Source organism: Furipterus horrens, unplaced genomic scaffold (assembly GCF_987537825.1).
Source record: "Furipterus horrens unplaced genomic scaffold, mFurHor1.1.pri manual_scaffold_8, whole genome shotgun sequence".
NCBI lineage: Eukaryota > Metazoa > Chordata > Mammalia > Chiroptera > Furipteridae > Furipterus > Furipterus horrens.
Genome location: NW_028327178.1, coordinates 95,910,894 through 95,982,982, shown reverse-complemented (window position 1 = coordinate 95,982,982; position 72,089 = coordinate 95,910,894). Strand labels below are relative to the sequence as shown.

Genomic DNA, 72,089 nt, shown 5'->3' with positions numbered 1-72,089 from the left:
CCTGATCAGCTTTGCTTCAGTGCATAGGAACTCCCTTTCAGTGTGCTGTTGAATGATTTAATGACATTTAACTCTGAAGTTCTTCAAAGCTGAGGAATTTGTACTCCCCCTCTAGCAGTTTCTACCTCCCTGGAGCTGGGGGTCTGTAGATGCACTATTCTGAGACCCCACTTCCTCCTGCAGGCCTTGCCTCTAGGGTCACTGCAGGCAGGGTCCGGGCAAGCCCAGGGCTGTGAGCTACATCCCAGGGAGAGTTCAGCTGGGTAATGGAGGAGAGAGGGACAGATACCTAATGAAACTCTACTGCTCTATTTCTCTGTCTAAAGTGGATTTTCACTTTATATTTGATGGTTTCTGTAATGGGGATTCATTTTACATTTAACATCCACATTTAAAGTGACAGTGTGTCTTTGGCCTCTGAAGACCTGTTGATAAATTAAGCATGAGAGCTACAAATAATAACACCTCAGAACTGAAGAAACGTGGTGTAAACCAGATAAACACATGTAAAGATAAATTTTTTACACATAAGTGCACTTAAACACATAGTGTATCTGGGAAGTTATGTTATCTCCACTTTACAGATGAGGGAATTGAAGCTCCAGGTACTTAAGTGACACTCTCAAGGTGACATAGTTGATAGAAAAGTAGAAGAAGGGGGGCATTGGAGCCCTAGGCAGTCTCCAGGGCCTGCACCCCATTATTTGGGCTCTTCTTTACTTCTCAACGCATCAAACCTCAGCATGTTCCATCCTCTGCCTACTTAATATTGTCCCTCTGTCTGCCCAAATTGTACTCTTTGTCTTCGGATATGCCAAGGTCATTCCTACCAAAACACAAACGTCTCTGATCCTCAGTCTCTCCTGGTCTGAGTTGCTCCTTAAAATGTAGGTTAAGTCACTCACAGGGTTGTGTGAAAGACAAATGAGAAATTCTGTGAAGGTCCTGCTACGTTCACAGCCTCTAGTAAGAACAGAAACAACTTCATAAAGCTTGAAATACGTGTCAGTGCTTTGCACATATTAACTCATTTCAGTTTCAACACAAGCTTCCAATGTTATATTATTATGCCCATTTGACAGAGGAGGAACTGAAGTATAGGAAGTTACATGACTTACCCAAGGTCACACAGCTCATAAGTGGTAGAGCTGGGATTTGAGCCCAGTCCGCCTGGTCCCAGCGGCTACACCCCCACAGCTCTGTGGCTCTTCTCAGTAAGTGCTTATGGTCTTCCTCCTTTTCCTCTCCTTCCCAGCCTCCACCAAAACATCTCATCCTCAACAGTAATTTGACAGCTACTGTATAATGCCTGATATTACAGCTTCATGGGCTTGTCTCATTTATCCAAGTCCTCCAAAATGTTTATACTCTGAGAGCAGCATAATTTTTGTAAACCATGGCTGAGCTGGGCGGTGAGATGTTAGATGTAAAAGTACTCAGGTGGGACTTTAAGCGGCCTCGGCAAGCCTTGGACACGCAGCCACTCTGTGGTGGTCCCAGTGAGCTGTCACATCCAGCTGTGTTCAGCCTCAGCTTCGAGCAGAGAGTTTTCTTCCTTCCTAAATAAAGAAAGTTTTTGTAGCCAGAAAAGCAGGGATTGGCTATTCAAGGTGAATGTTGGGAGGAAGCAGGGGGATGGGAACAGCTTCAGCCTGAAGCCACCAAAAGTATAAATTGTACAAAGTAAAGGCAAGGAAGCAAGTACCAGTAGAATAAATACTATATATGACATTCAAACGTAAATTACAATAAGGAGCACCAGCCAGCCTGTCGCAGATGGATAGGTATCAGAAGATTTATCTGAACTTACAGGGCCATCCATGTGCATCAAGGTTACAGAGGTTTGCCCAGAATCAGAACCATAGAAATCATCTCTGGATGTGGCTAATCTCTGGCTGCTTCTACAACGCAGCATGTAACTCAGATATGAACTCCCCTTCCCACCGCTATTGTCACGGCTGTTAGCAGGCGTCACTAGGACACTTGGGGAAGTTTATATTGCATACAGTTATGTAACAGCTAACATTTGTTGAGGTTTAACTATGTGCCAGGACCTACCCCAAGCACTTCATACATATTAACTCTTTTATTTGCCCCTGAACGCCATGATGGAGGGAGAGTGGTCAGGACTGCTCTTGGACCTGGGCAAGAGAGAGCCATCTCCTGGACCCTGTGCTTTGGACAAGGAATTTCACAGACATAAACACATAAAACCACATTTATTAAAATCTCATGGTGGTGCTCCTTGGAAAAATAGCTGGTTCTAGAACCGGGGCAGAAAATACACAAGATGAACCTGTAGCATATTATCATGACAGAAAGGAAAAGGGGGTTCAAAAAATGTAAGAAAAAAAAATCCACAATGGTGATAGCAATACACGTAAGGGACACAGGAGTCAACCGAAAGGGCTCCCAATGACCAAAGTTGGAACAATTTGAGCAACAGATTTTTTTTTTTTAAGTAGCATTGAATTACAACCCAAGTATGAGATTAAGAGTTATACGTTCCCACTGAAATAAAGAAATGATTTAGCAAATAAGTAAATGGAAGTAAAGAGACAAACTTCCCATGCAGAAGAATTCCAAATAATTTATGTAGCTACTGGAGATGGAACATAACTCCTTAGTCCTAAAATGTGATCACACACAGTGACTTCCTTCCAAAGACTACCAAATATGATATTCTGGGTGGGATGCTGGAATATTTAATAAGATATTAGGGGGGAAATGGAGAACATCTGAATAAAGCATGTACTTTAGTTAATAATGTACTAATACCGGTTCATCAGTTATAACAGAGATATCCCACTAATGTAAGATATTAAAAATAGGGCAAGCTGGATGTCTGGAAACGTCCTGTATTATCGTCTCAATTTTTATGTAAATCTAAAACTATTATAAAGCAACAAGTTTACTTTAAAAAAAAAAAAACACTACATACTTCATGGTGGCTTTGTCACGTGGGACCCAACGCCCTACAGAGCCGCTCTCATGATTAACCCTATGAAGATCCCAGGGAAGTGCTTGGCACTGCTCTTGCCCGGTGGATGACCTTGAGACCGCAGGTCATGAGGCCTGTGGGTTGCGCTGCTACTATCTTCAGGATGGACCCTGCTCTGGAGTTGGGGAGGATTTAAGAAGAGAAAAGAAGTAAACGAATTATCTTGTCAAAGCTTTCCTCCCTGCATGAATGCAAAAGATTCTTCTATAAAGTATCATCTCGTGGTGGTGGCGAGCTTCTGTTTTCTTGCTTCTTTTCGTGTTCCAACTTAGAGTTCTCAAGTTATTCACAAATCAGCACAGTGTTCACAACAGTCGCACATAACAGCTCTGGAGTATTTTGCAATGTTAAGCAATTCACATTACTCTGAAATTTGAATATATGTAAGTCTAGACATAACATGCATGAAACATGATATTCCTGTGTCATATTGACAAGCAGATAAATATTGGATCCCAGAGTGATAAATTTTTTTCTACTAAATTTTAATTAAAATTTCAATAAATTAAAATGCAGTTTTATTTAAACAGTGTTATTAAATTATTAGTACTTACTCAGTTTGTGTTTACATTTTCCTTTATTAAATAAATGTTTTATTTTGCTTTGTATTTTTCTATATTTTAGAGCATTAACATTTTAGAAAACAATTAAAATATTTTTTCATTTTTCAGATTTACATTTTACAAGATTTTTTTACTTGTATATTTACATTTCCAGCATCAACCTTAGTTTGCATTTTTGATGAACATGAAATATGAATATATGAAAATATGTACACACAGAATATATTACATTTTATTTATAGTCATTTAGGTCATTATAGTCAATAGAACAAAAATTATATGAAAACCTGATTATAATAACATCATTAGCAATTTTATGAGAAATCTAATGAATGAATAAGTTTTATAGAATAAATACAAAATAATTTATGAATCCACAGGCCTTCATTTTATTGCTCACCAGAAATCTCTGTTCCACTAACAGTACACCCAGACTCATTCAATAATAATTACATTCAGCCATCTTTTATGTTTTGATGTCTTTAGTCATACAAATATAGATTTACTCATTTTTGTTTTGGAGGTGGAGGAGGATAGGAAGTATTTGTTTTAAGAGTTTGTACGTACAACTTTACAATATTTAGCTGTCTGTGTAAGGGTGTATACTTATACCCATGCTCTGGTCGTGCAAATTTCAGGGGTCCAGACTGTGAGGCCATTTTACAGACCAGAACACTGAGGCACAGAGCAGTTACCTGATATACCACAGCTGCAAATCCTGGTCAAGCTGTATCCAAACAAGGCAGACCCTAAGCTCTTAACCAAGAGACTGCCTCGCATAGGCCTTCGGAAGTACCTGCTGGTTGGAGCAGTGCACAGGCTTGCTGCCTCCAGTTGAAACATCTGCCTCCTCGAGAAGGTTCTCAAGGCTTCCTTTTGAATGGGAAACCTGGGTTAAGGAAAAACACAGAGAGGAGATATCCTGGGGCTGGACCAAAGAGTGGGGAACCTCCTTGGCACCCTTATACTCCAGCCTCTCTCTCTCATCTTTATAAAGGTTAGAGTCCTATCTAGGATCAGCTGTTGAGAAAATGTAAAACAACAAATAAAAACCCTTCTGAAAATCAGCCTTGAAGTGAAAAAAAAATCTCCTTTCTCTCCCCACATGGAGACCTTTGACCATCTCCATTCCCCCGACCCATTGCTCCTAGCCTTCCATGTGAAAGAGGGCAGCCGACAGGGACCTGGTCTCCATCCTCACCCCCTGTCCCCAGTTTCTTTTCCTGACAGCCCAGGCAGCAGCAATTGTTGTCAGGTTGTAATTTAAAACAAACCAGTGCAAACTCAAACCAACTTTATGTGGGTGATTGATGGGTCAAACTGGATTTTTTTCCCACTTGCATGAGATTCTTGCAAGTAGGTATTATGATCCTAACACATATAATATCATTCCTTAATCCACTCAATGGCAATGTTTGGCATCTAGCTTTATAATAAAGGCTATCAATTAGACGTTGTCGATGTTTTCAGAGGCAATATCTAATTACAGTCACTTGCTATCGGCTATCTTGTTAAAAAATTTGAGCAGGATGAGTAAGTATTCCTGACAAGTTCAATGCATTATTAAAGGTGTAATTACTCAGTTATTGCTCATGTAATCCTGACTTAATTATGTGACTTCAAAATTCATCACTTTTATGTTTATTGAACTTTGGTAAGTTCACCCATATCTGATGTATCCCAATGATCCATTCCCTTTTTTATTTCAGACTGAATCCTTTAGATCAATTGGTTAGAAATTTAACTGACTTTGGAACACTCTAGACCCAGAACTGTCAGCAATAGCTGTCTTGGGGGGTAGGAAGGATATCCAAAATAGCCATTTGTGGGGGACCCCAAAGTGGAGGGAGGGTAAAGTTGACCTATGATTTGCTTTCAGATAGCCACAAAGTCAGTCATGAGTCGTGTACAGAAAGTGGGTACATATGTCCTTTACTATCTATTTTTAGTCCTCAGGTCATGTGGACTGATGATGATCTAGCCAAGTTGGGGCCAACCTATGACAGTGATCAGAACTTCGTTCCTGGTGACTAAAATGGAGAGAGTCCAAATGTTGAAATATTGTTATGTAAAGACCCCAATTCTGATTCTCACAAATCTTGTGAAAAGTGTCTCCAAGCAGCCTGTGGATAAATGCCCCGTGAGGAACATGGCACATTGGAAGAGGGCAAGACTACACCCTTCATAGGTTTGAAGACAGTGCTCACGTATCCTCAGACCTTTTCTTTCCCAAAATAAACTGCCCTCCATTCTTGTATTCGTCCCACAGTTGCTGTGGTTCTGGATGAGTCACAGTCCCGGTTGTCACTCCTGGGGTGTTAGGACCTCAGTGTGGTGCTCATAATTGCCGAGGCCCTCCAGATGTGTCCCCGCAGGTGCTGGGGCCCTTGGTTCAGCACTTCCTAGGAGTCATAATGCTGTAGGCGACAGCAGCTGCTTAAAATAAATAAGTGGCTCTGGGAAGAAGGTTCCTTTAAAGCACCTGCAAGAAAACCAACAGGTCAGAGTCTTCTTTATTTATCCTGTTTACAGGCATTAATTTCTCATCACCTTTTTTTTAAATTATTTATTTATTTGTTTGTTTGTTTATTTTTAGAGAGAGAGAAAAGGAGAAAGAGAGGGAGAGAAACATCACTGTGTGGTTGCCTCTCACTCACACCCCCTACTGGGGACCTCACATGCAACCTAGTCATGTGCCCTGACTGGGAATCGAACCCACACTTGACTCGCAGGCCGACACTCAATCCATTGAGCCACAGGAACCAGGGCTAATTTTCTCATTATCTTTTGCTGGAGAAGCTTTGCCCACATCCCAACGAGATTCCTCAGCCAGGTTATTGCCTTCCTGAGCACCGCCCGACCCTGAGGAGTCAGCATGTGCAATGCTGCTGAGGCTGGATGCCAGAGACATCTTATCTACCAGGGGAAACCCAGATAGGCAAAACTGTGCTCATTACCAGGCTGTGAAGCAACCGAGGTAATAAATTCCACTTTGTTTCTGTTCAGAGGAAGACTCTTCAATTGAGTCGAAATTGCTTCTCTAATGGTTTTTTCCTTCCTGCTGGCCATTGGTGGTATGCTGGACCCAGCTCCAGCCCTGCCTCGTAGGAAGATCATCAAGTAGCTTCCCCTGTTGACTAAAGAGTTGGCCTCAAAAATGGGAAGCAACGTAATTCTTTTATTTTGGACGAAACAGAGGACAGCGCTCATTATGGGAGGAAAAAAGGCTCAACTGACACAGACTAAAAAGCCAGGCTCTCTGGCTGGAAATCTGGAGACCTGTGGGTGCTAAGGGTCTCTTTGTGACCTGGTGGTGGCAGCAGCACCCTTTGTGTCTGAGTTGCCAAAATGCTCTCAGGTGCAACTAAAACAAACAGGATGTGGAAATAAAGGGGACACGGTGGAGCAAGAATTGGATGACAAATATTCAACTCTGTATTCATGAGCCATTTTCCACCCCTGCTTGCTATAGGGAAGTGCCCTTTGATACTCCAACAACCACCAGATCTGGATTTTGACGTTTCTGCGTCCTAATGAGAGAGAAGTTCAGAAGTGCTAGCTCGATCTGCATTGCAGGCGGCAGGTCAGCTTACTGATCCAGGATTGAGGGTGGAGATAGAGAGCTCTTTCAGTCTATAATGGTGCCAGCAGAGTGGGGCTACCAGAGCAGATCTTGGGCCAAGGTGTGCAGGTACTGGCAGGTGGAAGTATTAAGCCCAAGGGAACCAAACAGATAAGACCCAGGAAGTATGGGCAGAGAACTGCTACCGTGGGCTGGGCTGAAAATAAGAGATCAGGGAAGCAGGCAGAAACTGAGGGAATCAGGAACGTTGTAGTCCAAGGCACGTGGAGTTCAAGTTGTGTGTAAGACTCTAGTTCATTGGCTCAAGAAGTGACTTGTGAACATGCAGATGTGTTGAGAATCCAGGAATTCAGTCTCAATATTAGGGTACATACCCTAATGGTGTGTGTGTGTGTGTGTGTGTGTGTGTGTTATGATGTTAATCTATAATGTCAAGCTATATAATATATAATGCTAATATATAATTTAAATAATATTAGTATTACATAAATTAATACATATATAATATGTTATATATAATAAAACAATAGTATACAGTCAGAAAAGACAGATGAGGAAAGCATATTTCAGTCTCCCCCAGTAGATGAAACTGGGAGCGGCAAATAAAAGTCCTTGTTTCTGGCTCTGGCTAGGGAGCTCAGTTAGCTGGAGCATCATCCTGATGCACCAGGTTTGTGGGTTCAATCCCTGGTCAGAGCACATACAAGAAGCAACCAATGAAAGCATAAATAAGTGGGGCAATAAATCTCTCTCTCTCTCTCTCAAATCAATCAATTTAAAAAAAAAAAAAAAACCACTGCTTGTGGCAGGTCACACCCCTAAGAGGCAGCTGCTTACTGGCAGCTGGGTGTTAGCTCCCCTCAGTTAAATCAGAACCTCTAAGTTTCACTTCAAAAGGTGATACTTCCTCTGCTTCCATTTTTTCCTTTTGAGACACCTGGCATTTCCTTGATTTTTTTTTTTTTTTCTTAGCTCTTAAATAAGAGTCAATGACTTGGAGTTTAGGGACCTTATTGGCACTTAGTCACCCAGGGAAGTGTATCCTCCTGAAAAATAAACTCAGTTTTATTGCCAAGGTCAAAAACATTCAGCCACAACCCTTGACAACCCCAACACCCCCACCTGAGAGTAGGCAATCCCAGAGTGGGGATGGCTGTCTGTGTGTGGACACAGGTGAGCAGAGAATCCTCAGGAAAGAGAATCTCTTGCTCACGGCCTTTCCCATGGGACTATGTAAATGTCACTTCCTATGAACCCCATTGGAGTTAAAAGACACTGGCAGGAAATGGAATGCAGTGTCCAGTTGTTAGCATTTCCTGAGTGCCTACTGAGTGGCAGCTCCAGCCAGGGCTAAGTCGTGGTCTATGACTTCTCACAGCCACAGTGTTGGTCAGGAGTCCAGACCTGAGCCATGGAAATGGGAGGCCGCTGCAAACCAATGCAGCTGCCTCGAAGGTACGTCCTCACTAGATCTTCCCAGGGAGTCCTCTTAGAATCTGCCTGGGATGGTTTCTACTTCACCTCTTCTAACCTCAACTTCCAACCACACCCATCCTCTTGGCCTCTTTTTGGTGATAGATGACTATAATAATGACCCAACAAATCATGCTTCCCTATATCCAGGCTCCATGCAGTGGGATTTGCAGCTCCTCCCATTGAGAGGTAAAGCCTACTTCTCTGCCTCCTTGAACCTGGGCTGGCATTATGATTTGATTTGACAAATTGAATATAATCGAAGTGACATTGCATGTGTCCCAGGCCTTAAGGGGTCTTGCAGCTCCCACTCTTATCCCCTTGGTACCCTCAGACCCCCATGCTATGAAGAAGCGTAAGATGAAAGACAACACCAAGAAAGAGAGACCCAGCCTTCGGAGGGGTCCCAGCCAAGCCACTGTTCTGTGTGTGGCTTGTTAGGCAGCAATAGATAACTGACACTTCCCTAAAGGTAGAATTCAAAGTTACAATGACAACAACTCTTCCATCTCCATTTTCCTCTCTCGTAGGTGGCTCCCTACACTAGAATGTGTCCCAAACCTTGGCCCATCGTCTCCCATCCCAAGACAATGGCCCTCCTTGCATTTTAATTACTCTTGATTCCATCACCAGCGCCTTCCTCTGGGACCTGAACACCCAATTACCGTCTCCTTTGTGAGCATTCCTCTTCATGGTTCTCCCACTCTCCTAATGTGCCTGTTGCTTCTCTCAAATGATCTCTCGATTTCCCTGAGCTATAGTCTCATTGGCTCATTTGTCTTCTCCTCACCTTGAGGGTCTTGAATGTGGCTTCAGGCAGTCCTAGGTTGACATTTTAGTTCAGCCACATACTGTCCGAGAGACTTTGGGTATATTTTACACTTTCCTAAACTCAGTTTTCTGGTACCAGAAATGGAAATGACGGTTGCATCTGAGTCATAGGTATTTTTTATTTATTTGTTTGTTCATTTTCTTTTCTTTTTTTTTTTAAGTTGTTCATGATTTTTATTAACTTTTTTAAACAAGGTTACTTTATTTTATTTTATTTTTATTTTATTTATCTGTTTTTAGAGAGGGGGTAAGGAGAAAGAGAGGGAGAGAAACATCAATGTGCGGTTGCCTCTCACGCACCCCCAACTGGGGACCTGGCGTGCAACCTAGACATGTGCCCTGACTGGGAATTGAACCAGCAACACTTGCTTCACAGGTCGACGCTCAATCCACTGAGCCACAGCAGCCAGGTTGTTCATTTTCTTTTTAATGGAGATATCCATTGAGAGGAAAGAGCCATATGCTTGATTTCTATGGTCACACCTGTTCCAGACATGATCAGAGTCCTCCTGTTGCCTCCTAATAGCAGCAGTGACCTTGCTTTCCTGAAGAGCTAAGATTGAAAAACAAAATAGGGTTGGACCATGCTGTGCCTTGGGGTCCTGCTAAGGTCTTTGCCCTTGATGCCCTAGGGGACACATCGTCTCAGAGAAAGAGGAACGTTCTGCTGGCCCAAATGAACGGTCCAAACACCTGCCCTGAACCTTTTCTGTCTGCCACCTGCCTCTAGCCAGTGTTCTATCAGCTTGGCTTCAAGGTAGAAGCTTCACCTCTTCTCTCAGTCTCACTAGAGAGCTTAGCATAAGGCCTCACAGAATTGGGGAAAAGAAACAAGGGTGGTTAGCAGATGTAAACAAATCCGTGTTGACTGAGTGAATAACTGCCATGTCATATACTTGATCCCCCATGACATATGAAAGCGTTTACAACATATAAATAAGTCAGGTAAATATCTCTGCCTCACAGCTGTGTTCTTTTTTTTTTTTTTTTTTTTTTTTTACCTGAATTATTTAGTCTCTTGGGGACATGATTCCTAATGTTGACCATATGTTGTATGGAGGTTTGGGACACATGATTTCCCTCAGAAAGAGAACAAGAATGGGGACAGGTATGGAAATCCCAATGCTTGTGCCTTTTTTTTCACATTTTGTTCAAGGCTGGGGCTCAAGAGGGTAGGACAACCCAGGAAAATGGAGCAGGGGAAACATTCTTTGCACAGCTGTGCGGCACATGTACTTCAGTTCAGACCACCCACAGTCCGGACCAGAATCGGAATAGAAACCCTGAGCACCTGGGCTGGCTGAAGAAGAGCCATTTCCCAAGGTTTGGCCCTCACCCCCACTAAACAAATGTGGAGCCCCAGCTCCTTTTATTAGGTGAATGGGAAGAGAGAAAATTGAAGTGTAATAGAAAAGTAACTGTGTCCAAATTCTATTTCAGCTACAAAAACACTATTTAATTCCACCCCTTTTACTCTGAAGCCTGGTATCTGGAATAAGGCAAGCAATGATGACAGCCTCAGGTATTTCTTTTAATTGCTCCAGTGCTACCTCGCTGCCCAGCCCTACCAAAAGCACTCAGCGACTCCAAGCAAAGCCATTCTAACAGTTTCGATTAAATCCTGGCTTCTTCCCAACTGCACACAAATTAAAAGCATTACTGGACGATTCTAGCTCCAGCTCTTGGAAGTGTTGTTATATAAAGAAGGGGGAGGATTGCCAAGGGCTTGTTGGCATTTCCTCAGCCACAAGAGAGGAGCAACCCCTTGGGTTTCTGGGGACGGAGAGATTTTTTTCCTCCCAATTTCAACATATTTTTAAAAGACTTTTCCTTCAGTCGTTCTTTAAACAATTTGTGATGTGGAAGACACTGATGAGGTTCTCAATAGCACACATGCCCCCAAAGCTTTGAGGTTGACCCCTGAGACTTTGTGTTTCTAAGAAGACATCTCTACCTGATCAGTTGCACTTTGTCGGGGAAAGTCTGGCTTGGGAGAACTCACCGGGTAATTGTCTCCCGTGTTTGGGGACTTGAATAAGGGACTCTGGGTCTGCTATGACTTTATAGTCCATCTTCCTTAGAGACCAGAGAAATCTAGAACCGTTGCTCAAGGCTCTGCTCTCCACAGGTGTCTGATGGCAGACTCTCCCAGCCGCCACCCCCCCTACCGTTTTGTGCCACAAGCCTGACAAGAGGGAAGAGGGGAGAGGGAGGGCGCTGAAGCACACCTTAAAGAAGGAGGGACAAGTTGCACACATCGCACCAGTAAGGAAACTCAAGGTCACACACAGGTGGAGGAGGTCTGTTGGGAGGCACACATCTCACCTGTAGGAAACCTGACATCAAGTTCAAGTGTTTTGACGCCTCTTCCCATTTTTTTCTCTGCTTTTCATGCCACTTCTCAACAGGACAGACGCCTCCTTCAGTTCACAGGGAGATGAAATGACTCAAGAGGGAGAAGGTGCAAGCCAGGGTGAATGGAGGCCAGGACCCAGGACAATGGCAGTTCTCACTGACAGATATGGCTCTTCAGCCCCTAGACTTCTAAACTCTTTTTACTCAAGTGCTCTTATCGCAAATATAGAGCTGCATGAATTTCCCCCAGATAGAATACACCCATAAGTTATACTCTTGAGGGACAGTTGCATCCCCAAATATTTTTGATGGGTCTGATGCTTATTTATGCCTCCAGAATGTTGCCTTGTGCCATTACTAGGCATTTCTTAAAACCTAAACCACCTGTGACATTGTCAAGAGAATGCCATTCTGACAAAGACACCTCCCCACTGCTCCAAATTCTGGGCTATGGTGGCTGTTTTGGAATCAGATTATGGTTTCTCAGTAATGCTCTCATCTCCAAAGGAAGAGGATTCACTGGGAAATGTTTTTCTTCCAATCATCCTCAGAGAAGAGCATAAGGTTGAAAAAGACCATTGATTCCAGGGATGAGGAATCGGTCTCGCTTCTCCTGCTCCAATGACTCTCCTACTGAAATTGCTTCCTGGGCCCTGGGATGAGAAGGCTGCCTCCTAGGTCAGAAGTTATGACTGATTAGCACAAAGGGCAGCAGTTGCCCTCTGAGATGCTGTCCAGTCTTCAATATGCAGACAAGTAGCTGAAACTTGGTTAAGTCAAGGACAGAGCTGGGTATGGGCTCATTCTCACTGTACGTTGCAGAAAAATTATTGAAATTGTAAGTTAATTATAGCACAACATGAAGATCTGCTAGGAAAAGACTAGTGGAGGCACAGATGGTCCTTCTTTCTTCTAGGAGAGACCTAGTAGGAAGCAGAGGGGCAAAAAAAGAGAAAGGGTGAGCCTGAGGACTGGCAACCGCTGCCACCCGCCCTCCCTGTTTACCGGCACCTGGGTCCAGGCTGGCCAGCGGCACTCACAGGGAAGCCAAGCTCTGTGGCCTGGGTCCAGAGATGGAATCACTGCCTTCCTCACTTAAGAAAACACTCTCCTGTCTCCATCAATCAATGGGCTCCCACTGAGAGCCCCTCACGCCATTCCCTCCCTAGCAAGGCCCAGATGTTTTATTTATGGACTGGTCTCTTTAGGAGGGAGCGGAATCAGACACACATCTTGCTTCCTATTATTCATGCGCTTTAGGTAGAGAGAGGCCACAGAGGCAGAGAAAAAAAGCCTTCAATCAAATCTTGATGAAATAAACTAATTAGGGAGATTAACATAATGATCTTAATTGTGCAGATAGGAAATCGCAGCCTTCTTGGCTGACTCTGGCCTTCCTTCCACAAAGGTATTTTTCAGCATCTCCAGAAATCAAAAGCTGTCTCTGCCTGTTGGGTGAAGGGACTGAGCCACACCAGGAGCCCACAGCTTCCCTCCATGAAGACCAAAAGCTTTGGTTCTAAGAGTCTCTTTTTAATCCTGTTGCAAAGAATAGACATGTGCCCAGGGCCCCGGAGAAAACTGATTTAGCACTGTTGCTATTACTAGTCAGCTAGGAGCAGAGTGTCACATGACTTCATAAGAGTTAGGCTTTCAGAAAAGTGAGACCCCAAAGTGGACATGGGGTTTCCTGCTCACCCCAAACCCCACCTCCAGGCCCAGCGCAACTAATAAGTATTCATGCAAATTCTCCAAGGCCTCCTTTCTAAGTGGAAATCAGAATAAAACCCATTCATTCATTCATTCACTATTTCATTCAACAAATATTCTTAGGAGGTTATTCCATGCCAGGCACGCACTGTTCACAGGAGTCAACAAAAGAGACAGAGCTCCTGCCTTCGTAGATCTTACATTTAGTGGCGGGAAGAGACAATAAGCAAATGCGGACATTGGATGGTATGATAAGTTCTATGGAGGGAACTCCAGCTGGGCCGGGCAGGTAGGGATCACTGCAGGGAAGGAGAGCCTGGCGATACTTCGTGTGTGATTCTCAGAGGTTTCCCTGCAGAGGTGACATCTGAGCACAGCCAGCCGGAGAGGAGAAGCCAGCCAGGAGGAAAGCTGGGTGAGGAGGGCTTCAGGCTAAGGGGACAGCATGCACAGATACTCTAAGGCAGAAAGGAGTTGCTCAGGCAAAGACCACCAACCAGGTGTGAGGGCAGAGTGCGTGACACATGGTTGCATGTGAGAACTTAATAAGCATCTACCTGGCTGATCTGCTGTCAGATCCTTGCAGGCAAGGTCTGTTGTGTCATTTAATTTTTCCCCCTCATCATTGTAACCCCTGACTCAACACACATAGGTTAGGTGTTTGATAAATACTTGTTGATTGAATGAATTATTAATTAACTAATGAGAAAGATGAATGGTGTGCAATACTGCCTGTACCAAGGTCAAAGTTGGTACCAATTGTTGAATGACAGAAAGACTGAGACAAGGGCCAGAGTAAGTGCCTAACTCAGACCCTAGACCAGGGAGCGGAGAGGTCTGTTTGTCCAGCTCCTCCATCTTCATCAGCATTTGGCAGCCCCCAACTCTCAAGGTGACAGTGTAACATAAAACAGCTGGCAAAGGAGAGCACATTGGTGGCAGTCTCCTTGCTTCCGGCAATTCCTGACATAAGTCCTATAAAGTTATTCCAAAGGACGGAGTTCTACATGTATCAAACTGCTGGTAATAGTGCCTTATGGGAAGTTTATGTAGCATGAAAGGAGTACATATGTCTAAAAGACCCTTTAAAATGCAAATAAAGTAACTATGAAGTGCCACATTAAACTATTAAATTAGTAAAAACACAAAATAAAATGTTTATACTCAATGCTGGCAAGGAGGCTATGAAACTGTCATTAATTACTAGTTGGCAGAGTATATTTTAGCAACACTTTTTCAGAAAAAAAAATAGTTGGCAATAGATCTTCAGAACACTAAAAAGAGTTTGTGGATTTAATTCAGCGATAATTCTGGGAATGTACTCAAAATACGTTCCTAAGTATAGGAAAACTATATGGTTGGAGATACACATTTCAGCTTTATTTATAACACTGAAAAAAGAAAAATCTTGTCAGCAATCCAAACATCTAAAATTAGGGATATGATTAATTTATTTAAGTATATATGTGGGTGTGGATAGTCACTGAAATTGTACACAATAACAACAATGAATGTTTTCTAGCTAAAATGGGAACACAGACTCATGCTCATAAAACGTGAAACTGAATGAATGGGTAGGCCGCAATTCATGCATTATATTTCAAGAACATGTTTGCATATGGTCAGAGACTCAGCGTGATTCAGCAGAGATGACAGTTGCTTTGTTTGGCTAATGGAAGCACATTTATTTAAAAAATGCAAACAAACTCCAAGTTAAGCACTGGCACTACCAAAAGTTTCTACCTTGACCTGCTATAAAATAGAGCGATAAAGCGGGGCAGGGCATTAGGGAAAGAGCAGAGCTGAGGCCCGAAGAGGGAGAGAGGTTTGCCCTCATCTCACAAGGAGACTAGCAGGTGGATTCCATGTGTGAATGGATCCAAATTAATGGAGGGTTTTTTTTTGTTTGTTTGTTTGTTTTAATTTCAGATGTCAGGTTGCAACTTCCTTGGTAATCTTGATTTAGTGAGGGAAAGGGAATTTATATTTTCAAACATCTCCCCGGGTGATTTTGTTACCAGCCAGGGCTGATACCAAGGAACAGGAGCAGCAGAAGCAGCAGTTGGAGCTCTAGGACCCCTGCAGGCCTAACACCAAGCATGCCATTTAATGCAATAGTTACATGTCAGGGTGCTGGTCCAGCTGCTTTGTATGCATGATTCCTACTCATCCTTCCAATCCCATGACAGGGTAGGAACCAGTAGCATCCCATTTTACAGATCAGGAGACTGAGGCATAAATTAGTACAGAGGCATGCAAACTATATAGACCCCACAGCCTCTTTACTCTTTAGCTTATATAACTGGACTTTCCTTCAAGGAGAAGTTGGCCATGCTAAGGATGTGGTATGTCCCCACAAGCAAATGTAGAGATGATGGCTGCAAGCCAAGCAGCCATTACTGCATGTCTGGGACCCTCCACCCTTATTTGCACAACTGTTCTTGACCCAGCTCCTCCCCTGCTCTGCCTCACACCCTTCCCTTACCTCAGGCCCCGCATAGGACCGTTGGGTCTTGAGTGAGCAAAGGGAGAATAACTCACACAACGGACCCTTTGGGAAAGTGCGTGCAGGGACTGTGGAGCCTGGGGTGTGAGAGAAGAGTCCTCAGCTGCACGCAGGGTTTGTTACAACCAGTGTGACATGCTTTCTCGTGCTTGATGGCTCTCTGTGGCTGAAGATTGATTGCATGCAAAGAGTTTCCGTAGCAATCAGCACACACTTGAACAAAAATCCAGTGCAGCCCCAGTCAGGCTAATTGTTTCAGAGCACAAGTCACATGCTCTCGGTGACCCAGTGGCCCCACAAAACTCCCAGGGTGGGTTTGCGCTGTGCATGCCTTTTTGTCACACACATCCTAGGACTTGCTTAGCCAGAGCAGGTGAGGGGACTTCAATGTTTCCAATCCAGGTAGCAAACTGCTTTCATGTAGGAAGTTATTTTTATTCATGTATTAGGTTCCTTCGATAGAAATAGGATTGCCCTCTCTGGGCCTGGTGTGATGGGGAGCACCAGGCGAAAAGAGAGAAAGAGCTAACAGAGTCCCTGCCCTCCTAGGGATCACAGTGCAGTTGGCGAACACAGGCATTGATTAAAGAATCATGTAAAGAACTTAACTGACAGGGGCAAGTGCTATAAAGGGCTACGAGCATTTAACAGGGTCTCCCGACCAGTCAGGAGGCCAGGAAATTTCCCCACAGGAAGGGTCACCTGATGGGATCTGAAGGATGAACAAGGCCAGGGGAAGGGAGAGAAGAAGCTGCTGTTTTCCAGAAATAGGAAGATATCTGGCTGAACTACGGAAAGGGTGGAGTGGATGGGGAAAGAGATTCCTTGTAATTGTTGCAGACTATCTACAGCTCTTGGTGGGCCTAAGCTGGAAATGACATCATCAGATTTGCATTTTGGAAAAGATGGTTCTGGCTGCTTTAATGGGAATGGATCTGGGGGTGGGAGGCAAGAATGAAAAGTGAACAGAAGTTAGAGGCTGTTTCACCCTTTCAGGCTCAGGAGATGGAAGCCGTGCCTGGAGGGGATGGATCATGGACGCAGAGACTTAGGTGCTATCAACAGGTAAGCGAACATGAAATGATCCGGACTTGGTAATGAACTAGGGTGAAGAAGACGAAAGTGTATAGCTTCCTGGGGTTACAGTTTACCTTACGTGGGACCCCATCCAGAATAAATAGAAAATTATCAATAATTGACTTGTATGTGATTGTTTTTGAACTTAAGAAACTTGGGGAACAAGTTCCAGAAAACTGGCCCTCAATAATTATGACCCAATGGGAATTCCTGGTGTTTTTTAGCCTTCACGCCATTTTTTGGTCCAGAGGTATTGAGAGAGGAAAGGTGGTGGACAGGGTTGGTTCAAGAGGAAAAGAATCTCCCTGTGTGCCCAGGACCACAGAACAGAAAGTGGCGGGTGGTCTGCTATGTGGGATGACTGAGCCACTGGGCTGGATGTCAGAGGTGGGTCTCGTTATGCCACTACCTGAAGCAGTATAATCATGAATGGTACTCTGACTAACCTTCTGGATGGCTTTGAACCTGACTAACCTTCTGAATGGCTTTGAACCTGGCATTGCAATAGGAGGGTCCTCAGAGCCACTTAACAGCCGCCAATGTTGACACCAACCAGACCCAGGGGCTCTGGAGAATTGTAAAGACCAAGCAAGCACACAAACTTCAACAATAACAAGGTTGCAGAAAGCTGGGGAAAGGTCAGCGTGTCCTCCTTCTGCCCCCACGCAGAAGAAACGGTAACCTTGGCCTGAACAGCTTCGGGTCTGCCCAGGGCCCAGGGCCCAGGGGCCGCTCTGAATAAAAACTGGTTACGGTGTTTGAAAGGTCATGTGCCCCCAGCACAGGCGGGGCTGAGGGGGTGCCGGGCAGGCAGCACTCACAGACACTGTGAACAATAGAAACGGGGCTGGCTGGCTGTCTGGACAGATTAAAGCCCCAAGGAGACGGTCACTGAGAAATTTACAGGGATCACACCTGCAACAGAGCAGCCTCCCTGCCTGTCAGCTCCAGCTCCTCCAGCTCCAGCAGGACCCTGGGTTCACTCCAGACCCAGATCCCAGCAAGATCACAGGAAGACTAAGATCCAGGACTTCAGAGCCCTGGCTGCTGTGGCTCAGTGGATTGAGCACTGGCCTGTGAGCCAAGTGTCGCTGGTTCAATTCCCAGTCAGGGCACATTACTAGGTTGCATGTCAGGTCCCCAGTTGGGGGCGTGAGTGAGAGACAACCACACAGTGAAAAAAAAAAAAAAGATCCAGGACTTCAGAAGTCACCACAACTTGGTGCTGGCACCTTGATGACCAGGACTTTCTTGATAAGTGTGTTTTGTAAAACAAGGATTGCTAAGTGGGAGCTGCCAGAGAGCCAGTTCTAAGTAACAGCCAGTAATTTGGATTTCTAACAGGATGCCATCTGTGACCCATGGGTCACTGCTCTGAGAAATACTTCTGAAGAATCTAGAGACATTTATATTAACCTTGACAGCATTCTCTGCGAATTTACTGAAAGCTATGGGCATTCTTTAGAAAAATACACATGTGTTTATTTACTAGATTTTGAACAGTTTCAGGAGTCGATAGGTTGTACTGAAGCCCAGTCCTTGTATCTCTGTGAAAAAGTGAGTAATGGAAGGTAGAAGACAGAAAAAAAAAATGGGGAGCTAGGACCTGAGGCCAAAGCGACAGGGTGATGTCCCAGAGGAATGGAGCCACGTGGCTTCAGGCACTTCTAACTCTGCTCATGCTGGGTGCTTAACTTCCAACAACGAAAGCCTGGACCCGCAAGAAAGGCAGTTTAATTAAAAGCAGGGACCTGGCTCCCCTGAGCTGAGGCTTTTGACTTTGGCGGGATGGGCAGAGATGTGCGTCTACGAAAGAGTGAAATCGGAAAAGCTGGTGTTCACGCTGCCTGTCATCTACCAGACCCAATAAGCAGAGAGAGGGATTGAATCTCTATAGGAGCTTTCTTCAGACAGTTGGCGATCTGAGAAGACAAGGGTTTGCCCTAACGGATTGTCTTAAATTCCATTATAAATGGGACCTTTTTATAAGGAGAAGAAAAGTGTAGGTAAGGGGTTTGAAAATCAGGGAAAAAGTTAACCAGATAAAAGCAGCAGCACTCTTTCATCTGTGTTCTGAGCCGCGGTCTTTGTGTCCTGGGCAGTGGTCACCTCACCCTGGAGTACAATGGGCCAGATACCATCTTGACTGCCTGCAGTCCTCCTGAGGCACAAAGATGGAACTGCTTCTGGTTTCCTGGAGTCAAGGTGGGTCATACCTCCAGTTCCTGAAACAAAAGCTTTTTACATACGTTGATTACTAAGCTTAATAGCTGTTGCCTGGAAACTAAAATTTCCCAACATTTGAGGAGTTCATAGACCACAGGTACCTGCACCATTCAGTGGTTTGAGAGCTGGAAAGAGAGAGCATTTAGCAACTTTTAAGAGCAAGGGCATCCTCCATCTCACTGCTGCATCTGGATCCTGCCCCTTATTAACTGTGTGAACCCAGACATGTTACTTGATCTCCCTAATCCCCAGCTTCCCCTCCTTGGTAAAATGCAAATGATAACATCTCACAAGATTTGTGAATGTAACAGAAGGTAGTGAGATTAAAGCACTTACTTAGCACAGTGCCTGGCTCATGATAAGGGCCCAATAAACTGTAGTTGTCAACATCATTTGTTTCTTTTCTAGAAATTCAGACTACCCTGGTCTCTTCCAATAAAAAGATGGGTTCTTACCCATCTTGGTACCCTACAAGCACTTAGTACTTCGTAGAACAGGAGATAGATGTTGGAAAGGGAGGGAGGCAGGTAAAGAGAGACTGTGAGAGAGAAAGTCAATGATTGAATGAATGAATGAGTGAGTGACAAGCATTACAGGAGTTTGACCTAGGATCATCATTTGGGGCATCTTGGTATAAATCCTTTAGTATCACCACCATTCTAAATCAGAATTCGATTTTCTAAGCAGAGCTAAGTTTACTTTTTTTCAGGTCTTTCATTTGCCAAAAAGAAGTTGCCAGAGCTTATTGAGGCGGCTGCTTCGGAGAGCCGTTTGCCGTATTTCAGGGTAGTCTGCTTTAGCCACCATGGAGCCTGCCTGTCTCAGTTTCCTGCCATCCACAATTAAGGGGGCATTGTTAATTAAATTATCATCACACTTAATTGAGAGTCAGATAATCACGATTTTAATGATGTTGAATTGCTTTTGGGTAAGACTACACTGTCATTGGAGGAGCAACCTTTCAGCTATATTGCTAATCAAATTCAATTGTATCTGTTGGAGTGGATAACAGTAAAAATACCAATACTTGGACTGTTGTTTAAATGCTCTGGAGTGGATTTAGCATGAGGGCGGGAGTTAGTTATCCAGAACTTGCTTGGTTGGGATGGGGAAGGTACCCAGAGCCCGGGAGGTCAGGATTAAGAAACAAATTCTGTATTTTCCAGCAACATGCAATATCCCTCCCACCAAATCCCAGCTAAATCATACCATAAACGCTGGTGTAAAAGACATCAAGGCCTGGGTTCATGGATTCACCTAATGTCAGTTACCCATTCCAAAAACTCAAACAGGTTTTTCTATCAGGAATAAGAGAGGAAAAGAGCAATTGGAGTTATCTGAAGTCAGAATGGAGGGATGTTTTAAGGTGGGGGTCCACAAACATCCTATGAAGAGCCAGAGATTAAATATGATCTGCTCAGCTCTGCTAATATAATGTAGCCTTAAATAAATGGATGTGGTTAGGTTTCTCTAAAATTTTATTTACAAAAGCAGGCAGCGGGCTGGATTTGGTGTCCATAGGTGATAGTTTAAAGGAAGATAATTACCCGATAGTACATGTGGTAGAAATAGATAGGATACATACATATGAAATACCAACTGATATTTAATTAATGGATAAAAATGATTTGCAATTCCCCAACCATTTTAAACACATAAATAAATGAGCCTATAGGTCTGTTCCTTTTGCTTTGAATTTCAAAAATAAAAAGTCGTGACAGAAAAATTCAAAAGTAGAGATGAAAAAGAAGCTTTTATGTGAGAATACACAAATACAATTACCATTTTGTCATATTTCCTTCTACCCAGGTTTCAGGGGACCATTAACATAAATGTCATCCTGGTACAAAAATTGTTTTAAACTTCTTCCTTTACTTAACATTTCAGTGTTGCTACATAATATTCAAGGTGATTCTTGTAAGTAGTTGTATAATATCCTTTTATACTAATACACTGCATGGTTTACTAAGGCATTCCACTATTGGATGTTTTGATTGATTTCTGTTCTTATACCATTATGGCATCACTGGGGTAACAATTTTGTCTGCATTTTGGGGTTTTCAGGATATATTCTCTGAAGTTGAATTATTGAGTCAAAGGACTCCACTATTTTTATAAATATTGATATAAAATGCAAAACTGTTTTTTAAAAATGTATACAGTAGTCCCTCTCTATATCGCAGTTCACTTATCGCGGCCTCACTGTATCGCGGGATTTTTTTAAATACTATATTTAATTATTTATCATGGATTTTTTACCATATCGCGGGATTTTGCGGCACTGTATACATATGTTGTTAAAGTTACGTAGGTTTAAGAGTGTAGAGTATGTTTAAGAACATAAGTAGTGTTAATAAAAGTGTGGAAAAGGTTAATAAGGGACTGAAAATGGTTTATAAGTGTGCGGGAAGGGTTTATAAAGCCTTAAAATATATATAAATACTAAAATAAATGTAAGGTTCCTACTTCGTGGATTTTCACCTATCGCAGGGGGGTCTAGAACGTAATACCCATGATAAGTGAGGGAATATTGTACTAATATAACCTGCGAATGGCAGTAGTCTAAGAGGACTACCCCCAACTGGGTGTCTAAAGTTATGGAAATTGTTCTGTTGGTAGTTTGAAATTTACTTGCTGTGAGGTTCTGGCCTCATCCAAACCTGAGAAGTCAGTTAGCTGTTCAAAGAGGGAAGGATAAACTCAAACTTCACCCAAAATCGAATCCGGTCAACAGGTGTTTGCTGAGTGCCTGACCTCTTCAGTGCCTCTCCTCAGCCTCAGAGAGAAACTGAAAATGCATGATCAGTAGAATGCCTCCCCCTCAAGTGGAGGTGGAGTGACTTTCGTAACCCAAAACTGAAGCCGGGGGAGGGGGTGCTTGGGCCCTGAGAGGGAAGGGCATGAAAGAGCACTAGAGCCTCATTCTAGATCCTACTGAACACTAGAATACAGACTCATGTTCTAAATCAAAATTCAAGCTTGGGGACTGTAATGGTTCCCTAAGGACACTGTAACAAAGTGCCACAAACTGGGTGGCTTTAAAACAACAGAAATTTCCTGGCTGCTGTGGCTCAGTGGATTGAGCATTGGCCTGTGAGCCAAGTGTCGCTGGTTCGATTCCCAGTCAGGGCACATGACTAGGTTGCACGTCAGGTCCCCAGTTGGGGGCGCAAGTGAGAAGCAACCACACAGTGATGTTTCTCTCCCTCTCTTTCTCCTTTCTCCTCTCTCTAAAAATAAATAAATAAATAAACAAACAAATGAATTATTTATAAACAAAACAGTTCAGAAGCCAAGAAGTCTGAAATCAAGGGGCTGGCAGAGAAGAATCAAATGCTCTAGGAAAATACCCTCCTAGCTTCATCCTTGTCATCCCTTCACTTGCAGCTTCATCACTCCAGTCTTCACACGGTCGTCTTCCCTCTGTGTCTGGGTCTCTGTATCTTTGTGTTTTCACATGGCCTTCTTGTAAGGATACCAGCCACTGGATTTAGAACCCACCTAATTCAGTACGGCCATATCTCAACTTTATTACACCTGCAAAGACCGTATTTCCAAATAAGATCGCTCTCACAGGACTTCAGGTTTGGTCTTGAACTATTGTTTTAGGGGACACAATGCAAACCACGACAGGAGCAATGAGAAAAAATGGGTCTAATCAAGCCTTTCTCGGGAAATTGGCAGTTCTGGCTATTGTACCTTTGCAGTGCCAACCTTAACCAAACCTTGAGTTTGCCCCTCAAGGAGGGTTAGTCCACGTGTCTGCAGGAGAGGGGCAGCCAGGTGTTTCAGCAGTCACTTCTTCTGGGGTCCGTTCCCTGACTTCCCCTCCACTTTGTGTGTGCCTTCTAGAATGGAAAGTTAAGCCCTGAAATGTCATGATTACTTGCACATCTATGTCTCCAATAGACTATGAGGTCCCCAGGGACAGAGAATGGGTGTTCTTCATTTTGCCAATCCCTATAGCAGGCACATAGAAGGCATACAGGAGACTTGTATTCGGTGGATAGACGGGTGGCCAAAACTGCCTGTCCATTTTGAAACATGAGTTTGAATGAGTTCTTCTTTATCTGCCTTCAGGTCCTACTGGTACTAGACCAACCACAAACCACAGCATTAAGTTCATTAATATTCATTATTCCAGTACCCCTTCTCTTTGTTTTCTGCAATAGCTTCTTAGCCGGCAGTCAAATGAGCTCAAGGAAAATGATGTGACTTGGCTTTGGAATTATATTCCTCTGGCTGCCAGGATGGATTTAGCAGACTCAGAGCTCAGTTTGTCACTCCTTCCACGGCTGCCTGTGTGCACAAAGTGCAATGGCAGTCCCTGAGTTATAATGGGCCATTCCAAGGCTGTGATGGATTTGATTGTTTTATGCACTGACTTAAGATCTCATTTCCTGCCACATTCACAAGTGCTTTCTGGGCTGCTGCAGGGGAACCCATCATGTTGGTTTTGGGGGGCCCCCGCCTCCGTCCAGCTCCACCGGGGAAAAAATTGCAAAATTCTGAGTTTCCTATCCGAGCAAAAGCCTCAGAAAAGCTCAAATTATTTAAGCATTGCCAAAGGTGCTTGCTGTCTCTCCCAACCAACATTGGTTGAGTTTTCCTGAAATACTCCACCAAAGGCGTGAAATCAAGGAATAGACAGCTCTATTAGGCACATAAAAAGCTAACATAATCAGAGCACCATGGGTCGGTGTGCAAAAGGAAAGAACATTCTCTGTTGGGATGCCTGCTCTGAAGAAGGCAAATTCCCTGCTGTTGTCCCAATATTTGGGGAATCGCTTGATTACTTTTCGGAAGGCCTCAGCAGGGATCTGTATGTTTCACAATCATGTAGACAAACTCTGTCATATTTCCCCATCATTAGTTTGGTAAAAGCAAGGCATTCGCCCATTTCAGAGTTCATCACATTCATCTTCACCCCAGGAATGCTTGTCTTCCCACATGGAGTGTAGGTTCCCCAAGGCCAGGGTCCAACTCAGCCTTGTTTACTGCTGAATAAACAACACTGAGCTCCAGGGCCTGGCTTATGGTGTATCTTCTACATATACTCCAAGGAGAAGTGATTAGTATCCCCAGATGGAGAGGTTAGCCACAAAAAGGAGAGAAGACACCTGTTTCTCGGAGGCAGAAACTAAGAAGGCAAGGATGAACATAGAGTAGTCATTCTCAATGTGTGGTCCCTGGACCTGCCAGCAGCCCCAGCATCACCCAGAAATTCTTTAAAGATACAACTGCTCTGTCCATCCCAAACCTAGTGAATGACAACCCCTGGGGACTGGCCCAGGAGTCTGGGTGTTAACAAACTGTCTCAATGATTTCCATCCTCGTTTTTGTTTGAGAAATACAGATAAAGATGCAAATCCCTATGCTGAGAGTGACGAAGGCAGCTCTTAATTTGACTCCAACAGCTCTGGGACAAGGGGATGTGAAATGTGCTAGGGGACAAATGACGTTGTAGCACTCAAGTGGGAGACATAAAACTCGCGCTGAGCAGAACATGGGGATGTCCCATCCCACCGGCCAGCCAGAGGAAAACAACGATTGAGTGGCATAGACGTGATAACTTTGTCAAAAGCACATACAATCTGCTGTGAAACAGGAGTTATGGGCCCATCTTATTTTAGAAATGGTAAAAATTATTTGTACTCATTAAATCAACACATTCAGGCTTTTATCATTTACAAACCTCAACTAAACCCTGCTCCTTTCCTGTCCTTTTCATCACTGCCCCCTCCTCCACACAACAAAAACTCCTCAAATACTTGTAGTGTTTGATGAGAAAGCACTAAAATAATTCCACAGTCCAGGAATTTGGTGAGATTGGACTTACACCTTCATGAAGACAGCCATTGCCACGCATGTGAGGACTTAGACCCGGGGACAGGAGGGGAGAGAGAGAGTGGCTGGGTCAGTTCAGAGTGGAGACTAACAGGGAGGGTGAGGGCAGCTGACAGTATGAAGGCCTGATGGGGAAGGATGGGGGCGATGGACATAGATGGCAGGTCACAGACCGAGGCTGAGTGACATAAGCCCAGGGAGGAGATGCATGCCCGGCCTGCTCTGCAGAAACATCCTCCACTTTCCAGCTCATAATCTAGGACCCAATGATTTGGAGGAAGGAGCAGCATGATCCCCTTGGTGCTCAGGAATGTGTGGTTGAGATGTTAAGAGTGAGGAAATTTCTAATTAAAAAAAAGAAACCCTCTAGTCAACTCCAGCCAACACCCTAGGAAGAAGGTCTGGGAAGGCTTCCCTTAGTCCTCATATACTCAGTATACCTTTAAATTCTCAGGGCAAGTGAACTGTGGGGATGAGTTCAGAGGCTTAGACCCCCTCACTCTTTCCCCTCCGAGCCCCTGGTCCAATCTCTCTTCCCACTGAATGGCTGAATATTCTTGGCTTACTTATTTGTCACCTTTCCCAGTTGTAAGATCTTTGAAAAGCTCTAAATGTGTCTATTTCTCCATTTGCTCATCTGTAAAGTGGGACTTGCATAATAGCACACATTTCATAGATTCTAAATTGTAAACATTAAGTGAGTAGTATGTATGCAGAGCTAAAATTGTGCCCTCCGCACAATAAACACTTAATGGCTTTTTTGAGTTATTAATTTTGCTTCATTAGGACTTGGTGGTGCACCTTTGGGCTTCCTGTTTCATGAGAGACTCAGCTATCCCACAGGGAATTTTCCCTAGGAATTGACCTGGACTTGAATTCTTTATGACCTCTGTATTCTAGGTAAAGCTGCCTTGGACCATCCCGGGGCTCCCGAAGCATTAATGGTAAGGCCCCCAACTTTCATCTCTGTCCATGAATAAAGATGGTTCTCATAGGAAAGGAAAGAGAAGGCTTCACAGAAAAAGTGACTTCAGAGCTGAAACCTCAGTGAGAAATTGGCAGAGGCAATTCCAGGCAGAGGGAACAGGGCGCAAGGCTCCAACACAGTGAAAATTTCTGAAGAGCTGTAAAAGAAGGTACTTGAGTGGGGAAGTAAAGGGACAAAACCCAACTGCTAGACTGTGGGGCAGTGGGGGAGCCTAAGAATGGTAACTCTATGCATAAGTGAATAAGATTTGACTCTGGTCAGAGCATCGTCCCAATACACCAAGGTTGTGGGTTCAATCCCCAGTCAGGTCACAAATAGGAATCAGCCAGCAAATGCATAAATATGTGGAACAAGAAATCAAAGTTTCTCTCTCTCTCTCTCCTTTCTTTTTCACATCAATAAATAAAAATTTTAAAAAGAAGTGAATGAGATATGAATAAACACCATCCCTACCTTTGAACATTGTCAGCAAATCAAGAAGCTATATTGTACGTGTTTAAACACGCATTTTCATGTTTTTTCTCTGAAATCTTTCTACTCTTCAAACCTGCTGAAAGGCCCACAGCCCCGCTGGCATCAGCCAAATGGCTGGCTAAGGAGGCAGGTCCTGGGGTAACCCCAACACGCCCCACCGTGAGTGGGGGTGAGGGGTACCCTCTTCTCCAGGCTTGATTCTGATCACCTCCTGCGTGCATTTTCATGAAGGAGTGTGTAGGCTGCCAACTTCATTGTCATTTACCCCAGGACAATTTGTTAACTTCAAGAATCCTTGAATGCCAACCTGGATGTCTTTATAATTGCTGTCTCTGTCAGAGCCTGTGTGAAAAATGTCACCGGGAGAATGAAGTCAGAAAGCGGAGTTGCAGCTTGTTCCCCACGAAGGTGACAACGACCGAAAGCATTACTCGCTTTCAGGACAGTTTTGAGAACATTTCCAGCTCCTGGAAGAAAAGATGTTGGTAAAATTGGAAGAGGTAGCCTGCTGACATTGACAGTGAATTCATAATGCGCATGTTAATCTGCCTGAGAAGAGCAGGCTCCAGAACCAGGCAGAACAGGCTTTGTTTTTTTGTTTTTTTTTTTAGGTTTGTTATATTTTCTTTTTTTTTTAATTTATTTTATTGATTATATTGTTACAATAGTTCCAACTTTCTCCCCTTTACTCCCCTCCACCCAGCATCTCCCTCCCCCAGCAATCCCCCCCCAAGTCCATACCCATGGTTCGTACATACAAGCTTTCCCGGTTCACCCTTTCATATATTCTTCTTCTTCTTCTCTCTCTCTCTCTTTTTTTAGTAAATATGTGATTAATTAATTATTTTAACAATAAAAAATAACTATCCCTCCCTCTCAGATATTAAGACCCTTTATAATCTTATAAAGGACAATGGGCAAAGGTCTCGTTCTCCTCTAGCTGCTTCAAGCTGGACATGGTCGTCGTCCTACCTACCCTTGGGTCCAGAAATCCCTATCAATAGTGGGGGTGTGGAGGGGAGGGTGGCCTTCCCACATGGGGAAGGATCAAGCAGACTCCAGGTCAGTTGGCGGTCTCCAGACAACGGCGTGCTTGGTTTAACCGGCTAGTGTCCCTGTTGTGTTCTGAAAGGACCCAGAGGTCTGAGAGGGGGGAAACCTAAACTATTTCCCTCAGCCCAAACTAAGTATAATGGGCAAAAGGGTTTTGGACAGGTGAGATGTGCCTAGCACACCTTCCTCCAAAGAAGCCCTTTTTTTCTTTTCTTTTTTTTTCTCCCCCTAATGTGGAACACTGAAAAATTAACCCCTGCCTTTTGTCATCTAGTAGTTATGGATTGAATGATGTCTTTTAAGGCAGAACAGGCTTTAATCAAAGGCATGAAAGTTTGAAAACATTCATTACAAATCATAACAATGAGTGTTTTGTATTCCTCTGAATATGCATACATAAGAAAAATAAGCAATACCTTAGTTGCTGTCTGCAAAGCAAACGCCACTACCTAGTTCTGTATTTGGGAATGAGCCCCTTTCTTTTCTGAGTTTCAGTTTCGTCTCTGTAGGAGGAGAATTGAACTCAGTTATTCTCAATAAGTTCTGAGTTCTCTGCAGAGACCACCTGCATTTGTAGCTATCTGCTCCTGTGAAGGCCATTTCAGTGCAAACCTTCTAAGCTGCTTGAATGACTTCAGAACTGAGGGGCTCACCGCCTGCTGAAACAGAGGGGAGCCAAATCCTGCCTGCGGGCCAAATGCTGCCCCCTGTCTGTTTTTGTGAGCAAAGTCTGGTTGGAACATAGCCACGCCCATTAGTCTATTGTCTGCGGCTGATTTCCTGCTACAAGGGCAGAGATGTGTAGTTACCACAAAGACCAAGTCGTCTACAAAACTCAGAATATTCATCTGGCCCTTTACAAAAAAGGTTTTCCAGCCCATGTGCTAAAAAATTCTTTTAACTCTTTCAACCACTCTAAATATTACATAGTCCTTCTTCCACTAAAAAGTGGTGTCTTTGATCAGAATAGCTAGTAGGTGGAGACATAGTGTGTGCTGTAGCACCAATTCAACTTCTGAGTGTATATTCAGAGGAATTGAAATCGGGATCTCAAAGAGATATTAGCACGCTTGTGTTCACTGGAGCATTATCCACAATAGTCAAGATAAAGAAACAAAACCTATATGTCCATTGACTGGTAAATAGATAATGAAAATGTGATATGTACATACAATGGGATGTTATCCCAATAACAAAAAAAGGGAGGGGGGAGTCTGTCATTTGCAATAACATGGATGGACATTTTGCTAAGCCAGAAAGCCAGACACAAAAAGACAAAACATATATGGGGAATCAAGAAGAGACAAACTCACAGAGGTAGATAGCGAGCAGAATGGTAGCTGCCGGGGGCTGGGGGTGAAGGAAATGGAGATACAAAGTTCCAGTTATGAAAGATAAGTAAATTCTGGAGGTCTACTACACAGCATAGTGTCAAGACTAATAATATTAAATTGCATATTTAAAATGTATTAAGAGGTTGTACCTTATGTAAACTCTTCTTACAATAATGATGATAATAATAAAGAGGGCAGGAGGAAACTTTGTGAAACAATGATATGTCCATCGTTGCTGGTGGTGATGGTTTCTGTTCGTATACTTATCCCCAATCTCATTGAATTGTATACATTAAATGGGTACAGATAGTCACATGTCAACCATATCTTAATAAAAATTTTTAAGAAAAAGAAATATTGCAGCGTGTACTATCCCTTATCCAATACTTAGTTGTCCTTTACAGCACCTTGGGAAGACAATTCTTGTCCTAAAGTGTTCTTTCTTACACTCATCAGAGATCTGTGGACCTGTGACTGCTCCTTCTGGACTCAGCTCTGCCCCCTGGAGTCCTGGAGGACAGCTCTCTGGATAATTAGCAGGTGAAGGGGTCTCTATAGGAAGCAGTCTCAGTTCCTCCAAGATTTTCTTGTGTGTTATGGCTTAGTGTTTCTTCTCTCCAGTAATCTATCCCTGGGCATTTCACAGTGTCTTTGCTATTTTTACTGTGGGTCCCTAACCCTGAATATAGGTCCTGGGTGTCCTGAGACTTCTGGGCATTCTGTTCTGAGACTGAGTCTGTGCATAGGCCACTTCAAGCCATTGAGACCAGCTTGACTTTAACCATATTTGTATGTGCTTCTGATATCAATCCACATCCTCCCAGATTCTTATAGTCCAGTTGGGTTTTAGGTCAATATATGGGCATTTGCATTTAAAATGCAGAATATGATCATTTATTTTAATCTATCCAGTTAGATTTGGATCTGGGCATTGTTCCCATTCTACCCAAACCAGTCCTAGAATTATGTGCACATCACGCCTAATAATTTCTCAATATTTAACCCTTCCACAATTGCTTTTTATGCAGAACTATTGAAAGTTGTCTGAACGAACTATGTTCCCTCTTACCTCTAAGCCCTTGTACATGCTGTGACCTATCACAAAAGCCCTTCCTTTTTCCCTAATGAATTTCTCTTACTAGTCCTCCAAGCATCATTTCCTTCAGGAAGCCTTCCCCAACTCCTTCAGGTCAGGTGGGAAGCTCTATTTCTGTGTTCTCCAACAACACGAGTTTACCTCTTGACAGTGTTTATTATAATGTGTGAGCTTATCAATAGCAGGAATTGTGTCTTCTTCGTCACCGAATCACTAGCACCTACCACATCATAGGCACTAAACACACTTTGTAAATTGATGAACAGATAAATGGAGAAGTGATCTGGCACCTTGAAGCCCATTCTGAGGGACCCAGCAATGGGCAATGGGGAGAGTAGGCAGTTTTTAATTGGGTTGTGGCCATCATGTACCACAATCAGCTGAATTTTAGAGAGTTAAAGCTGCTTCAAATGGCAGCTGAGTATATTGAAGGGGCAGAGATTAGAGGTAGTAATCCAGGAGCAAGACAGTTGAGGTCAAATGGTAGCCACAGAGCTGGAGAAGGGAGAGCGAATCGGAGTGATAACTTGCGCACAGGAAGGGTAGGACTTGGTGATGAGTCAAATGCAGAGAATGAGGGCAACAGAGGACTCCTGAATGGCTCGATTCCACTCCATTCAGAGTTAAGTTACGTATTCAATAAGATCCTGAAAGCACTTTGCTGCCTCTATTCATTCTATAAACAAGTAGCTGATTCCCAAACCTGGAATCACCTCAGTTGCTTTTAAATAATACAGATGCTGAGGCCTCACCTGAGACCAACTGAAGCAGAATTGTTTTTAAAGTTCCCAGGTGATTTAAATTATTTGCCAGGCTTAGGAAGGCCTGCCTGATTGAAGTGTCCTGCACTGCGTTCTTCTGAATTTAGGCCATTGCCCTCTCCTCTCTGCCCAACTGAACTGGAATTGGACACTCCTCCTATTAACTTGTTTTCTTCCTTATCTTGGCTGGCTTTAAGATTGACTGATTTCTCTTTCAGAATGTTTATTGTCTTTGCACATGTCTCCTCATCTGAGGCTTTTATGAATGGTAATAATGGACAGAATAAAGCTACCTGAACTGAGTATCCTCACTTGTAGAATGGAGATAGTAATGCTTCCTCTTTAAGGCTATTGTAAGACAGTGCATGCTAAAGTACACTGTGCAGACCTACGAGAGATTAGGTGCTAAAGGATTGTTTAGTTTCCCCACACTCAGTTAATTGCAAACACTTTTTTTGAGCAGGAGCATGTCTTAGGTATACTTTTTAATATCCCAGGGAGCCTACTCCAATGACTTGTGCTTATTAGGCATTCAGGGTATAATAAACTAATGAAGAATAAGTCAATGAATCAATGAAAGAATCAATAAATGATTTAATGAATCAATGGATGAACCAACGGATGAAGAACAAATGAAAACACTGGTCTTTAGTAACACAAAATTGATTGTCTGTAAATGATCATCTCTTAGTGTCTCTATGTTCAAAGTCTCCAAACCTGGCTATACATCATAATCTTTAAAAATTCAGATGCCTAGGTTCCTCCCCATATCCATGAATCAGGTGAGTGAAGCTTCAGGGATCTGGTCATCAAATGTCTCCCCATTGATTCTGATACAGAACCCATCTGGGGAAACTGCTTCTCTAGAGAACCAGTAAGAGGCCATATTGCTTTGTTTAATGCACAGAGATACATTTTCTTGTTCTACAGTAGTTATTGAGAGTTTAATTCTGATTGGTTGTTCAAAACATGTCCATTAAGGTCCAACATCTGTTTAATAGGTATATCCTATTACACTCTTGTACTTAAGAGTCACAGTCAAGACCTGACATAATCGGAGACACAGTTTAAACAAACTAATTACATAAGGGCACACAGAGGCTGAGCTAGTCAGGGGCCTTTGAACAGGACATGTGCCTTTAATCAAAACCAGGCATCAGGGGAAAACAAGATACCCCTAGCCAGAGTCACACAGTACATTGGTTCAATAGCAGATTTTCCTAGGGCCAGCCTGCTCTGGGGACTCCCTGAACAATACTGCCACTTGCCACTCCTGCTGCTTCAACACTCAATAATCCTGAGACCAGGCTGGGCAAACTTTGATTGATGGGTGGCAGAAAGAGGAAGAAGTGATCTGGCAGACAAAACCTCTCTGCATGCCTTTCTGTTGGGGTGTTCTGAAGCCTGGTGTTTCTAAACAGAAATCTCTGGGGTGGCTCTTCATGAAACAGTGGTCACATAGGTGTCTGCTTATCCTTCCCAGCCTCACTCTCTTTGCCTTGGGATTGCACCTTCCAATAAAACATGAGCACTTCATCTCAGATTCAAGGCTATCTAGTCTAAGACACTCATTGCTAGGCACTTTACTGTGCATTTTATACAAAATGTTTTATTTCACTCACAACCAACCATCTAAAATAGGCGTCGATATGTCCATTTTATAGGAAAGGAAATTGATTACCAGAGTTCATTTATCCAGAACCTGCCAAGGACAAAATCAAAATATACACACCTGAATATTTTTATGTTCCTAACCACTACACATGATTTCATTTTCCAAATACTGACAGTACTTTCTGGATATAGCTAAACATGCTGAGAATTGGTGCTAACATTCTCCTAGCATGTTTACATAACCTAAAGCACTAGAATCAGCCTCATTAGACTTGACCTATAAGGGGGATATTTTCTGCTCTGTTCCCTGTGCACACTTGAACCAGGGCTACACTTGCTGGCCAAATCAGTTCCAAAAAAACACCTTTACCCTTTCACATCTGCTTGTCCTACTGAACTAAGAGTATTTATCTTTGTCTCCCTGTGGTCTGTCATTGTGTGGTAGACACTAAATGGATGGTTGAGGAATGAACTGAACAGTGAATTAATGTAACATTTTAGAAAAGCTATTTTAACTTTTGGTGTTCATGCTTACGACATAATATTTAGTTGAAAATAAATTAACCACAGAATAGGATGTTTTTTTAAAAAACTACATAGAATTTTAACTTTGGGGTCACTGAAGTACACCTGCACACCTGACTTTAATCTTTAGTCCTTCCTTAATTATAGAGAGCTGCACTTTCTAGCCAGGTGTGACACAGGTGAACATGGCCACCCTAGGTTGCTGATCTTCTCCTGGGCAGTCGCTCCCAGGCTGGAATGGAACTGTTGATGTCACGTATCAAGATCCTTATTAAAGTTTGCACCAGGTTCAATTTCAAATGCTGCTGATGTTTTCCAGGGTAAATGACTTTGAAGGAGAGCAAGACCTCAAAAAATCCATCCACTCTAAAACCTTTGAATGTGACAGCATTTCCCATAAATGTAGACTGATCTTGGCTGTGGCTGGTCAAGTTTTTTTTGTTTTTTTTTTTTTTTTCCATCATGTTCTACCTCTACTCCTCTTGGTCTTCAAGCTCCTTCAGAAAGAACTCTCCCTCCGTTGGCCTTCTTGTTTCACCCTATCTTCTACTGCATTTTGGTACCCACCTAACTTCTGTGAGGCCTTTGCCTTTATTGCTTTCTCTCCCACTTCTGCTCTGGACAAATGCTATTGCTCTGATGTAAAAGGACCTCCCTTTTCTTCCTCTCCTTCCAAGCCCGTTTTTGAGCCTAGATCCCTGGTCATCTCCTGACATTCTCTTATTGACTTATTTCACATTTGTAGTGACTGTGTGCTCAAAGTTACACAATATCCCAGGGAAAATTCGAGAATAATTGAATACAGAGGCCAAAGTTAGCACTTTTCGTTTTAGGGCTTCTTGGTGTCGGATTCCAAAAACACCTTCAATATTTTATTTGGTTTTGCTTCTGGCTGGTTTGGGTTTTGCTCTTCTTCCAGTTAGGAATATCTAATTCATGAAGCGCACTTGGTCATCGCTGTTATGTGCTTGGGACGGTCCTAAGTGCTCTAGGATTTGCAGTGGAGGAAAATCAGGAGAATGAAAAAAGTGATGCAATGATTCTTGACCCCCTCCCCACCCCATACAACCTCACAGGAGAAGCAGTGGGATCCCAGCACTCCAAATCCCTTCTCTTCTTCTAGGTGACTGAGGGGTTCTCTCCCCTAGTAGTAAAATCCTCCTCCCATTATATCTATAATATGGTGACAAGCTTATTAATTCTTTAAGAAAACATCAGACATTACCATGTAGCAAAATGTCTGGGAAATTAGAGGGGAAGCCTAGTATAAATATTCATGTCCAGAACTCCAAATACTAACCACAATTTTTGGAAGACCTATTTGAAGGAGGAAATACAAAAATGTGTGATACTGGGAAAAGAGCCCACCTCTCTGAAACGTAGTTTTACCACCTGCGAGATGGAAACAACAATAGTTATAACACTTTTCTTCCAGTGCTTCACAAGTGTGTTGTAAAGGAAAAATAACACGTGGCCAAGCGCTTAATAAATTGCAAAATTTCTAAGCAGATGTGAGTTATTACATCATGCCCAAAGTTCAGAAAGACAATTAGGCACCTACATTATACCAAGGATTGAACCGTGATTAATGCATTCACTTTGGAAACTCAAGGAATTAATAACCATTTGCCATACTCTCATTATGATCACATTAATCATTATAATTGATTGGTTAATTAGCTAATTATGGTTATAATGGAGATGTCATATGCATTTCCATAGGAATTCTTTGGTAATTCAACATTAATTAATGCCTGACCTTATCTTGATGCTAAACAGATCATGGGAGCGACCTTCTAGCATCATTTTGCTCAAAGCAGACTTCACAGAAGAATATGGTGGAACGGGCATCATGATTTTCTGAATGTTGGGTTTTAGTTGTAGAGCAGAGAGAATTTTGGAAAATCCCAAAGCTTAGAGCTGTTTTATTTTTATAAGTACATTTAAATTCTCATCTTTTGCTCTTTGTACAAGCCCCATACAGAAAACATAGGTCCAACTCTACTATCTTTGCTCCTCAGAGCAAGATTCTTCCCCAAATGGGAAGAATAGCATTTGAGAGACAAACCGGAAACTGTTAATGAGCACTAACCACGTGCTCATTGCTTTGCTGGGGTCACAGAAACAAAAGGAAGGATCTAGCCTCTGTCCCCAAGCATCTCACAATTTTCCAGAAGCCTCAAAAGTTGAACAAGAAACATAGAAATTCAGGAAAGCATGCTGTCAGGGATATTGAGAAAAATAAAAATCAATTTTTATTACAAATTTGAGAATGTTTAGAAATGAATTTAAGAGGAACTGGGGAATAGTTTTTTAACTGAGGGGGGGAAAGTCAGTTGTTTGCTATGGTGAGTGGGATAAAAATACTAGATTTGGGGAACTCCAAAAAGTTTGAATGTTAGCTAAATCTAAATGAATTAAAAGCAGGCAAGTGCAGCAAATAAAGCAATAATACATAGCTTTTGTGAACTCCTTGACTGGTGTTTTATACATCTGGATGTGTGTTGTCTTAAAAGTGAAATGTCTTTAAGTTATAAAAAGTTAAATGAGTGGAAACCTTTGTATTCTGGTTTTCCTGGATGGCAAAACCACCTTAGTCATCATTGAAATTTAAGATACACAGCACTTGGGACACATTACAAAATCCATAAAATAAGATATCATGGAAGAGTAACATCTAAGATTCTAACTGCTACTATTACAAAAAAGTAAGTTTTAAGAAATAATTTGAACGTATTTATTAGCACAAAATATTAATTTTCCCCTAAGGCATAGAGTTCAAATATAATTATGTACAATGCATTAAGAGGAGAGTTCTGTGATGTTTAATGTGGTCAAGTGATTTGAGCCTACATTCTGTTTTTTTCTTAAGAAGAAGTGAAAGAAGACTCTAGTAATACATTTGAAATAGTCACAATTAAATGAAGAACTTGTAAGCGGAGTCATTCAGGGTGATGAAAGGGCACAGCCTATGGAAGCTGACCACAGATGGGTGACAGGGAAGGGGAAACTTCCTGGAGAAGGATTTGTGTGAGCTCAGATTCTCAGAAAAGTAGACACTAAGGGTCAGGAATGCAAGAGCTTTATCAACTGTGAAAGGAGTGAGCTAGAACAGACAGAAAGAGCTTTGAGATCAAGTTGCAGTTCTGATGTCTCTGAAGAATGGGAGGGAGGAAGGAGGATTAAGAAGTGAATGTTCCAGACTGCTGAGCAGTTCCAAAAAAATGCCACCCAACACAGTAGATTAGAAGGACAACAGCTCATTCCAGTATCTTGTTTATTAGGAAGGGGTCTTATAGTCAGATGCCGTGCTATGTGGGCTTCTGTGCCTTGGGAGCAGTCATTCCTTAGGCTCCTATGCAATGGGCAGGTTGAAGCTCTGAGGGCAGGAAATGCAAACTAAACGTCTGTCCCTGCAAGGACTACCATTGACCTTTCCAGGCTAGAAGAGGCCACATGAAACCAAATGGCTGGTTGATCTCCTCAAGAAATGGTCCATGTCAGGGCCTCGCTGTTGGTCACTTGCTGACAGGTTGAGCATCCAGGGAGAGTGCCAGCTAGATTGGCCTGGGCAGGTGGAATTTCATGGTATTGAGCCCATGGTAGCCACTATCTCTGTCAGCATGGGCCACTCGGTTCATGTACTCATTGTGTCAGTCCTCTGGTGGCTGATAATGAAAACTGGCTAATGTCAACTGGCTGAATCATTTTGTCCATTGGTTGTTCAGTACTTCCTTCATGGATAATGCTTTCTGTGAGACTCAGATGTGATGCAAAAATGTTTATGCTTTCTGCCTGTTCTTACATGTCCATCCACATTCCTATACCCTGGATTTCCTTGTGTCAGAATTTCCAGTTCTTTTCTTCCCAGGCCCCTCGCCAGACAGCCAGGCCGTTGGTCACTGCCTAAGAATCTAGATATAGTGTCATCTTGGGCCACTTCTCTTTCCACACTAAGTAGGAGAGTAGATGGATGGCTGTGTTATGGGCTGAATTGTGTTCCCCCAAAACCCATATGTTGAAGTCCCCTCAGTTCCTTAACCATATTTGAATATAAGGTCTTTAAAGTGGTAATTAAACTAGAATAAGGTTTATAGAGTTGGCTTTAATCCAGTTTGACAGGTATTTTTATAACAAAAAAAAAATTGAACATACAGGAATATATCAAGAATGCAGGCACACAGAGGAACAACCACGTGATGACACAGTGAGAAGACACCATCTACAAGCCAGGGACAGAGGACTTGGAAGAAAACATACCTGCCTACACCTTGATCTTGAACTTCTGGTCTCCATAACTTTGAGAAAGTATATTTCTGTTGTTTAAGGAACCCAGTTGGTGGCATTTTGTTATGGCAGCCTGAGCTGACTAATACAGACTACTTTGAGCTCCATCTACTAGGAAGATTTTTTCCTCTCTATTCTCTTTGTAGGTGTTGTTCCCTTGGTATCTCTCAATTGTCTGAGTCATTGCATTGCATATGTTTTCCCTCCACTGAGTCCATTTTCAAGATCACCACTGGTGAGATCCTTAGCAACCAGGCTACCAGTTTGTCCCAGGGACTATCTCTGCTCCATATACCACTCAGGATGAGATCATGTTTGCCAGCTGAATGGTGAGTGAGAGGGTCCCTAAGCCCCATCTTACCACCTGACACCACTTGTCTTCATTCAGGCTCTCTGAGAAGGCAGAATTAGATGTGTAGGAGATTGAATATAGGGAATGCTCATAATGAAATAGGAACAAGAAGCTGGAGGAAGGCAAGAGAGCCTTCAGGCCTGATGCCTGTGAAGGAATGAGGGAAGGACAAGAAATGGGTAGAAGAGTTTCAACAGCAACACTGATCTGAGAACATATCAGCTGGGCCAATGGCAACTCCTCAGTCCAAAACGACCTGTTATAAAAGTGGGTAATGTGCCCTATTATAAGATGGGTAATGTTGTATAACATAACTATAGTTGATAAATCTGTATTGTATAACTGAAATTTGTTAAGAGAAAACCTAACTTTTCTCACCAAAAAAAAAAAAAATAAGGTAAATATAAGAGGTAATGGATGCATTAATTATGTCAATGGTAGAAATGCTTGCACTATATATATATATCAAGACATCATGATGTACGCTTAAATATATTACAATTTTATTTGTCAGTTACACCTCAAAAAAAAAATACCATTAAAACACAATCACTTATTAAAAGAGTCCCGAATCTTGCAGGAATGAACCTGAAATGAGTACCCGCTGCGGTACTGAGTCATTGGTATCTCAGAGGAAGCATGGATTAGGTGTCACTCTTGGGGCAGCGGCCGGGAGTCATCAGTCAGTTACAGCCCCTGCAGGAGGAGATCTGAGCACATCATTTTCACTGTCACCACGGAACAATAAAAAGGTAGCAACAAGATGCCATGTAAGTGTCCAGCTACTGGGAAGACACAGACAGCACCATTATCCAAATGGCACTTATCACTAAGTCTTGGTAAGCTTTAGGGAAGGGTCTTGAGCCTTGTGAGAGAGCAAAAGAGGGGAGAGATATGAGGTTGGCTTCTCTGAAATGCCTGTTCCTTTGTTCTCCCATCAGCTATGATCAACTGTTTGGCAGGAAGAAGAGAGAGAGAATGAATGAGAATGAATCATTGAACTCACTCCTAGCTCAGGGAAACATTTTATTGGATTTGTTTCGCTTTGATGCTGATTAAGCCCATGGGGTAGAGCAGGCCAGTGAGTGAACATGTGGGCTGTGCGAGAGAATACAGGGTCTCCCTATGGTTGCTGTACCATGTCTGTAATTTATTATTAACTATCTCTTCTGTGCCATGGTCCAGGGCGTCAGCTCCTGGGGCCAGAAGGGAGGTTCACCCGGGCAGATCAGACGGAACGTTTTATTTACTTGCTTCTTTCCTTAAATCTAGCATGACTCAACCTGGCCTGGGGCACCAAAAGTTTGCTTGACCCTGACTTAAGCAGTGAACTTAGGAGAACTCAGAGTTAGACAGCTGGCCACACTTGCTTTGCTTACCACCTGACATCTTGACAAGATCTTGGTGGAACAGACTTATACTTTTGAATATATGAGCTTGTTCTAAGAACCTAAATAAACATTTCTTAATTGCTGGTCATCTACAGTGTTTCAGATGCTGTGTTATGCTCCCTAGGTTTATTCTTTCACTCACCAAATATTTATTGATAGCCTACTACGTGTCCAGTGTTGTACATATTAAGTGCTAGAGAAAGAAACTGGAACAGAACAGGCGAGATCCCTACTTTGGCTGATGGGAAAGTTAAGAGTACAGAATATCAGTAATATCAAACTGAAATTAAAACACAGTCATTTCAGATGGTGTTAAGCCCCATGAGGAAAAGAAAGAAAGAAAAATGAGTGACTTATATTATAAAATTTAATCTTCTCCAATTGTCACTTTAAGCAGTTGTTAATACTCCTGTGTTATCAAGGACAAAAAAAGATGTTCTGAGAGCTTACTTAACTTGAACAAATTCCAATACCTCCTACAGGACAAGAATGGAGATTTGAACGTAGGCCAGTATTTCAGCCAATATGCTACCTTAACTTATGCCAATACAGTTAAAAGTCTCAGCTCAGCCTCTGATTATTTGAAATCTCCCTCCCTGGATTTTCCCTTGCACTGGATGTCCAGCCAAATGGATTCCTTGTACTTTCTGGAGGATCCCAGAACCTCTTGCCTTCAGTCCTATGCACAGTCTGGCCAAGAGTTCCCCCAAGTGCACCACGCTTTCCCCAGTGCTTCTGGGAGATGAGTTTACATGACATATAGACACATCTTTGAGTAACACTGACTAACCTAGAGACAAAGTAATTCATTTTTCAAGTCTTTTTCTCCACATCTGATTATACTGAGAAGACAGTTTAACACCAGACAACCATTTCCGAACACTTGCTGAGCTCCTCTTTTAAAGAATAATTTATTGAGGTATAATTGGCATACAGGTATCAGAACTTTTTTTTTTTTTTTAATGTTCTTGCTCATTGTAACATCTGCATCAGTTCTGGTTCAGTTTCAACTTATTTTTCTCCTCATGATGGGTCATAATTTGTTACTTCTTTGCATGCCTGGTGATCCCTGATTGGATGCAAGATGTCATCAGTTTTACCTTGTTGGGTACTGGAAATTTTTATAGTCCTCAAACTACCTTTAGCATGTCCCTGGATGCAGTTATTTGGAAACAGTTTAATTCCTGGGATCTTGCTTCTAAAATGTGTTAGGTATGATCAGAGGGATACCCACTCTAAAAGAAAGCTAATTATTCCCCGCTCCCAAGGCAAGACCTTTTCGTGAACTTGAGCGTATGCTCCATGAATCATGAGGTTTTGCAGTCTGGCTGGTGGGAGCAGGCACTATTCCCAGCCCTCCCAGTGAGAGCACAGAGTAGTTTTCCCTGGTCCCTTCTTTAAATGAATGTACTGCTCAATACTCAGGTGAATGCTTGAGAGGAGCTCTCTGCAGGGACCTGGGATTCCTGCTCTGCGCAGCCCCCCGACAATACCCCCCCAAGGACTCTGTCCTCCAAATTCTGGCTGCCTTCATCTCCCTGGACTCCGTACTATCTCTTCAGCTACCAGGCTCTTCCTGGGCTTTCTCTCCTTGCATTGCAGCCTGTTGATTTTTATATTCCTAGACGTATTCTTTAGCTTTGTTCTAGCATGAAGTTAAGTAACTTGGAAACATTTTGGTCCTTTGGGGTCTTGCTTCTAAGACTTGTTGGATGGGGTCCGAGTGGTACTCACTGGAGGACAAGTGATCTTAGGCAGGAAGCTGGGTCAGCCGCAGGACTCACCTCATTTTTTACCATCTCTCAGGGATCTCTGTCCTCTCTTGCCTCTTGCCCAGGTTTTGGAAATCATTACTGCCTATATTTGTTGGTTTTTGCTTGTTTTAGTAGAGACCACAAATACAGCCCCCTAAAGTCCACCTTGACTCAAAACATAAGTTCCCTCTTTTCATTCCCTTGCCATCCCTTAAAAAAAAAAAAAGATTAAGCAAACCCCAAAGCTTTGCACAGGCAAAAAAACAGGGCTAGAATTTAATAGTTTTGTTTTGTTCGCTTTGAATTTATTTTATGGTTAATTTATTTATAACAATCAATTCTGCTATTCCATTAATGGTAATATCAAATATTTCCATAGCTAAATGAATTTAAGTTTGAAAAAGGAAATCAATTTTAAAAATAATAAAGAAACAGCAGAAACAGCGGTAAGTAGAGAAATCAGATAAGTAATTGGTAGGGGAGTGGGGAATGACTGAAATTAGGGGGTGCTGATCTTATTGGACCTACTTTCCAATCTGACTCCTTCCCAGGCTCCTGAAATTCCCTCTTCTTGGGCTTCCCATCCCCCTCTTTGCTACCTCTCGACCCACCCTGTATTGATCATTCTGAGAGCAAATGTCACATTATAGTGATATTTTTACCCTCTGCTTTAGCCTCCTTCCTTTTCCTTTAGGCATGCCATCCAGTCCAATAACACAAGCTGCTTGTAAATATTGAGCGTGGAAAACATGGCTGGTCTGAACTGAAATGTATCAGAATTATAGAATACACACGGAGTTTATAAGATGCTACAAAAAGAATTTAGAATATCTATTAACAAGGTCAATATTGAGTACATGTTGAAATAAGAATATTAAGGACATATTGGGCTAAATAAAATGCCACTTAAATTAATTTCATCTTTTTTCTTTGCATTCTTTATAACATGACTACTAGAAAATTCCACCATATTGATGCAGCTTGTTCTGTTTCTATTCACTGCGCTGCTAAAGACACGTCGTCCATCTACACATCCGCACTCTCAGAACAAAACACAGAACAGGAGCTTATCAAACACCCATTGAATATTATTGATTGAATAAATACTTAAATGAGTGGCATTAACTGGACTGAGAGTTCACAAAGGGAATGCTGAAGGCCTGGAGACAGCCTTCGTTTCTTCATCCATGTAATGGGGATAATGACAGCACATGCTTCATAGAGTCGGTGAAGATAAACTGAGATGATTTATGGGGAACCCTTAGCACTGGGTCTGGATCAATGAACAGGTTCAAAAGAAGTTAGATGTTAAGGAGAAAATATCTTCACTTAGGATCACATCATGTGAAAGACTATGGCAGCTGGGTACGAAAAATTAAAAGAAAATATTCTTTTCGGTGGGCTTTTTCTTGCTTATTATGCAAATGTGCTTCATACACTCACATGGTTCATGTATAAGGGCCTAGGTTTGTGCTTATAACACCCTTCTTCTCGTGCCTATCCCCCTTACTTACTGGTGATCTGATATCTTGCTACTTATAAGCCATGGTTGTGTGTGTGTGTGTGTGTGTGTGTGTATCAGTAAAACACTTTCTTCCAGGCCTTATTGCTAAAAATAACGTACTTGTAAATTGCTTTATAAATTATTTATCATGAGGGGGATTCATCATTGAACAAGTGCTACAACGTACTGTGAAAATGGGGGGCAGAAGGACTGGGGGCAGAAAGGAGGGAGAAAAGAATCTGAATCACTTATAAATAATATATTCATTGGTCAAAGAAAGTTATCACCTTTTATGAAGTGTTTGGAATGCATCTTGCATAATAAGTGGGCTTCCTCCTGCCGACTCCTGCCTGGGTGATGTGCCCCAGCTTCCTCCTCGCTCCATCTCTGAATTTGGTGATTAGGATGTCATTCATGTATTTCAGCTAAAGCCACAATTGCCACGTCTCATCACCTGGGAGCAAACAGCAAACAGGGCTGAGAGGTACTGCTGAGGAAACACAAAGAGGTGTTGGCAACTCCCTGGAGGAAGTCTGGGTCCCTGAGTGGGACTCAGAGTTTGGTATTCATCGCGTAAGTGCTGCACCTGATGAAGGCATTTGGTATTCATGTGGATGTCACATGCACTTCCAGAGATGCTGGGCTCTCATTTAGCACGGGTTAATGGACACCTCTATTAAAGTGTTATCAAAAGTTTGACATTCAAATAACCCAGTTTAAAAATCAGACAAACCTAGACATTAAATCTGAAGAAAAAAATGTAAGAGAAGAAAGTATAGAAATGCCAACTTTAGAGGACAAATTGGTGATCCAAGAGCTTCTCACTTCTTCAATTTCCCTGGCCCCTCCAGTGCCTAAGCTTTGGCATGTTCCCTGACTGCCTGCAGGGAGGGGACAGAAGGAAAGGCACAGTCATATTAAATGAGAAGTGCTACTCACCTCTTAACTCTGCCCCCAACCCCCAGGCTCATACTCTTGGGCTTTCAGCTCTGATCATTTCAGCAATGTCTAAGACACATTTTATTACCCCCGTATAAAGTGAAACTGAAAGCTCAGAGGACGTCCCTGATTCATGGTGGGTCACACTTCACTAGTAAATAATAAGTAAGGGTTAGAATAGTCACTCTACTTATACTTATTTTCTCTATTCATTTATTTAACAGATATTTATTATGTATTTACTTTGTGCTACCCTGGCTGGTTTGGCTCAGTGGATTGAGCGTCGGCCTGCGAGCTAAGTGTCGCTGGTTCGATCTTCCAGTCAGGGCACATCAGAGAAGGAAAACTCTGACTCCAAAAAACCTCCGCTGCCTTGCGGCATACCTCTTCAGGGGAAAGGCTAAGGGAGTAAACCCCGACAGAAAATCCGGAGCCGGAGTCCCTAAGGCGGTTTGACGTTGTAGTCAACACCGGCAACTCCTGCGGCGCACCTGAAGCCAAGCTGTATTGACTCCGTCTTTCCCTTGGATCCTTCAGCTGCGAAGAGAGGGGGGGTCTGCTGCATGGGCAACAGCAGACCCTCCATATCACCCTGCCCAGGCTCTGTAGCTTCAGCTCCACTGGAGAGGACACTCCAGCGTCATCGCAAGATGTCGATTCAACACGGGAGGAGACAGATACCGTGTCACTCCCGAGTTGGACTGCACAACCATTCTCGGCGGTGCAGATAGACTCTTAAGAAGCTACACCATCGTCTCTCGAGACGGACAGCTGCCGACGGGGGATTTACTTTGTGCCCAATTCACTTACTAGCTGGTTGATAGTAGTAAACAAAAAAGCTCCTTCTTACAATTGTTTTGGGAAAAGGTCCAGTAGTGTTTTAGAGAAGTAAACTTATCCTTACTCTATGATCCAGAGATTTTACTCCTAGATATTTTTCTAAGATACACAAATGTGATAAAATGGTCTCTTTACTCATAATAACCAAAGAACAAGCTAAATGAATATAATGGAATGTTCATAACCTCTTCATTCATAATAGCTAAAAATACAAAGTAGCTCAGGTGGTCATCAAAAGAAGAACAAATAAACAAACTGTGGTATACCCATACAATGGAACACTACACAGCAAAAAAGAATGAACTATTGATATATATCACAAGTTAGAAGAATCTCAAAAACACTATGTTGAGTGAAATAAATCTTACAAAAAAAGAATACATGCTAGCGATTCCAATTTATATAAACTTCCAGAAAAAGAAAAACTGATCTTCACAAAAACCATAATAGTAGTTGCCTCTAAGAGTGAGTGGAATTGGGATTTGACTGAGAAGGTATAAAGAAATTTTGGGCATGACATTGTTTTGTATCTTGATGATGGTTTGGTTTAGATAGCAGTATGCATTTTCAAAACTAACCAGTTGTACACTACTTAATACTTGTGCACTTCACGATTTGTGCATTTTCCTTGAGAAAAGGAGAAGAACTGAACATTGAATTCAGGTTAATAATATACTCACGCTGAAGTGTTCAGGGGTGACATGTATAGATGTCTTCAACTCAGTTTGAAATGTATCAAGAAATAGGATGGATGGATTGGTGGGTGGATGGATGAATGGATGAGTGGATGACTGGATGGATGAATGGATGGATAAGTGGATAAATATGTGATAAAGATAATACAGCCAAATACTAAATATACGATCTAAAGCATATGCCTATGGAGGTTTACACAACATTTTTTCCAACTTTTTTGTTATGTTGAAAATTTTCCATTATAACATGTTAAAAACAAAATGTTTTAAAGTAAAAAGACTGTTTTCCTGTGTTTATGTTGCTGACAGTCTAGCAGTGAAAATAAACATTAAGGTAAACACACAGGTAAATACATAATTGCATATTTTGGTGAACGTCATGAAGAACAAAGAGGGGACAGCGTGAGAGATTCATTGGGGAGCTTGTGGAAGTGAGTGGCCAAGGAAAACCTCTTTTGGAGGAGGGATGTTTGGAAAAATGAGACATGAAGTTCAGAAAGAGGCCGTGGTGGAAAGTGCATGCATCCAAATGAGAAGGAGGTGATGGCCCAATGAGAAGACCCCAAGGGGAAGGAGTTTAGCGTCTCCAGTTTGGATGGAGTGTGGTCAACAAAGGAAAAGAACCAGTGAAAAGTGAGGGTGGAAAGGGAAGCAGGGCCTAGATCATTTAAGAGTTTATAGGCTTTGATAAGTTTTAAACACTTCTGAGTTCATCAAAGCCCACCAAGAGTATGTGCTCAAAGTTGAATGCTAAAACAGCAGCAATAATAATCATGCAATGTATTAAGTGCCTGCTATATGCCAGGGACTGGGTCAAGCACGTTTACCTTATTTCAACTGTATCTCTCTAAAGCATACACAATTTTAAATAAATGTATAAATATACATTTCTCCTTTTACACATGAGGAAACTGGGGTCTGGAAGATTTTAGGTAGCTTACCTAAAGCCACACGGCTAGTCCAAGGTGGATCTGGGATATGAGTCTAAGATAATAAAGGGCAGGTAGCCACTTTATCTGAGAAATACTTGGAAATGCTTAATTCGCAAGTTACAAAATCTCCCTGAACCCACCACTATCTTCTTTGAATCTGTAGAGTTATCATGGGGACGAGAAGTTTTATTTGTATCCAATTGTCACAGGGTTCTAAATTAACCTCAGTGAGAAGACATTCTGAAAAAGTTACTTTGAGGCTACATTTGAAACAAACAAAAAATTGTCGCAAATAAATTTGTTCAGAGATGGCAAAAGCCACATCGGAGTTACAATGGAAGACAGACTTTCTCCCACTGAAGTCACTGGAGCCTAGATTGGATGGCCACAGACCAGAGGGACTCAGATATCAGCTATGGATTGGGCCTGATGACTTTTAAGTGTCTCCCAGACTGATTGTGGGACAACCCACTGATCAGACAGGCTGTGTTTGTGGCTGTGGCTTCCCCAACAGGTTGGCAGCAGCTGTCATCCCAGAGCTGTATTAATAACATCTTCCCTGACACCACATGCACAAACAACATTTTCCATTTAAGCCACATTCATTGCTGGCCTAATGAGAATTGCTGGTGAGACCGGATTGCTGGATAAAAAGAAAAGGCTGAACTGGCAATGGAAATGCAGTGACTGCGTGGGAGGAGGGATCAGTGAGATTTCCTGAGTGGGAAGCTGTCTGGCATTTGCTGATCTACAATGCTGTTCTATGGGGGCTCGAGACAGACAACCTGGAAGTTCCCAGTGCCTGTGGATGTGTCTCTATGAACTCAAAGATTTCTCAGGATTTGGGAATATGAGCCATAAAGAACCAGTAACCCTGTGGCACAAGTGGAGAAAACAATATTCAAGTTAATTTCAGCCCTGAACTCAGCCGGGGAGGCAGTAACTGCTATTTCTGTGTTGTGGGTATCTATTTATGCTTTTATTCTATACCAACATCCTAACATCAGTGGCTAAGCAATGAAATGACTTGGGGGCTTGCTCTGTGCTGGGTGCAGCGTCAGGGACTCTACTGTGGCATCTCATTGAATCCTCACAGGGACCCTGTGAGTTAACCCCTAGTATTGCCCCAGTTGACAGAAGACAGAGCTATTGAATAACTCCTCTCACTCATACAACTAGAATATGGCAAAAACTGCTATTCATACCTGTGTTAGAGTCCAGTCTTTATTTTTAACTACTACAACCTGTGAGGGAAAGAATGAATGAATGAAGAAGAACGAATGAAAGCTTAAAGTAAAATCACGAGTCTAAAAAACCTGAACCATTACCTTGGAATAAAATAAAGACCCCAAGTCCCAGCTCTAGGGAAGACCAATGTCCGGGCTTAGAATTTTATTTCTACCCATTTGGTTCCTTTAATAGTCCTTCAAAATGATTTTATTTTAGAAATGAAGTAAATTATTTCTTATCTATTTCTTATCTAGCAGTAGTCCTAAATTTCTTAAGAATGCTTTGAACTCAATGACACAAAATTACTAGTAATATCTAGAAAAGAGAGTTGGCCTAGGTTGTCCAGCACATGCATGCATCTATAGAGCAAACACTAGGGTTACAATAAGCACAAGACCAGTCTGTTCATATTGCTCAGTCTCTCCTTGGGTAGAGGACCTAGAGGCCATTGTCCTATGGTGGAAATGATCCACTATAGATGCCCTGATAAAATCTAGTCCTCAGGTCCACTTTTGTTCAGTTGATTCCAAAGTAGAACTGAATTGTCCTCTTTTGGCTCTTCTTAGCAAAACACTTCACCTCCTACATTTCTGTTCCAATAAGTTGATCTCTGGCTCATATATAAGACTTTGGTTTCTTCCTAATGTATATATTATAAGTGAAGGAATTGAGTTTCAAACCCAAATCTCTTTCCACTGAACCATTCTGTCTCTCTAATGTGAACAATTAATAGCTGACTCTTAATCAAGTGCAGCCATAGTGACAACCCAGACTTCCCTGCTAAGGCTCATATTTTCCATGTTATTCTGAAGTCAGTGAAACTAAGAGATCAAACCTCACACCAGAGCTTGCAGTCTGTGCTGCTTCCAACTCAGGCAAAATCTCTACTAAAACATCAAGAGAATGTCTTATTTGTGCAACCTTTTTTTCCTGCATTCACCGTTAATATTCTACTGCCAACAATCAGACTGTCCCTTTAAGGGGCAAAACCCCATGTTTTCTTGTAGATTTCCCCTACCAACCCTAAGATATTGCCCAAGGACCTCTTAGCATTTGATTAAATATAAATAAGGATGTGGGGTGTTCACTCACCTGTGATTCTGTCCCTGGAAACCCCCCCCCCCATTACTAAGACATGGCTAAAGAGGGCTGAAAACAGGGCCAGCCCATTATCTATTAATTCTTAATAAACTGGCAGATTATAATGATATTGGGATGATAAAAAGGGTTGCATAGACAAGATCCTGTCTGTACCTAGGATCCAATATGAATGAAAGCCAGGAAGCTGAAATGATACACCAGACGCTCTAAGAGACGTACAGTCATTTATTTATACTAAGTCCAGACAGATCTGAGTGGGGGACTCCTTGACCATGTCTGATGGGCTCCCTCTGCTCATAGTCTGACCTAAAGCATCAGCCATAAATAGGTGCTATTACAAAACTCTTCTGTAAACATGAACCTGAAACGTTTATGTCTGCCTCTGTTTTGCAGCTCACACAATTTCGCACTTGGTCTGAGCCTCAAGCCTCAAACCACTTTGTTATCTACGATAGAAGGAGTCTTTGGGCTATAGTCTAAGAAGGACTATGGATTAAGCAATTCAAAAGCTAGTCTGGGAAATCAGTTTCATCTTAAGTGCCATCTTTAATAGATTGGTTGCTTGGAAGGCTGTGCTGAAGACTCTGAAGCCATGTCCAAGCCCAGTGGGAAAGAGGCAGTAATTGATTAGTGATGTTTTCCACAGACACAGGGAGTGGGAGTGAGAGCAGCAAGTGTGTCTAACATTTGCCACATCTGAGAGAACTTCTCTGACTTCCAAATGAGCACAAGAATTTCCTGCCCATGCAATTAGGTCAACTGCCTGTGACAGAGCTGTGAAGCAGGCAGAGTCCCTGCCTCATGAAGGAAGCAGACTATGGACAGGACTTGGAAGAACTAACCTTGAGATGCAGCCTCAGAAGATGCACATGGATCCTGTCTACACATTGATGTCATGATTGGTCTCATCGACATTCTCTCTTCCCTGATCAGTACTGTGATGTGGACACTTGAGTCCATTTTGAACTTCTGGCTCCTAGAGTTGGCTCCTGTCCTGATGTCTTTCTGAGCACATGGCCAGCATAACTCCCTAACCACATTCCACGCCCTGATGAGAATCTGACTTCTTTAAGAACCTTGGAAATGCTATCCAATGTGTCTTGTTTCTCCAGTCTTGGCCCAGTGGGTAATAGCCCTTCACGTTCATCTATTTCAATGTCTTCACTCTGCAAAGTAGAAGTCTGAGATGTAGGAAAGGTGAGAGATTTTTGAGACCACCAAGAGATACGGAGAGCTGTGATGCTGACCTCCTGACTCCTAATCCAGGTCTTCTCACTGTCATGGGTGTGACAGCTCTGCTTCCAGGACCAGATTAAAGAGCAATGTCATTACTGCAAGGTAACACCTGACACTGATGAAGAACATACATTCTTACTTTCATAACAAGGCAAAGTTCTGAGCTATACACCGCTGAGAGGCCCTAATACACTGGGAAACCATCGGAAAAATTATCATACTTTAAATTTCATACAGCCTAAGAATGCACGAGATAGTCCAAGCCAGACTTTTGAGGCTGAGGACCAGGGTATATAAGCTATCAGGGAGAAAGACTGCCTCTGGATCCTTCAGCCAGACTGTGTTAAAGGACATAAATAACACTGAGGGGAGAATACTCCAAAGTTCAAGAACTTTGTTTATTCATTTGATGCCTTTCATCCTTGGTGACACGTGAAGGTATTTGAATTTTGTTTTAAAAAGTCACTTGTTTAGCTGTCTAGGTGTTCCTTGCATAAGCAGGAACTAGCTCTGTCTTCTTGACCACTGTGGTTCCCACCTCCACTCCCAAGTGTCTAGAACAGAGCCAGGCATGTGGCTGGTGTCTACACATGTAGTATGGATTAGAGAGCCTGTGGGTGACTTTTGGGAAGATGTGTTGGTTAGACTGCAGGGGAAGAGGTTGGGGGGGGGGGCTGGATGTAGTCTAAGATTAATTCAGAAAGACATCATGGGAAGCCTGTGGCATTGTATTGACACTTCGCTATGACAGCATAGAACTTTCAAAGCCAGAGTGTGGTCAGAAAGAGGATGGACTCAGAATCCAGCCTTTCTGGGTTGTAATCCCACTTTTAATACACGTTCTGACAGGCCACTTAAATTTCTAATCACTCAGCTTCTTCATCTCTAAAATGGAGATGATAAGAGTACCTACCTCTTAGAGTTGTTGGGAAGATTGACTCAGTTAATGTGTGAAGTGTTTGAAACAGTCCTTGAATTCTCTAGGCAGGCTGTGGAGGGGTATTTACCACCTTTCAATACTAAAGAAAAGTTACAATGCAGTTAATAATGTAGCAATAGAAATTTACCTATTGGCTCCTCGGTCTCCAGTCTCCATTGTTTGGGTAATAATTCTAATTTTAGTATAAAAACTTGCTCCTCCTCTTCAGTTTTAAAGGTTTGGGATGAGCAGGGATTGCAGCATATAACCCAAAGTACTGGGTTGGCCAAAGAGTTCATTTGGTTTTTTTTCCATAAGATGTCTCTAGTAGCACTTAGGTGTCTTTAACTTCATTCAAAAACAATTTTGTTAGATTGTATTGTGACAGCTGTCATATCAGCGTGAATTTTTTAAGAAACTTATCAACATTGGTGAATTTTTGTGTAGCCAGTTTAATATTAAAAAGGGAAGAAAATATGCAACATTTTCAGCATATTATGCTTAATTATTTCAAGAAAAATAAAAACGCAACTGAAGTGCAAAAAAAAGATTTGTGCAGTGTATGGAGAAGGTGCTCTGACTGATCAAATGCGTCAAAGTGGTTTGTGAAGTTTTGGTTGGAGGTTTCTGGCTGGACAATGCTCCACGGTTGGGTAGACCAGTTGAAGTTGATAGTGATAAAATCAAGACATTAATTGAGAATAATCAACATTATACCATGTGGGAAATAGCCGATGTACTCAAAATATCTGAATCAATAGAGCTACTGGTGAAAATAAAAAACGTGTCTTTTATTTTATGGAAAAACCCATACAGACTTTTTGGCCAACCCAATATCTTCTTTTCAGGCTACAGTTAAGGTGGGTACATGTCCCAGGTTGCTTTGATCAGGAAACTTCAGACTCTGTGGCTATGACCCCCTACAAGTCCTTCCCTCTGGAAGGGGCTACTAGAAGCCACTTCTCAAGAGGAAAGTCTACCTAGGAATGGAAACAAAACAAAAAACACATTTATTCAAGTTGAGAGGCAGGAAAAAAAAAAACTTGGTGACATCATTTGACCCCCTGGATGAAGCCACATCTGAAGACTGATTACTCATGGAGTTTTTCATTATATGAGCCAATAAATTCCCTTTTTGCTTCAGCCAGTTTGGATTGGGTTTTCTGTGACTTACAACCGAAAAAGTCTTCAGTTTCAGATACCTATGAGTTTAAGAGGAATGTCTGAATGTCTGGCTTCAGATACAACTTAAGAGCTACTGCCAAACCTAACACCTTGGAGTAATTAACAGCTCATCAAGACTTTGGGTACTTTATTTGACCTCTGGGACATTCTATTTCTTGCTATCAGAAAATGGGGATGATAAAACCTACCTAAGGGGTCGCTTTCAGAATTAAATGACCTAAGATATTAGAAACTGCCTAACCAGGTGACCTCCACATGTTGGGGTCTCAGTCAATGCCCAGCAAGATGTCCTGGGAAATGGGAGAACTCGTATGAAAATACATTTATAATTCAGATCATACTATTTCCAGAAGAGTCTTAAGTGACAAGATAACAAGACAGTGTGCTGAAATTAGGGTGGGAACCTGATGAAGGGTGGAAGTTTTGAAAAAAAAGCAAAGGAAACAGGATGCAAATTGTTTCCCTCTGAGACAGTAGCAAAAAATAACAAAGCATTCCGGATTCATTAAGAAGTTTTACATTCTAAAGCAGTGTCTGTCAAATTTTCTTTTTGACATAAATAGAATAAAAAAAAAAAAAAAAAAACCAGATGATATACTGGTTCGTAATGCAGGACTCTGGGCCCCATCTCAGATTTTGTCACTTGGAATATTTAAGGAATAAACCCGAGAATTTGTGTTTTTAAACATTCAACAACGTAAGTTTTGGGGGGAAAATTCTAATATGTATTAAAAATGCTTCATGCCCATGAGGTAACTTTTCTTCCTCTCTATTTCTGATTAGCTAGAATTGGAATCACCATTTTAGAAATTAAAGAAACAAGAGGGGGTTTGAACAACTTGGTTAGTGCCAGAAAGTGTTTTGGAGGCACAATTCTCTGTTATTTCAGGGCTGGAAACTCCTAAACTCCAGCTTCTGACAGCGTGTCCCAGATTCCCCAGAAAGGAGAGTGGGAAATGCATTTTATCCAAAGATGAATCTTACTATGATATCTGCATTAGAAAAACTGGAAAACACCCTGGAGTTAGGCACCGTCATACCCTGCCCAGAAGGCTCTGCAGGGACCTAGCCTTTTTGGGAACCTCCTTGCCTGAGGAAACCTACCTTGCCTGAGGTTCCAGCCCACATCTAACAACTAATCAATATAGTGGTATAAAAACCCTGCCTTCATGCTCCAACCCGAGACAATTCTGCAAGACCGTCCTAACCTCAATCTGCTTCCTGGGATTGGCTGAGCCCTTCATGGCTAAGGCAAAACAGCTCACCATCTCCCTCTGCCAACCTGCACTATCTGGCCCTTTACAGGTGTTACCCTCCCCCCATCCCTCCCTCCACCCCCAAGAACACTTCAATTAATTTTCTGCCTGTAGTCCCCCTCTCAGAGCTTGGTTTCCATGGAACTCAACCTGGAATAATCTCCCAGGTCCAAAAACAGGGAACTCATTAGATAAATTATTGTCCAGCCATTGGATGAATACTTTGTTGCTATTGAAAATGTGATTTATGATGACTGTGAAGAAAATTAAAATGAAATATAAATGATAAGCTATAATTGATGAAAGCACAATACAAGACACACAGGCCATAATTACTATTATGTAAAATTTATCCACAGGGAAGTGGATTGCAAGCATACTTAAAAACTAAAAGTTGTGATTTATTTTGAAGTGTTTAAAATCATTATTCTGTCATTATGCCCATAGCATACAGAAAGACAGAAATAGATGCTGAATAATGAATCACATATTAATCTGATGACTAAATCTCTGAAATATGTCAATAACACCTATCTTATTTTACTGAAAACACTTATTGGGGGAAGAGTTGGATCAAATTCTTATTGTCATGTCCCTCCGTCTTGTTGCCATTATTGCCCCCACCCCCAACCCTTTGTTCGAGGGTCAGAGGCAGGAAGTGGCTCAGGCAGCCAAGCAGGAAAGCTCAACTCCGGGTGGGTCTGCAAGAAAACTGCACCACCTACCTGTTCACCCTTAGGTTCCAGCCACATTAACCCTTCTGAAGTCACACAGTCTCTCCTACTTATCTGCCAGAGCATCTGTCATTGCCCTCATTCTGAAAAGCTAAGAGAATCACAATTAGAGCAGTTCTTGCTCTCAGTCCCTTGCCCCGGGGCACAGGTGGGGTTCAGCCCCAGTTCTGTGCAGAGCTGACCTGCTCATTAACTCAGCTGGAATCAGCTGGCTCCCCTTTCTTACCTCATTTCTCCCCACTTCCCTCCTGGCTTCCCTTCTCCTGGATAAACTACTCCACTCAAATTCTTGTCCCAGCTTCTCCTTCTGGGGGAGATTCAACCCAAGCAAAACACTGACCCTTTCCTTCCTTCATACCCTAAAGTATTACCAAAATGACACTCTTCGGGGTAGCAGGCATTCACTGAAGATTTAGAGGGACAACAAGGAGATGACAGAGTAGCACAGAACACCAAGGTGAATGTTAGTTGTGATTGACAGTCCTTGGCTGCCCCTGACAAAGGGAAGGTCTCAATGACAGGTTTTCTCTCCTGAAACCCTGACCAACTGGTCTCTTCTTGGGTTTCCTTTCCATTCTCAATCTTCCTCACCTTTCTTCTTTTTGCCCCCAGGTAGCTTGTGGAAATATGAAAAATGATCCTCACCCAACTGGGTTATGCCCAGGAAAACTAACTGAAATAAACGCTCCCTTCCACCAAAGAAACATCCTTGAGTTTCCTAAAACAAAAGCTGTATCTCTCGCTGAGCTAAATGCAATTATTTTTGTCTTTTACACAGTGTTTTCCCACCTGTTCAGCATCTTCAGTATTATTAGGCTTCCAGAAAAGTCTCCTTTCTATAAATTTAGTTGCCATTCAATTTCTGATCATGCAGGTGGAGCAGTCATGTTCTTTCCTTGGAGGCATGTTCTTCGCCACATGGGTGATGACACACTCTCACCTTCTCCTATAAGACCTTCAGGCATGTCAGCCCTTGGCAGTGTACTCCCAGGTATGTTGCCATATTACCGTGTGGATTTGAGCTCACCAGAGAAGAGACTCAAGAAAGATTAATAAATGCACATTTTGCTATGGCAGTGCCTCAAAAAATTAAACATAGAATCACCATGTGATCCAGCAATTCCATTCTGGAGATATATATCCATCAATAGATGAATGTATAAGCAAAATGTGGTATATACATACAATGGAATACCATTTGTCCATAAAAAGGAAGAAAATTTTAACATTACAACATGAACCTTGAAGACGTAATGCTAAGTAAAATAAAATAAACATATTGCTAAGGGAAATAACCAGGTCACAAAGGACAATTACTGAATGATTCTGCTTACCTGAAGCACCTAAGATTCATAGAAACAGAAAGTAGAAGAGTGGTTGCCTGCGGTTTCAGAGAAGGAAAGATGGGGAGTTTCCATTTGGGAAGATGTAACAGTCCTGGAGGTGGAGGTGGTGAGGTTTGCACAACAGTGTGGATGAACTTAATGCCATTGAACTGTAGGCTAAGATAATGGCTACAACGGTCATTCGCTGTTAGGTGTATTTGACCCTAGTGTGAAAAGATATTTAAAAATAAACGAAAGACGAGAAGGAAGTCACGCTCTCCTTCCCTGTTTCTGCTCCTCAGTTAGCTGGGGACCAAAAATAGACCCACCGCGTGAGCATCACGCCTGTCTCCTTGCTAATTGTCTTGCTTTAGATGCAGATGTCTTTCACCCACAGACAGTGCTTTCTGCGGGGACTAGGAATACAGAATGTGCTGCTGTGGCATTTCTGAACCCAGGCAAGCTCTGATTCGTCTGAATGGCGGGGTTCTGCGGGAGATAAACATCAGGCCCAGGAAAGCTGCGCCCCTTTGTTTTCCACAAGCTCTCACTTAACAAGGTCTCTTTTAAGCGGTATGCCTGTGCAACCCAGAGCATTTCCTTTGTTCCACGGGATGCTGTTTTTTCATGTTTATGAGGAAGGCATGTGTTTTCTTTCATTTTTTTTCCTTTACCTTTTCTAAAACGTCTTTTTGCCTACATAAGGTGAAAAAGCAGAAAGGAGGGAACAGTAAGTTAGTTACTGTTTGAGTCTTGGAAGGGATGAGAAGGGAGCCGGCCTTACAGTCTCTCACCTAAAACACCAAAGAAGAGATACATCCTAGGGTTCGGGGTCTTCCTGCTCGTCCCTGTGGCTCTCATTCTTGATCACTCACGGGCTGCACTTCAAAGCAGCTATCGACTAGTCAGGGACCAAAGGAAAAAGAAATCGGAGGGGTCCGTTTTAGGAGAGGGCTGGGTATCTAAGTAGTAAGCCCTGGCTTTGACTCCGAATTTTATCATTTTCTAGCTGCATGACTTTATTAATCAACTAAGCTCCAGTTTCAGCATCTGTAAAACAGGAGTAATAATAGTAACTACTCCACAAGGTAGTGGTGAAGATTAAATTAGCTAATACAATAACTAGAAAGCACCTAGCACACACCATGGCACACAATAGCAGCTCAATAAATTTTAGCTCTTGTGATATAAAGAACATTTTATATTAGGAACTCCTGATTCTGAAAAGGCAGGGATCAGCATAAGGTTGAGCTCTCAAAAACGATCCCCTACTTCTTATAATCTGAAAAATCCCTGTGCGCCGTTCGGTGACACCACCCGCACTAAAGGCTACTGAAGAGATGTACTGTGGAATATAAGGAGGTGTATCTTATTTTCAAAGGGATTATCTTATCTCTGATGTTGGGCAATAGTGATTTTCCATACACAGGCAAGAATTTTATAGACTCCCCTTAATAGCAATGTGCCAGGATCAGTAACAGTGACAATATATCGTTTCGTGACTCCAGATTCAACTCTTCCTCAACATACTGGAGCAAAATGCCAGCTAAGTGGGGATTTTACTGATTTAGCTGTGGAGGAAAGAAATTCTGCAGATCAGATCAATACAGCCAGTAAAAACAAACTGCAGAATGCCCATTTTCTGCCGGAGGTCTGTGAGTGAGGGCAGGAGAGGAGGCACCTGAATTATTCCTGAGCACTTCATCAGGAGTGCTGGAAACAGCACTTGAAAACCACTGCAGGCAAACGCTATGATTTTAGGTCACCATGATTAAATGATATGTCTTGCACAAAAAGTTAGAGTTAACATTATTTTTTTTGTTCCGAAAATTAGAATCCATAAGAGAATAGTTTTAATCAATCTAAGTACCGGGACAAGCCCAAACCCCCAATTAATTCTTTCAGTGATATTTGGGAACCACATCTCCTGCAATAAGAAGATATAAACTTAGAATATTATTATTTTTGGACAGTTGGCAGCCATATATGAAAGCATGACTAATCATGACTACTTTTAAAACTGTTTTATCATTATCATCAATGTCATTGCCATTATCATTAGATTTTTTACTACTAATAATTATACTTCAGCACAACAGCCATATTCCTTTTATCTGCCTAAGGAAGTTGTCAGTTCAAAGATCAGCCATGTGCAATTATGAAGAAGACTGATAATATCACAAAGGGATCACAATGGCACTGACGCATACTATTGATAAGGGTGTAAATTAGTGGTTGTGTTGAAGGACAATTTAGTCTTGTCTATTATAATAGAAAGCCTATATTTGCTCCAACCTCAGAGGGCCGCTGCTCAGTAACTCTCAGAGAAAAATAACGTCTCCAGAAATGAAAAGAGCCCAGGAGGCTCAGTGAAGGGCTGTGTGTGTGCAAGTGAAAACATGGATATCATGGGAACACCCTTCATTCAGGGACTGGTTAAAGAAGCTGGACTTGCCCATGGTGTTAGAAATTATGAAGCCTTAAAATGAATGTCTTCACATAGACACGAAAAGGTATCTATAATCAGAGGCACATATTTAACAATTGTCTCTTTGGAAGGAGGCAGAGGGAAGTCCTGATTTGCAGCATTTACGCTTCCTGTGGTGTAAATCCTCCTTCCACCATGGCCAATTTCAAGCTGCCAACGTGACGGTACCGAATGTGAAGCTGGGAAGATATGCACACAACTGGTTCTTACAGGCTCGTGCCAGTCGGCCCCAGCACACCACTGTCACTGTATGGTTATGAAAGGGGCAGGGCCATGTGTACAATATGCAGCATAACTAAACCACACATCTGTATGCCCTATTCTATATAGATATGCATAAAAGTCAATAAGTGGGCCACCTTTGGGGAGGAAAGAGAACCTGCTGGTGTTAGATAGTGGCTTCTGCTTTGTATCATTTCAGTACTTTTAAGCTGAAAATGTATTAACTGTGTGATCAGGCTAAATTTAAAAGAATGATGACAATTATATGTGTCATGTCCTAGAAATGTTGGTGAGATTTTGATCAGTTGGCCCGAGACTGGCTTGCACTCAGATGGATGGATAACTTTGAGGATCAAGGCGAGGGAAAGAAACAAAGAGAATTGTGGGAGTCCATAGGTGATGTACAGGTTGTCCAGGTGAGGCTGGTGTTTGATTAAAGTACAAAAAACGAAAAAGAGAATGGAGAAGAACGGGAAGCTAGAGGTGGGGAAGAAAAAGCAACTTAGGTGGGAACGAGGAAATAAGCAAAGCCAGGAGCCCCTCCATGGAGCAGCCCAATAAGGGAGGAGGAGGTGACGTAGGGAACAGCCGCGGACTATGACGGATTTGGGTGGGTGAGTACAGCCGGCACCGTGGCGCTCGGCTGTGGGAGGCAGGGGAGGGGAGACCCTGTGCGCCTGGAGTGTGTTCCCTGATTGGGTGGTAAGGATAGCTTATGAAATGCTGCCAATCGGGAGCTGAGCTCCTCTACTGACAGCAGGCGGTGAGGATCAGAGACACAAGGTTTGGGGAAAGTGGACAAGGTGTGAACTCGTCCTCAGGAAGGATGGGCGTGCGGGCCACGCTCTTGTATGATTGTAGGGGAGTGTGAGGGCCCAGTCTGAGGTGGGGACTCTGAAGTCATTTGAAACCTGTTTTCCCTGTTACATGACCTTCTCCAATTTTGAGGCCCTGGGGCAGATGTGAAGGCAAGAAAAGATGAGGAATCTGCCTATCAGGTCTGTCCCCTCACACAGTGAGACCAGAATGTCATTCAGAGCATCTAGGCCTCAGTTTCGACACCTGCGAAGCGGAGACAACAGCACATATCCTGTGCTATTCTTGGGCTGTGGGAGGACCGGGAAAGAAGCAGAGGGGAGAGGATGTGGAGAAGCAGAAATGGGCTGTGTGTGTCTTAAAGCCTCAGGTCCCAGGCAACTGCTCGTGTCTCCGAGGTCCCAATAAATCTCAGGGGAAGATAAAGGGTCACTTGATAATGGAAGGCAGCTACGTGGCCGTGACCCAGTCTATGACCAGGGCAGGAGAAATTCCCAGTAAGAGGTGTTCTGAGAAGCGTTTGACCTCACTCAGAGGCACAGGAGAAGGTGAATCCACAGATGCACAGAGGGAACACTGGTCCTCAGCTTCCAGATTGGCCAGCAGAAGTCAATGGCGCCTGATCCAAGTCCTACAGCTCGTTTGAGAAAGAAGTCTGCGTGTGTACACCAAGGAGAAAGGGGACTCCTGGAATCCTGCTTTCACCTCCAGTGAGCTGAGGTGGGGTCCTAGCTTCTGCCCAATTCCCTCTATCCTGGCGGAACATAGTTGTGCTATAAACATATCTGGTCCTCGTGTGTGATATGCATCACAATTTTTATACTGATTAATACACCCCACAAAATGCCTAGAATCCGCCTTCATAATATATCCTGGGTGGATGTTCAGGTCAGACCCAAATAGGAAAGAGTGATTCCTAATTGGTTGATCATTGCCCATACCCGCCACACATGGTGGCTTTCCTTCTGTTCAGGGCCTTTAAATTTTAATGTCTGTCTAGAATGTTCTTCCTCCGTGACTTTTCAGGCTAGCTCATTCCCATCTTTCAGGTCCCAGCCAAAATGCGTGCCACTTGTCGGGGTATAAATACAGTCTGGACGAAATCATGACATGTCTTGAATATTATCCTAAGGAGTTAGGACACCATTTTGAAGGCAAAGGGGGAAATTCAACAGATGTTTTTGAGAACAGTTTTTTTTTTGTTTTTTTTTTTTTTTTTTTTATCAGAGCTTAAGATAAATAATCGTTGTAGTGTTTTATAGGATTAAAAAGGGTCAGGACTGAAAGCAAGGAGACCCATTACAAGGCCATGGCAACAGCTGAAATGAAAGATGAAGAAGGTCAAGAGGAGCGATAGGGAAGATTGATTGAAATAAGAGTGATGAATCAATAAATGATAAATACACATAAACACATACTTTTTTGCTCACATGCCTCAAACACAGAACATCTTCAGATCAAAACAGAAGAAAAAAGCATGTCCAACAAATTCATCTGTGAAAATATGTGACGAGGCCTGCACCTTGTGGCTTTCGTTTGGGATTTGGGGTGTCAGACCCACTCAGCGCTGGGTGGAAGCAATGCAGAGAGAAACATCATTCTGTTCTTCTAATTTACACATGAAGTCAAGTTTGTGTCTGAAAATCAGCTCTTTATTGATCTTAACCTTGTTAATATTCATGAAGCTCTATCAAGAAGTAGTAGATTTTAACACAGTGGCCCTCACACCCTAAATCAATTCTCATTGATTTCAATTGGCTTCTTTCATCCAAGCACTAATGTCAGCCCTTCTCATGAAAACCTGTTCCCAAGGTCCTTGGGAACACCTGAGAGGTATAAGAAGCTGGTCTGCCCTACCTGCCATGGTCTGGACTTTGGAGCACTCAGAGTAGGCAGAGATGGAGTTTGAGAAGCACCTGGTCCCTCCTTGGGGCTTTGTGGGTCTGGCCGCCTCCAAGATCCATTCATGCACAGAGCCATGCTTTTTCCAGTCTCAGCCACCAGGAGGGACACCTTCAGGAACCAGTCAATTTCAGGAAGAGGCTGATTTTTCCAAAAGCTTAGATGCTACCGGTCCTTAAAAGCCTCTAACAAGCTCAGATGATAACCAATGCAATTCTGTCCTCAAATGCAGTGAAGTCAAGTTCAGAGCAGGATCCCACAACAAAGCCCATAGCTCTGGCTCCGAACTCCATCATCTCCCTGATCTGCCCAAGGACCAGTTCTGGGGCTGAGCCTTTTCTTACAGTAAAGGTTTCCTTTGATGTTCTGGAAACCCAATTCAGGTGACTTTTTAAAAATTATATTTTCCTTTTCTTTTTCTTTCAGTTATAAATTTTGTTTTTTGCTTTATTATATTTTTGTTCTCTTTCATGAATTCAATGTATTTGCCTCATGTAGTAGGAAAAATGACCAGATGAACAGTTGTAGGGCCTCATTGCTTCCTGACTATACCCCTAAAGAAGGAAAGTTGTCATTGAACTTGGTAAAGCTTGTGAACACCAGCCCCAGGACAAGAAACTGAGGGAAGCCTCTGGCCAACATCCAGCAAGAACCTGAATTCTGCCAACAACTATATAAGCCAGTCCTTCCCGGAAGAGCCTCAAATGAGACCCCAGCTCCGACAGACACCTGATTACAGCCTTTTAGGGGACCAAGCTAAGCTCTGCCTAGACTCTGTATCCACAGAAACTGTAAGGTAATAAGTGTGTATTATTCTAAGCAACTAAATTGTGCTGATTTGATACACAGCAATACATAACTGACACAACACTTGTGTAGGTTTGCATAGCTGTAGGCTATTACAATTTAGTAGCTGAGATATCAAATATCAGGCCATCTAGAATCCACTATAACTTAAACTCCATTTATTAAGAGATCTTGGTAGGAACTGGGTGCTGATTTTACATTTCTAACCCACCCCATACCCTTTGACATAGAAACTGAGCTGCTAAGACATTAATTAGATTTTCCAATATCACCTAGCTTGACAGCAGTGGAGCATTGCTTCAAAATGGGTCTATCCGACTCCAAATGTGCTCTTAAACTTTGAGCTGCCCCAGAATGCTGGCACTACCTTATAGAGATTGAGGCCCTAAACACGGACTAGGTAGGCCTTTGCCTGTCTAAACGGCTGTGCTGGCCTTGTGACATAGGTATTACAGGTGAGGAAACTGAGGCTCATGGATTTCAATCATTTCATCGCATCCTCAACACTTGCTGGGACCAGGATTTGAACCTGAATCAGTTAACTTCAAAACCCACACTATTTCTAAATCTTTCACTGCTTCTTTGTTCTGAATAAACATATAGCCTAAGTCTGCCCTTTTAGTTATCATCTCGATTTAGCAAACTCCTCTGAATTGTTCTTTCGTTTGTTCATCCAACATTTACTAAGCATTAGCTTTGTGCCAAGTGCGTTGTAGGCCTTGAAAATACAAAGAGAGACAAGGCGGAGCCTTTGTTCATATCTCACTGCAGATTGTTCTAGTGGCCAAGGGCAGGTCTATCATTTGCTTTTGTATCTCTAGCACTAAATATGGTACCTGGAATTTAGCATGCAGTAAATTTTTTCAGCATTTTACATTTTTTATTTTTAAATTACAGTTGACATAAAATACTGTATTAGTTTTAACTGTACACCACAGTGATTACACAAATAAATATGATCACTGGCTCTCCGTGTTGTTGGGGGAGAGCCTCCTTTGCCCCTACTTTTGGAAGCTGCATCTTTCACTCCATCAGGTGGTCCCTAAATATATCACTCACCTCCACACCTCCACACCTTTTCCTGTGATCCCAATTCCCTCTCAACACTTGAAATGACCTCCCCCTCCTTCTTCTCCTGTCTGCATCGTTCAAAGCCCTGAAATGTTACCACCTTTCTGCAGCTCCCTCTATCAGAACAATTAATTATGCCCTGGTCCCTTTCCTGCAGCCATTTTACACATTTTGGTTGTAACATATTCCATTATAGTTATTTGGTTTCGAATTTCTTTCCTCTCCCAGGCTAGGAGTAACTGTAAATCTGATTTCCTACTAAGCACAGAGTAGCAATTCAACAAGTGCTGGATGAACCAAATTCAGTTCTTTCATTCCACAAATATTTACTAATCACATCCTATATGCCAGGAATTTGGTTAAGGGACTCAGCAGAGAAAAAATGAGTAAAAGGTCCTGGATCTCATGGAGCTTATATTGTATTGATTCCACTTGAAATGTCTCATTCTGTTGGGTCCATTGGCAAGGTTTTAATAAGCTTCCTTTTGTCTTTCAGTTGGATGCCAGGTCCTGGCTCTATGACTTGGAATTTACCTTGGGGAGCCAGTTTGTGCAAACATATCTCCAAGCCCTGGGAAATCCTCAAAAACTCTGTAAACTGAGGGGGCCATGTTGTTAACAGACTTATCAGTGCAAATCTGGCCAAATGAAATTGTCTTCTCAGAAGCAGCCGCTGTGGGAAGCCATGCTCCTTAGTGAGGTTGCCAATGTTTTGACTATTTTTGGACTCTGATTTTGGAGCCGTGTGTGGAATTTATGGCCCATTTGTGAACAGGCTCAATGTGGGGAAATGTCCCTTTTCAAGGCTTCATTTGCCACTAGATAATTCCAGCAGGGTTTTGTAGACAAGGCAGGTGAATGAACTTACCCATGCAGCTGTGCGGGAGCAAGAAAAAGAAAAGGAAGAACCACAGATATATGCACGTGCCTTTGTTAGGCAGTGAGTGACCCCATCTCTTAATAAATGTTGCTCACACAGTGACCTATATCTTGATTGGTAATGTCTCTTCTTGATTACAATTCATTCACTCATTCCCTACTGGTTGTATCGATGTATTGATATGCATCGATACGATGTCATCAGTGTATGTCATTACAGCTGGTGTCTCCAATTTCCCTTACTCACAAGTAGCATTCCCATGAGTGTTTGTGCACGTGTGTGAAAGATAATTGAGGGCAAATACTTAGCAACTCAAGTGTAAGGTCACCGAGTGTGTACATCTTCGATTTGATTTGTTATTGCTAAATTGATAACCAAGCGAGTCACACCAATTTGCATTTACTCTGGCCATGCATGAGAGTTTCTCTTTCTTCACATACTCAGCAAAAATCGGCATTGCAGAATGGGTGGGAAAATGGTGTCTCATTTTAACTTGCATATCTGTGACTTATTAATGTGGTTGAGCTCTTTTATATAAATATTGGGTGTTTGATTTGCATATGCTGCACTGCCTCGGTATTCTTTGTCCATTTTTTCCAGTGGACTATTTGGCTTCAGGTTATTGATTTATAGGAGTGCACCATATATACTAAATAGTATCCTTTCATCAGTTATTTATACAAGCATCTGCTGTCATATTTTACTTGAGTACGTTTAGTTAAGTGAATCAGTCCTACCCTTGATGTTTCGTGTCTTTTGTTTACTGTTTTTGAAAAACCTACAACCTCTCTGCTCCAAGATCACACGTACAGTTTCATACATGTTCTTCTAAAAGTTCCATTATTTTAGTATTTATTACTTCAAGATTTGATGTTTGTATATAGTCTGAAGTCAGGATAAAGTGTATTTTTTCTATAATGATAGCCTTTCCCCTACAACATGTATTGAATAACACATCCCCTCTCACTAGCATTCATTTGTTTTGCCATCTCTGTCTTTCACCAAGTTTCTGTGTGTATTTAAGGGTTTTTTTTCTCTATTGTCTATTCCATTCCTTTGATTAACTTGTCTATTCTGTACCAAATTTACACTGTTTTAATTGTCATATTTTCAAAATAAATCATACTAAATGGAAGTGCAAGACCCCCCCCCCTTCCTTCTTCACAAGCATCTTAGCTACCTCCGGACCTTTATTTTTCCATGAATATCTTCAGACTGATTTTGTTCCAAAAACAAACTGTTAAGATTGGATGAACTTTCCTTTGTTTTAAATTGAGTCCATTTTTTCATCAAAGAGTAAAATATGCCTTTAGGAAAAGGAGGCAGAAGAGGCCCTGTGGTACTTTTGGGCCTCAGGACCCTGGAGCCAGAGGTTTCCTGTACTCCCTTGGCAGAGAATACACTCTTGGAGACCTGCAGGGAAAGGCAGCGTGTCAAAGGCAGGATTCAGGTATGCCTGAACTCATAGCCAAACTGCCATCAGAGACCTTCTCAGTCACACCATCACATGCGCAACCTGGAGCCCGGGCCCAGGTCGTCCCTCCAGCACGTGAACACAGCTTCAGCTCGCCACTGGACTCCAACTACAGCAGCATTGTGGCTCCCAGTGTGACATCCCCCCACCACCACCACCGAGATATTGAACTCGTTGGGTGTCCCCAGTCCTTGCCCAGTTCATGTCGTCACCTGCTCCCAGTTTCAGTGTCGCGTCTTTCTCCCTGAAAGATTAGGTTCTCTCCTCCCCTCGTGATCACGCTGCCACCAGACTTCTTCTAAAGCGTGGCATCTCTCCAGGGATGCTGGCCAAGACTTCACAGGGCTGTACGGATACCGTAGCCACTAACTATATAACCATTTAAATTTATATTTTAATTAATTAGAACTCTTAAAAGCAAAAATTCAACCCCTCCATCACATTAGCCACATCTGAAGAGCTCCATTGCTCCATAGCCACCTGCGGCTACCATCTCAGAACATCTCTACCTTCAGATACAGAAGGTTCTGTCAGACAGCACCTCAGAGGCTCACAGCATCTTCTGGTTCCCCATCGCAGTCCCCGCCTCTCTCTGTCTCTCCCTAGCCACCCACCGCCAATACGGTAAAATCAGGACATTCTCTCTGCCCCCTTGAGCACCTTGACTTTCCTGACTCTGGGTCAGTCTGCTTCTATGTCTAGAACACCTCGCCTTCTTCAGCTTCTCTTTCTACCAAGTCATTATCTTCCTTCAAGGCTCTGCTCAAACACCACCTCACCTCTGACAGCTTCTTTCCCGTCTCCTTCTCTCAGCTTCCATGCCCACTGTCTGCATCTCTACTGCACCCAAGCACTGTGTTATTAAATGAAATTCATGCAGGGAAGTGGCCACATCACAACGGTTCTCCCTCCCGTCGGTCAGTGCCTGCCTCCTGGACATTGCCAGTGCATAATTATGGAGTCCAGTCAAACACAAACTTCACCCTGTGTTAATCTGGTGTCTTCTAACACCACTCTGTTTTATCACTTAGCCCAGCCTGTCCACCCGCCTTTCTGTTCACTCCCCCACACTTAATTACATTCTCAGCAGACTGCTCTGCTGGGCTCCCTGTGTAGTTGAAGTGTTTGTGTAAACAGCAGAGAGATCCTGTTCATTATAAAGACTTCCTGACATTCACTGCAGCCAGTGCCGGTCTCCCCTGATTGTAAGGGAGATAAGAGCAGCCACTTGGAGACAGGAAGGAGCTTATTGAAGGGAAAGTAGCAGCCCTGAAGAGATAGAGCAATCAATATATACACATGGTTCATGGAGTACTGGGTTCTCACCCCCTTAGGAGAGACACAGAAAGAGAGATGGAGAAAGAGAGGGAGAGAGAGAGAGAACAGGAAGAGCAGAGAAATATGGATAGAAAGCAGAGATAAAGTCAGAAGAGAAGAGGAAAGCCATTAGAGAGAGATACACACACTCATAGAAAGAGGTAAAGAAACTCGAAGGTGTACTCTGAAGCGTAGCATCAGAGACAATGAGTGGAAGGTAAAGCAATGTTCAAGCTGCTGCAGCCCTCAGCCCACACAGCACGCTCACGCTGGTGCACTACAGAGCGAAATAGGCATTGCAAACTGAGCGTGCTCACACACAGAAAGTTGGTGGAACAGCCATCAAAAGAACAAACGGAAACCAAACTCAACTTCTGCCCCAGAATCTTAAAAGCTAGCATGGTCAGCCCTGAGTGTTGTTCACATGACCTGACTTGCCTCTCTGAAAAGATCCAGAAAGAAAAGCTTGCAATTCAGAATGTGCTCTGCCCCAGGACCTGTCCCTTGGGGGTCCCCTACCCAGACTTAACAAGAATCTGTCTTTGCTGTGGACGGCATGAGTTTGAGGATTTGGTGCGACAGGTAAATTATGACCAAAATATTCTTTCCCCAAATTTGGGACATCTGAGGTTTTCAGCGTTTGGGATGTGTCGGATAACATGATGCCTGCTTGCTGAAGAGGAATACCCTTTTAATGACAGTGACAGGCTCTCTTTGAGCCACATGAAAAATCTTGCCTTGTTTCTCTGCAGACACCTCAGAAGTCGATTCTCAAGTCCTATTAGCTTGCTCGTCAGTCTGGGTCCCTTGCTTTCTCCTTCACTCATCCATGCAGACACATTTATCAAGGACCTCCTGTGGGTCAGCACCATGCTAAATGCCAGAGTGGCAAATAAAACAAACATTTCTTGCACCTGGGGAGTTCAGTGTGTAGTGTGGATAAGCTGTACTAAACAAAGACTCATCCAAACAAGTATTGCACTGAAATATGGATATGTGCGATAAATTTAAAAGGCATGATGCCCCCCAAAGAATCGAAAGCAGAGAATCTGTGTTAGCTTTGGCTACTGTCACCAAATACCATAGACTGGCTGGCATCAACAACAGACACTTATTTCTCACAGTTCTGGAAGCTGGAATTCTGCATTCAGGGTGCCAGCATGGTTAAATTCTGGGGAGAGCTGTCTTCCTGGTGTGCAGATGGCTGACTTCTCATTCTGTCCTCACATGGCACAGGACGAAGCTCTGGGGTCTTTTCCTCTTCTTATAATTGCACTAATCCCATCATGGCAGCTGCATCTTCATGACCTCTAAATCTACTTACCTCCCGAAGACCCCATCTCCTAATAGCATCACATTGGGAGTTAGGGTTTCAATGTATGAATTTTAAGGGGACAGGATCAGTCCATAAAAGACTCCGACAGATACTTATATATGAATGTTCACAGTAGCACTCTTTACAGTAACAAAAATGGCAACAACCCAAATGGCCATGAATGGATGAATGATAAACAAATTATGGTATATACATACAATGAGATATTGATTACTCAGCCTGAAAAAAGGAATTAAGTACTAATATATGCTACATGAATTAACCTCGAAAACATGCTAAGTGAAAGAAACCCATCACAAAAGGTCACGTATTATGTAGAATATCTAGAATAAGAAAATCCATAGGGACAGAAAACAGATTAGTGGTTGCCAGGATCTAGGAGGAGGGGACAATAAAGGGACAGTAACTACTTATTGGGTACCATGTTTCTTTTGGGGAGGATGATAGTGTTTTAAAACTAGATAGAGGTTGTGGTTGCATAATAGGGCAAATGTACTAAATACCATTGAATTGTTTACTTTAAAATGATTAATTTTTGTTACGTGAAGTTGACCTCAATACCAAAAATCGCATGGTTATTAAAAAAATGGAATGTTATAGGGAGGCCTAATTTAAACTGAGCACGAAGGAAAGGTGGCGACTATGAGCAAGTGGTCTGTATATAAAACTTGAAGGATGAGAAATCAGTAAGGGTAATAGTGGAAAGCAGCAGAGTCTAGTCAGAGTGAATAATGCCTCTGAATATGGAGGGGAAAGAGCTGGGCACATTGGAGAATGAGAAGGAAGTCAGGGTGTCTGGAGACCAAAGGCAACTGTTGCCTAAAATGCAACTGGACAAGTAGTTGGTAGCAGATCTTTATTAAAGGCATTTGATGCTTTTGTTTGTTTCAGCATCAATGGCATGAGAGCAGTAATGTGCCCTGATACACATTTTAAGATCAACCTGGTCACGTTGAGAAGAATGAATTGAAGGTAAACAGAAATAATATCGGGTGTTGATTACAATATCTTTTTCTCTATTTTTTTTTCTTTTCTTGTTTTTATATATGAACAGAATCTGGTTTGATATTAGAATTCTTGTATTACAGCTTTTTCACTAAAGTTCTCCAGACATTTTTCCATTTCTTTTTCTACCATTCTGATATAGAAAGAATTCTGGAGCTAGATGGTTTTCTCATTCTTTCTATTTAGCAACTTTCTTCCCTTTTTATGTTTGCCACATTCTTTATTTTTCTTTAAGAGTAAAAGAAAATTCCCAAGATATCTCTAGATATTTCACTAATGCTGTATAACAACATTGTGACTTTTCCAAGGAATGAAACCTTTATTTTTTTTCCCCTCAGAAAAATTTCTTTATTATATTTCTGATTTCTGCTTCCTGTTCTTTCTTCTGGGGCCTTTTTCAGAAATGAATTGCATTTGTTCCATCTTTATTCTTGTCTTCCATTCCCAGCATCTTCTCATCGCCATCCCAGTTCTGGCCCTTTTTTCCTCTATTCTGGGCACCCTGATTGTCCTGTACCCCACATCACTTAGTTGACCCTTGCAGTGTCACCTCTTTGTTTTAGGGTCCCTAAAACAGATACTGAATTCTGTCCTTACATCCCTCTCGCTCATGTAATTTAGTTCTCTAAACTGCCTGTGTTTCGTCCATTTCTCTTTTCCCCTAAATCTTATTCTCCCACTTTTCACCTCTGGTTTCACAGAGCCCCTAATTTCTTGCATAGCATTGGAGACACAAGAAGACATTTTTGACATTGTCTTTGTTGATTATGTCCTTTGCACATGGCATGCATCTTCTCCATATTCTATCGTTTGAAATACTCCTTAGAGCTGATGTTGTTGCTGCTTTAGTTATGCATCTTAAAGTGATGTGATGGGTAAGCAGGGCTGGTGTTTTTCCATAAACATTTTGAGTAAATTGTCTTTGCTTCCCCTTCTGGTTCCCTTCAGTTGTTCTTGGCTTCTCCGATCTCAAACTGGAGGGTTTCTTCAGTGTCGATTTATAACACTCTCATTGTTATTGAGCAGCTGGAGGGGGTGAGAGGAAGCCTGAGCTATGAGTAGTGTTCGCAGGAATATTTATCTCTGCTGCAATTCTTTCCATGCATAGAGAGAAGCGGTTGTTGTTCTCCCTTAGTGTTTTCTATTCCCTTTTAATTTGGCACAGCCTCTGCTCCAGTGTAAACTTTGGCTGTGCCCAGACTCCTTCCTGGTACTATTGCTTGACACTTGGAGGAAATGCCTCTATAACCCTGAAAGGGTTTTCTTTGATGTGGCAGTTACTTGAATCCTAGGTCTTCTCAATGACCTTGCATTCAGAAACTTCTGATCTTTGTCAGTGTCACCAACCAGGGGAGTGTCCCTCACCTTCAACACTTCCTATTCCTAATTAGGAAAACTTCATGATTTCCCCAAGGGTATCCTCAAGTTTTTTCCATAATGCACAAGTCTTCATCCCTTCCTTCTTCGAGCGGCCACCATGCTAATCCTAGACTCGCAAAGTGCTGCAGTCACAGTGCTGATCCTTGAAGTTCAAGTGAAGCTCAAATTATGAGGTCAGCACCAGCCACATGGCCTATCCATGCACCCAGTTCTTACTTGTCCAGATAAGAGCATAGATCCTACCAGAACCCGGTGTTTTATTCCTGATAATAATGCTCTTTCTTAGGAAAGAGTTATAAGTTGAACCCTTAACCTCTTCCTGAATCTCAGGCCTTCTGCACTATGTCTACCAAAATAACCCTAGTCTCTCATAGTTTTATTGGATCAGTCCCTAGTTTTTAGTTTTCTGCTGCCCACTCTTCTGCTCTGTGATTCTCCCAATGGGAATTTAGCTAGGGGTGGAGTGCAGAGTTTAAAAAGAATTTAAGAAGGGCTATATGCCTGTGCTCACACTGACATCTAATCTAAATATGTGGGGCTTGGATCGGTTTGATACATCTTGGTGTACCTGTGCTTGTACCCTATCTGTTTTAAGGTGACAGTATTTGCAGTGAGCACCTGTGCAAGCTGTATGGCCTAATATAACATTCAGTGTGCTCAGATGAACACATGTAAGATTGCTCCTCCAATATGCAGACTTATTGAATAAACACAAAAAATACCAAACTTAGGAAAAATAATCCCACTTGGAGCCTATTTAAGCAATGAAATTTTCTTTTTCAACATAAGTTTAGATAGCATGTGAATTAAGTATTTAAGGATTTAAAAGTATACAGATAAACTAAGAATGGCTTCAAAAAGGTTTAAAAACTAATAAAGGACTATTTAGAGACTATTAAAATGTATGCTGAAGTAAAGAACTAAAATAACACATTATTAAAGATCTTTATTCTCCTCTTGTGATGTTTCTTTTTTACCAGGTGGAGATGTCAGAGGTAGAGAGTTAAACAAATTTTTATTGTTTTTATAGTTCAAGGTTTTTCTACAATAAGCAAGCAGATATAATTGCAATAAGTATAAAACAGGAAATAAAAATAAGAATGAGGGACCCTATTGTTCACCCAATAGGATGACTGTATTGCTGATCAAATAAAAAGGAGCCATATTTTTATGTATTTCAAGATTCAATATTCAAACTGCTCTTACCCCACCTCATCTTCTGTTGTGTTCTGGAAATATGGAATAAGAAAATTGGGGCCCACGGAATAGTCCATGATGAATCTCTGGTTAATGTGACCATGAACCTGGAGAAACAGCTGCTCTGACTCAACAACAAAGAAATAGCAATTAATGCATAACATCTGTAAAAGAATCAGGTGGCTTTCACAAGTGGCAGAACCACAATGGACCCTCCCATGTGTTATTTGCCAAGGAACATGCCATTTACCATCATAACCAGTTTCCACCTTTCTTTCAGATCTCACCTCCTCTAAGATATAGAACATAAAAGTGTAGATGTATATTCTAGGACAGAGACGTACACTACAGAATGAAGACAGTGATAAATATCTGACAGAGCTATCTCTTCTTTGGGGGGGGTTTCAATTACAGTTGTCCCCTTTTCCCCCAATTTCTCTCCCCCACCCAGCCCACCCCCTCTCCCGCAATCATATCCCTCCCCGTTGTCCGTATCCATGAGTCATTTATACGGGTTCTTTGACTAAACCCTTCCCTTACTTATCCCCCTTCTCTCCCTCTCCCCTCCCCCCTATTGACTGCTATTCTGCTCTTTGTTCTATTTAGTTCCTTTGTTTGTGTTGTTCTTTAGTTTCCTGTATTAGGTGATATCATATGGTATTTTTCTTTCTTTGCCTGGCTTATTTCACTAAGCATAATTCTCTCTAGTTCCATCCATGCTGTTGCAAATGGCAGGAGTTCCTTCTTTCTTTCTGCTACATAGTATTCCACTGTGTAAATGCACCACAGGTTTTTGATCCACTCATCTACTGATGGGCACTTAGGTTGTTTCCAGCACTTGGCTATTGTAAACAGTGCTGCAATGAACATAGGGGTGCATAAGTTCTTTTGAATTGGTGTTTCAAGATTCTTCGGGTATAATCCTAGTAGTGGAGTCGCTGGTTCAAATGGCAGTTCCATTTTTAATCTTTTGAGGTAATTCCATACTGTTCTCCATAGTGGCTGCACCAGTCTGCATTCCCACCAACAGTGCAGTAGGGTTCCCGTTTCTCCACATCCTCGCCAGCACTTGTTGTTTGTTGATTTGTTGATGATGGCCATTCTGACTGGTGTAAAATGGTATCTCATTGTGGTTTTTATTTGCATCTCCCTGATGGCTAATGATGTTGAGCATTTTTTCATGTGTCTATGGACCTTCTGTATGTCCTCTTCGGAGAAGTGTTTGTTCAGGTCCTTTGCCCATTTTTTAATTGGGTTGTTTGTTTTCTTGATGTTGAGTCGTATCAGCTCTTTATATATTTTGGAAATCAGTCCCCTGTCTGTGATGTCATTGGCAAATATGTTTTCCCATATGGCTGGTTTCCTTTTCATCTTGCTGATGTTTCCTTTTGCTGAGCAGAAACTCTTTAGTTTGATGTAATCTCATTTATTTATTTTTCCTTTATTTCTCTTGCTTTAGGAGATGTATCCGTGAAGAGATTGTTACGTGAGATATCT

General features: G+C 42.3%; 1 long non-coding RNA gene across 1 annotated transcript; it reads right to left on the bottom strand.

Annotated features, from left to right (window-relative positions):
* Positions 1-38,446: 38,446 nt before the first annotated feature.
* Positions 38,447-54,862, bottom strand: LOC150003570 (uncharacterized). The gene is made up of 3 exons (XR_016512668.1): positions 54,707-54,862; positions 42,593-42,759; positions 38,447-38,607 (listed from the first exon to the last, which is right to left on the bottom strand). It is a non-coding gene; the product is annotated as an uncharacterized LOC150003570 (long non-coding RNA).
* Positions 54,863-72,089: the final 17,227 nt, after the last annotated feature.